General features: G+C 48.6%; 3 protein-coding genes across 5 annotated transcripts; 2 read left to right on the top strand and 1 right to left on the bottom strand.

Moving 5' to 3' along the window:
- Positions 1-5,357: 5,357 nt before the first annotated feature.
- LOC100381711 (putative WAK receptor-like protein kinase family protein) lies at positions 5,358-17,692 on the top strand. 2 transcript variants are annotated; one of them, NM_001174519.1, is made up of 4 exons: positions 5,358-6,063; positions 15,660-15,695; positions 15,857-16,114; positions 16,294-17,692. In NM_001174519.1, exons 1-4 carry the CDS (start codon positions 5,367-5,369, stop codon positions 17,235-17,237), a joined length of 1,935 nt encoding a protein of 644 aa, NP_001167990.1. In that variant the 5' UTR covers positions 5,358-5,366; the 3' UTR covers positions 17,238-17,692. The 2 variants fall into 2 exon arrangements, with proteins under 2 accessions (NP_001167990.1, XP_020397795.1); XM_020542206.3 differs by lacking the exon at positions 5,358-6,063 and adding an exon at positions 10,232-11,216 and having other exon boundaries at positions 16,294-17,619.
- A 733-nt stretch (positions 17,693-18,425) lies between these two features.
- LOC103634807 (uncharacterized) lies at positions 18,426-22,137 on the bottom strand. 2 transcript variants are annotated; one of them, XM_008657396.3, is made up of 5 exons: positions 21,690-22,137; positions 21,204-21,556; positions 20,626-21,117; positions 18,973-20,537; positions 18,426-18,892 (listed from the first exon to the last, which is right to left on the bottom strand). In XM_008657396.3, the coding sequence occupies exons 2-5, from the start codon at positions 21,375-21,377 to the stop codon at positions 18,649-18,651; spliced, it is 2,475 nt and encodes an 824-aa protein (XP_008655618.2). In that variant the 5' UTR covers positions 21,378-21,556; positions 21,690-22,137; the 3' UTR covers positions 18,426-18,648. The 2 variants fall into 2 exon arrangements, with proteins under 2 accessions (XP_008655618.2, XP_008655619.2); XM_008657397.3 differs by lacking the exon at positions 20,626-21,117.
- An 11,571-nt stretch (positions 22,138-33,708) lies between these two features.
- Positions 33,709-34,790, top strand: LOC103634806 (uncharacterized). The gene has a single exon (XM_008657395.4). It carries the CDS (start codon positions 33,998-34,000, stop codon positions 34,427-34,429), a length of 432 nt encoding a protein of 143 aa, XP_008655617.1. The 5' UTR covers positions 33,709-33,997; the 3' UTR covers positions 34,430-34,790.
- Positions 34,791-66,081: the final 31,291 nt, after the last annotated feature.

Genomic DNA, 66,081 nt, shown 5'->3' with positions numbered 1-66,081 from the left:
AGTCCGAGGCGCATCTCACCTATCTGCCTGGCCTTCTGACCCTTCTGACTATCAGCGGCAGATATGTTGAGGAGTGGGTCCGCGTCTTCTACGCCTCTGTTTGGATTGACCCGGATCATCACTGGATGAGGTTCCGCTTTGAGCGCGAGGATGTCACGATCACTGCCAGTCAGATCCGACAGCTATTTGGATTCCCTGAGTCGACGACTCGCCTTCACAGCCTCTGCTACGGCACTTCTGATCCTCCTCGTCGCCCTCACGGCGGTGTGGCTCCAGGGATAGCTCACGTCGCGGCTCTGTTCCGCCCGCCTTTCACAGATGGGTCGCGACGTTCACCAGCAGACTTTACTACAGCAGCGAAGTACTTATATGAGCTCATCAGACGGACACTCCTGCCGAGGATGGGATACAGGGAGGCTACCACTCATATTCAGCTTTGGCTCCTTGGTGCCCTGGTATCCCACTCTGAGTTTGATGTTGTGGACTTCCTGATCTGTGAGATCGAGGACACTGTTCTGGATGGGATTCGTGCTCGTCGGCAGTTACCTTATGCTCACTACTTGTGCCACATCTTTGCGCAGCTGATTCAGCCACCTCGATTTCAGAGCACCCTTGAGGCCTCACGCCTTGTATTTGGATCTTACCGTCCTGCTCCTGAGATTCCTGTGCCAGCTACTGCTTTTGTGTTTGACTCTCAGGCCGAGGATGCAGCTCTTCGACAGTTTGACACTCAGGGTACAGCAGCTGATGATGATGATGATTTTGGGGTTCCTCCTCCGCCTCCGCCTCCTATGCCTCCTCGCTCACATGATCATGAGGCTGGGAGTTCTGGTGCTGCCCCTGCTACTCCTCAGGCTATGGACCCTGCTCTTGCTTCGATTCTCCAGACTCTCACTCAGCAGCAGGCTCACCTGGCAGCCGAGCAGGCCCGTTTATCCGACAGGATGCTCTCGATGTTTCAGAGCATGCAGGACAGGCAGGATGCACTTCAGCAGCAGCTACTTCAGGATCGGGCAGAGAATAGGGCATTCATGGCTCTCATGCTTCAGCATTCTGGTATCTCAGCACCTCCAGTTCAGTCTGCTCCGCTTCCTCCGCTTCACGCTCCAGTGGTGCCATCGATTTTATCTGGACCCCCTGTTGGTACCTCTCCGCTCCGGCCGGTCACTTTGGCGTTCACCTCTCCGGTTCTCAGCTCTGTCTGTCCGCAGCCGCCAGTGCCACCAGCATCTGCTGTTACCACTACCGCTGTGGCAGTATCTGTGACCGCTTCTGCTCCGGTAGCTCCTGCAGCGCGGCCTCAGTCCGAGTCAGTACCAGCTCCAGCTTCTACCGCAGATCCTGGATCCGAGACTGACTCTGACCCTCCATCGGCGTTCGCTCTGCTACCTCGACCTCGACCGGATGCGCCCCCGCCGCCTCCTCCTGCTTCAGGCGTTTAGGTTCAGGTCCCTTTTGGTGTTTGACGCCAAAGGGGGAGAGATATGAGTTGTGAGAGCTAGGGGGAGTTAGAGAGTTAGTAGAGAGTCAGAGTCATTTTGATGTAATATATGTGCTTGCTACTCTCTGTACTAGCTTGATGTTTTTGGCTCACAAACTCGTCATATACTCTCGTTGCGTATGATTGACTGTGTGTATTATGTTTTCACCTTATATGTTATCACCAGTCTTCTAGCTTTTGTTTCGTGAATTCAACTTCACTTTTATATGAACAAGAATACTATGATGTGTATGCGCTCACTCTTATTATTATTATGGTACACATTCCTTCTGTCAAAAATTACTGAGTATAACTAACCATTCTTTCTATTGACAGAATCTTTAAAACAAACTACTCTCACAAAACTTGTAGGGTTGTCATCAATCACCAAAAAGGGGGAGATTGAAAGCATCTAGGCCCCTGGTTGGTTTTAGTGATTAATGACAACGTTATATTATATGTGACTAACGTGTGTTTTGCAGAGACAAATGGTAAGTTAGGTCGCATGACAGGTAGAAGTACTACAACGGTGAAAACAATCCCGGAAATAAGAACTCGAAGCGACGGCTAAAACGACGGAACAAAAGGTGAAGGTCTACGGAGTCCGAGTGTCAAGGAGATGTGGACACTCGCGATTTAGTTAGGTCTTTTATCCTCTTTTAGCCGTACTATAAAGAGGGGTTGTCGATGAGTAGTTTGACCAAGAGAGTTCTAGTGTAGTGTTGGTGCCAATCACACTCATATACAGTGCTAGGTGTCACTCTAGAACTCACACACAAGTTAGAGCGAAAACCGATTTGAAAATCAGCTGAAAAACAAGACTTAGTGTTTCTGGCTTAGGGGCACCGGACTGTCCGGTGTGCACCGGACTGTCCGGTGCACCCTCTGCCAGGTAGGGCCAGGCTAGTCCACGGCAGTGCCTTCCCTTCGCAGAAACCCGAGAGCGCAGTGTTCAGAGTTGAATTTTAGTGGCACACCGGACACCTCACCGGACTGTCCGGTGTGCACCGGACAGTGGACTGTTCACTGTCCGGTGCGCCATGAGTCCAACGGCTCTCTGTCAGAACTAGCCGTTGGAAGTGACCGTTGGCGCACCGGTGGCGCACCGTTGGTGCACCGGTGGCGCACCGGACTGTCCGGTGCGCCATCGCGCAGTAACTTGCCTGTAACGGCTAGTTGGTGGGTGAGGGCTATTTATACCCCCTCCACCCACCATATTCAATGTCTTGCACTCCACATTTATTCCAGCACATTGCTAGAGCATTGCAAGCACCAAAAGCCTAGTGAGGGGATTAGAGAATCATAATCCGCGCTTGTTCCTCATTAGCGCTAGTGAGAGCCACCTAGAGCACACACCACTTGCATTAGGCTTCTCTTGGTCAAGCGAAAGTCTACGGCTTGTTACTCTTGGTGATCGGCATCACCTAGACGGCTTGGTGGCGTTGGGAGCTCGGTGATCACCGTGAAGATCTTGTTGGTGACTCGACTCAAGTTTGTAAGCGGTCTCGAGGGATCCACCGCGCCGGAGTGGCAAAGGATCATCTCGTAGTGAGCACTTGGTTCTTGCGAGGACCAAGGGGGAGCGATACCCTTGCGCGGGTGCTCCAACGAGGACTAGTGGAGAGTGCCGACTCTTCGATACCTCGGGAAAAATTGGAGGAGTCTTCTAAACTTTGCTTTACATTCCGCACTTAATTCAAGCACTTTACATTGTGTATTTGTTTAGCAAGTATTTGAAGTATTATCTTAGCTTTGTTACATTTCTAGTATTATATTCTAAGTGCTAGTTGTTGGGGTGAAGTTGGGCTCTTGTTTAGCTCTTGCTTAGGTTTTAATTAGTGTTGATTTTTTAGAAAAGCCCAATTCACCCCCCCCCTCTTGGGCATCGTGATCCTTTCAACCGTGTCGTGGCGTACTAGGCCAAACTGTATTTACATGTATACCAGCCAGCTCCGTGAACCAGAACCTCATCTTCTAGAACTACACCACACCAAGCCGCTACCGTTCTTTAAGACTGGCTCACCGCTAAAGGCCCCTCTACTCTAAATATAGAGGATCAAACGGTTATGTACGCTCTCCAGCATCGTTCTCTAAACAGTCCTCTAAATTTAGAGGATGCTACTGGATTTTCTATGTATAGAGTTTCTCTAAACGGTTCTCTATCCGTTTAAATAATTTAAATAACCGGTTTAGCAAAACTAAAATATGTACAATACATTTGAGAGTATGACAAATACGTATATATAAAAAATACAAAAAATAAAAAAATATTTCTAATATAGGTATTTGTGTATAGAGAATGTTGTTGAGAGAAAGAAAATATAGAGAATAAAATCTTTTAGAGAAGACTATAAAGAACGAATATAGATGATGAATATAGAGAATATGTTGCTAGAGACAACATAAACGTTCTCGTGGTCTCTACGCATATGATTACCCTCATCAGTGGCCGACACATCAATGGAAGCATATGGGTGGTAGCTTCTGTATTTTTTTTTTTTTTTTTTTGATGTTCATTTGTGACAAGTGGGTACAGAAAGTGGCGTACTGGTACGGTCACGGGTGGCCACCGATTTGGCACTTTTGATTTTTTTTTTTTTTATGGCCAGCGTAGGATGGGCTTTTTCTCTCTATGGACAAGTGTCTCACAAAGTTTACTCGTTACAACCAGCGAGGGAGCTGATTCTACGAAACAGTTTCCACTTTACTCTTCCATTTCACCGGTTCATACTAGCAAAAAGTGTATACTTCGTAAAGTGTCTGTATTTGAGACAACCCGTCAGAATTTTTTAGATGTCCGCGGGTCTCGTCAATTTCCATGCGCAATACCGACAAAGCCAAATAAGTCGTATTTGATGTGAAAAGCTATGTATCTACTACATGCATGATGTAAAGGATCGTGATCCAAATATTTCTTCACAATTTTTTAAAATTTTAAATAATTTTTAGTTAAAAAATAAATAGATATAGTATCTGATCCTATTCTGATTCGATCCTTAAATTTTATAGGGTCAAGTTTAGATGCCATTTTCACCCTCTAAGCACACGACCTCTAGAAAACGCACACACAAAACAGAGCGTGGCGAATATAGTCGTGGGCAGGGTGAGTAGGTTTATAGAATGTGGGCATGTGGCAAAGACATCTGAATCCGTCCTGCAAGAATCAGTAACAATTTGGTTCCATAAAAAAAAGTTTTTAAAAAACACTTCAGGTCGTTGTTCGTATACTTTATTAGCTTTTGCCAACATGCTCATGTTGAACCTACAAGCCAAAAGTGCATCCACTATCTAGTGCTTTCAAGGTCTGCTGGTCAATCCAAAGCAGGGCGGATCCAGAATTTTTCTATGATCCGAACTAAATCTATCAAATTTTATTCTCTTTATTTTATCTTAACTATTTTATACCATATTAAATAAAGACTTATATATAGTTACATGAATTAAGTCCTGGACCACGGACCGGGTGGTCTAGGGTGTAGATCCGCCACTGGTCCAAAGTAAAGCAGGAGCAACTGACTGTTTATTTAGCTTTAATCTATACCAACTTCTACTAGTTGTACAGTGTTTTTTTGTCTTTATAGATTGCATCAGTCTAAATAACCGGTTTACGTGTGTACAGAGCTAGTAGCAGTCCAGCCGTCCAGGGTTTGAGTTTGACAGCGAGTGAGGGCCGCATGCCCCGTGCCGTGCAGGTGCAGCCGTGGTGTGACGATGGCCCAAAACGTCCAGTCCAAGGGTTTCAACTTTCAACCGCGCTACAGGAGGACACGAGGGGTACCTTCAGGAGCCTCATCACCATTTTCAGTCAGCCGCCTGCCCCTCAATTCACCGCCCCTGCCCCCTGTTTGTCTCGTCGCTGCTACCCACCCATGCTCCCCCCACCACCATGGCCTCGACCTCGTCCGTCTGGTCGGTGTGGATCGCCCTGTCGCTGACGCTAACGCTTGCCTCGGCATCACCAGCTGACGGGCAAGGGGGCGGAGGAGCACACTGCCCGCCCGTGCTATGCGGCGGCGTGGAGATCGCCTTCCCGTTCGGGATCGTCCAGGAGCAGGCGACGGCCACCAACTGCGGCGGGATCGGGTTCCAGGTCCGCTGCGTCAACGGCACGCCGTACCTCGGATACAGCCGGTACGACCACTGGCTCCAGATCCTCAGCGTCTCCTACACCAACGCCTCCTTGCTCGTCGCCGACACCCACAAGCTCGAGAAGCTGGGAGCCTCGGACGGCGGCGGCGACTCCGCCGTCTGCCGCATCCCCGGGAACAACAGCTCCACCAAGGTCGCCCTCCCGTTCTCCATCAGCCCTCTCAACCAGGACCTCATCCTGTACAACTGCACCAAGGCGCCGGCGCCGGCGCCGGACGAGGAGGGGCTTGTGGAGATGACGAGATGCGGCAACCGCACTTTCGCCCGCATCGGAGGGCGTTACGGCGAGCCGGACGACGACGGCGGATACTCCTTGGACGGCTGCGGTGCCACTGTCGTGCCCGTGCTTGTAAAGGACGATGGCAAGGCGAACGCGAGCGACTACGAGCAACTCATAAGTGGCGGCTTCCTCTTGACATGGCAGTGGCAGACAAGTAAGCTTCCTCTTTGTACTGAATACCTATTATTAAAAAAAATTTACCGGATGTCACCTGATACTCCAGCAGGAAATTAAACCGACCAGTATAGCCATATAGAGACATCGTCAGAGTACTGCACCTGCACTAGGCCTATACCCAAAACTAAACATTTGATCACTTATCGTTTAACTAATTGGTCAGCCTAAACAACCACTCGATAATAAACAGACAAGATAGCTACTAAAACACTCTAATCAGCCGACTGAACAGTACCAGTTTTAATGGAACGTATGAACGAACTAGACTAACAACGACCCTTATATTTAGAAAAAAATGATACATTATTCAGTTATTTATTCTGTAAATAATGTTTCACAAAACTTTGCTACTTGACTTGGAGGCTTGGAGCCGAGCAGCGTTGCCTGGCCCAGCCAGAGATTGCAGACCCAGAGGTTTGTTTAGTTGCCGTCTTGGCCGGAGTTAGACAGATTTGTCAGTTAGATACTCAGGTTTGTCATTCTTCAAACAAACAAGCACTAAGTGTTTGAGACTAAGGTCCTGTTTCAATCTTTTCAATCTCATTGGATAAACTTTAGCTTTCTGCTAAACTTTAGCCATATAAATAGCTCCTTAGAAAGTTTAGACTAGCATATTGAAATAAAAAACACAAATGCCTGCTTGACTGAGCCGAGCAGCGTTGCCTGGCCCAGCCAGAGATTGCCAGGTTTGTTTGGTTGCCGTCTTGGCCGGGGAGTGCTGGCCTGGCCAGACAGCTCGGTCTAGTTCTAGGCATTTAAAATTGAAACACCTAAGATTGCTACCTGGGTCAGACAGATTTGTCAGTCTTCAAACAAACAAGCACTAAGTGTTTGAGACTAAAGGGGTGCACTAGAACTAATAGTTAGTTAACTAAAAATTATTATTGGAATTAGCTAGCTAAAAAATAGCTACCTAACTATTAACTAACTTACCAAAAATAGCTAATAGCTGAACTATTAGCTACGGTGTTTGGATGTCTCAACTAATTTTAGCCACTAACTATTAGCTCTAGTGTATTCAAATATCCCCTAAGATTGTTTATCTGGCAGGCAAATGACTAGAAGGGCTCCAACCAAGCTAGCGCTTAAATCTGCCTAAAGCTTCCTAGTCCTAGGCATGCAATTCAACGCGTTGTACCTTTTTTTGAATAGTCATAGTATTTTTTTCTCGTGTTAAAATTCGATGCTTCGATACATACGTGTGTTATACTATTATATGACCATACATAATCATCCACCATCTCCATTTGTTCCATTTTCATGCATGGGTCAAAACAAATCCTAAAACAATGTTGTTTCGTCTATCGCCGCCTAAGCATCGCTGACCACTTTTTAAAGCTAAGGTTATAGGTGCAACTATTTTTTCCCCTCACCGATAGTCTGGTCTGGTATTTATTTATTACCTAATTTAGGGAGTATTTGATATCTATGGACTAATTTTTATTCCATCTATTTTATTCTATTTTAATTACTTTAAGTGATGGAATTCAAGTATTCCAATTTGGGTGTGGATCATTAGTTACAGTTCAGACAAATGGAGCCTTGATTGAAGCTTCCAGTCAAAGAACTCGGAATTTGACCTTCCATTTCATCGGTTCGTGCTAGCAAAAAATACACTCCAAACTTAGAAGTCCCTACATTTAACCATCATATTCTTTAGCGTGTCTGATTCTAACAATTTCCGTGCACAACACTAACAAAGAGAAAAGGGAAATTCAACTAACCCCCCGTTTGGATCACTGGAATTGAATTTCATTCTAATAATAGTAATTTAGTCATATATCAATTAAGCTAATTCGCTTTTATGCAAAATATTTTTGTATACTATTATTAGTAAGATGTCGAAGATATTTATGTGCTACATTTTTATTATAGAGAAGTGGGACGAAGAGTATCATGTAAATTATAGAGTAGAAACAAATTCTATTAATGCACAAAACCATTTCATATCCTCCACCCTATGAAATTGAGATAGGTTTATATATGAACTTTGGAAAGTTGTGGTATGCCAAATTCCAAACTAAATAAGTTACTTTATTGAGTGAATTCAAATTTCTTTAAAATAAAGGGATGCAAACGCCTCGTAAAATAAAAGGTACTCCCTCCGTTTCTTTTTATTTGTCGCTGGATAGTGCAATTTTGCACTATCCAGCGACAAATAAAAAGAAACGGAGAGAGTATCGTATTTGATGCAAAAAAAATGGACAGTCTTCTTATACCAATAAGGTGTGTATCCCAAACAACCTATAGAAAACATACACAAACAAAGTATAGTTATGGGCAGGATGGGTAGTGATAGAACGTAGATTCTAACAGATATTTTTTCTAGCACGAGCATAGTCGCCCCTATCCAAAAAAAGAAGAAGAAGCTATTGCCACCTTTGCAAAGCACCGCTTCCACTGCTAGGAAATGGACAGAAACGCGTCTGTTCAATAAAGAATTTGATGCCGGCTGTTGTCAATACACTTTCTTGACCTTTCCAACATATTCAGGTGCACTATCGGAAACTGCTTTGTCGAGTATCTGAAGCACTCGATAAAGCCTGAAAAATATTCGACGAAGGCTTTTTCAAGTGTGACACTTAGCAAATAAAACTCGGTGAACTCTACATCGGCAACGACTTTTTTGCCGATTACTTTTAACGGATAATCGGTAAATACTTTGTCGAGTGTCACTCGATACTTAGTCACGGCGCTCGATACTTAGTCACGGCGCCCGGCAATGGTAACGGAGTTTTTGAAGAGTGCCCACAAAGTGGCACTCTGCAGAGCGCTAATTACTTGACAAAAAGCGAGATTCCAGTAGTGTTGGAAAGATGAAACTACGAGCCAAAATCAAAATTCATCTAGTGTATCCGTCGATCATCTTTCCTATTGGAAAAAAAAACAAGGTCTGTTAGCCTCCGTCGAGCATTTGGCACAAAGCGGGGGACGAGCTTGTTGGCCGACAGGAGCGTTCGTGCCTATCCGGAGGCCAGAAAGATTATCAGGGGACAGGGGGCGCGCACGGTCACGCGTCACTGGCTCGCCACTGTCGCGTGCGCATCGTCGGGCACCTCAGGAATTCCCGTGCGCCGATGGCGACGGCCGCGTCCAGTCAAAGGTTTCGGCCCCAGTGCCCACGCACAGGACGCGCGGACTCACGATCTATCTCCCTTTTCCCATCACCTTCACCACTTGCGGTGCCATGCTCCCATGGTTGCGGCTCCGTCCTTGTCGCGGCGCGGCTCTCCCTCGTGTCCTGGGTCTGGATGGCTGCATGGCCGTGGCAGTGGCACTGCCACCCGGTGCCACCCGTGACGCTCTGCCCCCCGACGCGACGCGGCGGCGTGAGCATCGCCCTCCCGTTCGGGCTCGTCCCCGACCACGCGATGGAGGCCAGCTGCGGGGTGATCGGGTTCCACGGCGTGAGGCCACCTCGTGGACACGGCGTGCGGCGACAGGACGCTGGTCGCCGTCGCCAGGCGCCCCGCCGTGCCTGGCAGCTACTACTTCTTGGAGGGATGCAACGCCACCGTCGTGCCCATGCTCGCGAGGACCGGCGACGTGGACCCAGCGAACTACAGGGAGTTCGTCCGTGAGGGATTCCTCTTGACATGGCAACTGCCGCCGCGGTCGTCGCCGCCATCACCAGCCGGTAAGCTCGCGATTAGAATCTAGCTTGGAACTGCTGCTACATAGTATAGCATAGCACAGAGAGAATTGCACTCGTTGGGCACTGGTCTAGAAAAAGTGTCAACGGCTAGCCAGCAGGCACCACAGCCCCGGGCTGTCAGACTCAGACGACCACGAGAACATGACAACCCAAACGGCCAAACCACCACGGTGTTCGCCCGCTGATTCCTGATTCGTGCTTCCCAACCGCGGTGGTCGGTACGCGTTTTAGCTTAGCCGCCGCCGCCGCCGCTTTGCTGTACGGGGTCCGGGGTCGGCACCTCGGCGGAACGGAAGTCAGCCTGGAACAGAAATAAGGAAGTGTTTGGTTTCTAGGGACTAATTTTTAGTCCCTACATTTTATTCCACTTTAGTTACAAAATTATCAATTATAGAAACTAAAACTCTAATTTAGTTTCTATATTTGTCAATTTATATACTAAAATGGAACAAAATGAAGGGACTAAACATTAGTCCCTAGAAACCAAACACCCCCTAAGTTCAGAAAGAAAAAAGAGAAAAATAATACAGTACAATAATAATCAAACGCTTGCAGGCGTTGACCACGACCGGTCAAAGGCGTTCTCCCCTTCATCATCATATCCGTCATCCGGGCGCCTCGCTGGCTTGTTCCATTCCGTCTTCGGGTCCGGAGGTCGGAGGTCCTCCCTGGCCGTACTCCGAAATCTACCCACTCCCTCCGGCGCCGCTGCAGTGCCACCCCTCCATCGGTCCATCCCCAATCCGCTATGCAACCGCTACTCCTACTGCTACTCGCTTCCTCCCTCCTCCGGCCGCCTGCGGCGGCCAGCGCGGCAGACTCGTCATCAGGCTGCTGGCCCAAGACATGCGGGCACCTCAACGTCACCTACCCGTTCTGGGTGGAGGAGCCCGGGCGGGCCCCGTGCGGACCGCCGTCCTTCCAGCTCAAGTGCAACGGCAGCGGCGCGTTCCTGAGCATATCCGTCTACCAGGCCTACCAGGTGCTCGACATCTTCCCCGAGAACAGCTCCTTCCACGTGGTGGACCACAACCTCCCGCTCGCCACCGGCTGCCCGGCGCCGACGATGAACATCTCGCTCTTCTCGCCCGGGACATTCGTCTTCAGCGGGCTCAACAGGGAGCTGCTCTTCCTGGGGAAGTGCACGGGGTTCCCGCCGGCGGAGTCGGCCGGGTTTCGCAGCCTGCCTTGCGACAACAGCTCCTTTGTCCGGCTCGGCGACGGCCGGAATTTCTCGAGCCAGGGCATCCAGGGCGGCGTCCCGCACGGCTGTCTCTTCACAGTGGTGCCGGTTCTCGGGGCTCCTGATGGAAATGGGGACGACGACGACTACGTCGCCAGCATGAGGAATGGGTTCCTCGTGGATTGGAAAGCGGTGCCAGGGGATTGTCCCAAGTGCATGGCACGCGGCGGGGAATGCACGTACGGCGGTCCCGACGCCGAGTTCGCCTGTGATTGCTCCGGTGGCAAGTGCGGTGAGTTCAGGAAATTTAAAACGCGCAGCAATTTCGACTTTGTTTTTTGTTGCAAAAGCAGCAATTAGTTTGCTAACCTGGAAGGAGTAAAGTTGGCCTATCCCAAATAGTACCAAGAGGAGGCAGAACACACACTGACACACACACACACACACAAATCAGAGAAGTTCAAGCACAACTTACGGAGGAATGCTGTACTCCTGCTCTCCTAGCAGTAAATTAACACTTCACCATCACTTCCTTTTCTCGACCAAAACCAGTAGTTCTTACGTCATGCGATACAACTATATATGCATATCGTACTTACGAATTTAATAACTCTGCATTGACCATTGGGGTGCCAAATACGGTTCTGCTAATGCCATAAAGTCCCCATCGGGAACCATTGAATAATAACAAGTTAACAACAGGTCGCCTTCATACAGTTTAGCGTGATCGGCTACATGGAATATAGAATGCTGATTGGGAAGAAGTTTGTCCTGCTTTTATGCAGACAGTCTTCTTCGACTGCAAATTATTTTTTGGTTGATTGGTGCAAGTTATTCCATTGAGGCCCACTGTATTATAGTCAAACACATTGGTTGAAGTATTCAACTGTACTACTTGAAAAAGATGCCATGCCAATGGTCCTTATCCCTATTTTTTTCTTCTAGTGATAGCTGGCTAGAGAACTGTTCTAGTATTTGCCAGCCAATGCACTGTATTTTTCTAAGCAAATAATTCAATTTATCTGTGTGGAATCAAGCTTCTAAAGCTGATATCAATGATGTAGTGAATTTAAACGGGGAGCAATCATACCCGTGTGATGTGACTGTCTGTTTTCAACTGCACAGCAGTGATGTTAATCACCCCACCAACAATTATTGTGACTAGTGATCATGTTTTTTCACCTGGACAAAAGGTAGAAACAAACAAACTGGACTACTCTGGATGGCATGGACACAATTATTTGATTGATTTGATATTAATTCACAAGATTCCTTGTTGTTTATTTTTAAATTTGCGAAAGGGCCTCTAGCTGAGTTGGTTAGGTGGTCTGAGTAGCACTCCTCAGGTCCTGGGTTTGACTCCCCGTGGGAGCGAATTTCAGGCTGTGGTTAAAAAAATCCCCTCGTCTGTCCCACGCCAAAACACAGGTCTAAGGCTCAGCCTCGGTCGTGGTCGTTCTCATATGGGCTTCGATGCCGCTGTGTATGGGTGGGGCAGGAGTTCGGCGGTTTTCTCGACCTGTGTGAGAAGGTCTTCTTCTTAATTCAGTGCCAGGGGGCTGTCTTACCCCCGCAGGTCGAGTTTTTTTTTTTTTTTTGAATTTCATGTTTCCTCGCTGGATCATATTGCTCCTGCGTGCATTTTGTAAGCATGATGTTTGAGGTGTCTTAGTATAAGTGCTATTTTCTTCCACCATGACTTCTCTTTTCTGGCTTCTCTGCAGACTGCAGAGTTAGTTTGCACAAGGATTTGTTTAGTACTTTCTAGCTACAGTTTTCTGAGGGGTATTTTTTCTAACCCTTATCTAATTGCATCTTTGGTTCTATCTATGCGGAGAACCTACTGCCTTACCCTTTTATATTCTTCTGACACCAGAGAGTTTACCCTCTAGTTATCCCTGTTTTATCTTTTCTGCCATTTCATGGTGAATATAGTTTGGGCCATCAACCATGACTAACGGGTTTTATCACTCTTTGGGCAAGTCAAAGTCAATGGTAGTAACCAATACCAATGCAAGAAAATTCTGTCAAACAAGATACTGGGTTATCGGTTATCAACCCAATTTAACATGTACCAGTTGTGCTTCAATCATGTTTTTTGATCTTATCTGAATTGTTCCCTGGTGATTAGGTGTTAGCGGAGACCCCCCTTGTTTTTGGCGTACCCTTTTTTTTGCCCCATCCCTCCAGGTGTGGTGTTCGTGCGTAAGTTGTTAGTGTGTATGGCAGTGTTATTAAAACAATGTTTAAACATCAAAACTCTAATTAAAGGTTGAAACCGTGTTTTGGCGTTCTAAACTGTAAAACATAGTGTTTCATGCATTTTAGACCATTAGCTACTTTTGGGTCCAATCCGGCTTATGGGTGAAGTTTTGGTAAGCCACTAACCTCTTGTTACCGACTCCTAGCTGGTGAGTCCGTAACCTTGGTTTCGTGGTGTCCTTCAATGGGGAGTGGAGAGGGAGATTGGAGTGGCGCAAGGTGTATGGAAGAAGAGGGCGCTGATCACCCAGATCTCCTGCGCCGGCGTCGTGCCTGGCCAGGATGATCCCAGGTGATCTCGCCCAAACAAAAGGGAGATCTTATTCCTGGTTCATTATTACAGCTGATGCCCAGTCGCCTTTATAGCCATAGGTGGTCTGGATCATCTCAGGATAGACATATCTACTGCTACTATTCAGCCACATAAAAAGGAACTAACCTATTATTTAGGAACTGCTACTATTTAGCTATATAAAAAGGAACTAACCTATTATTTAGGAACTGATTAAACAGAAACTATTCCTGACCTATCTCTTCTCCTAATTAGTCGCTGGTCTCTTTTCTTGGCGCCTCTTTCTTATTTTTGCGCCTTGTGAATTGGCGGCCCACAAAAGCATCTATAACACCTCTCTATTTTGGTATTTAACTTCATGTTATTGTCTGAAATTATGACATATTGGTATTTTTCCTATGTTGTTTAAAACTACGTTTAAACTTTGTTTAAAATGTTTAAAAGTCAAAACTTCACCCATAAATGTTTCAACGTTTTATCGTTTTTGTCTTTGTTGTTGTCATTGTTTTTTCTTCTTCTATTAATGGAATGATACACAACCCTCCTGCGTGTTCAATTAAAAAAATGTTTCTTTAACAGACGATGTTCCTGTTTTCGGCAGTTACTGAGTTACCGCATAATCTATATGGACAAACAATTTTGATATCATCACTGTGGTCTAAAAGTCAAGATTGTTATTTCTTTTACTTCTGACAAGCTGATACTTAGTGATGTTTCTTGCTATATGGTACCACCTTCAATTAAAAATCTGAAATCCAACAGTTGCTGCATTTTCTTGTGCCGTCTTTTTCAGATTTACACCTTCAATTTCTTACCATAACCATTTATACGTAGACACCTCATTAAGATTTACTCCCTCCATCTTGTTATAGTGTATTCTAGAAGTTTAGTACAATTAAGAGAGAATACAAAAGACAAATATACCCTTCATTTTCTAACCAGATGCTATCATCAGCGTGATTAATGGAGATTGGTTGATAAATGGCAAGTAACGATATAATACCTACCAAATTTGTGCTACTACTTAATGTGATCTTGTCCCCTAGAATGCTTGAATCAATGTTATCAAGTCGCATCGCAATTAGCCATCCTGTCGGTACCCTAGACTCAACTAGGGGCCACAACTTATTAGACCAATTAGTTTTCTGGTCACCTGATTAGTAATCGACTAATCACCATTAGTTGGACGACTAGGGGGTGGACGATCGGGAACAACTAGGGTCGACTAGACGATTTAATAACATTGGCTTGAATGCACTATATTATATGATGGAGGGAGTAAGTTGTAACATAGCTAGTATTCTGCTTTTGCATAATGTCTCTGGAGATCAGAGAGAGAGAGAGGTTCAAGAATCGATATATATCCTGCTCTGATAATTGGCCATTCTATATGGAATGGGCAAATGATGATGGGTCCGGACCAATATTTAGTAGAAAAATTTGCGTGCATGCAGGCAACGAAAAGATTGTGGTTGTCTCCAGAACAACATTTAATTTATTTGACTTTGGCTGTAGGACACTGAATTTACAGGTCTATCATGAATAAACACTGCAAATATTTCTCTTAGGCCCCGTTTGTTTCCTTTCATTTTGAGGAATTGAAATCTTACTAATAGAATAGACTATTTTTTAGAATGTAACATTCCACCACTTTCCAAAGTTATTATATAAGCCTATCTCAAATTCATGGGGTGAGAGATGGAAATTGATTCTATAGATTTACATGCTATTTTTCCGATGTACAACTTATAGTACACTCTTCTACTTGCGCCGCTATAACATAAACGTAGTATATAACTATCTCTCTCATATGATTTAGGATAATATATAAATATATAAACTTAATTAGTTTTATCTAAATTATAATTATTAAAATAGAATTCAATTCCAACGAAACAAACGGGGCCTTAGTACATTTACGTGGTACAGGCTTATGTTCTCATGACACACAGAGATGCAAAAAATGGTCACTTTTGCTAGACATCGAATGCTGACGAGCACCTCTGTGTTTAGGCATACATCTCATTTTTTTCCCCTGGACAGTTTCTTTTCATTTTCTATCAGACTTTATTCTGCTCATTTGTACTGTCATATCTTCACTGCCAGGGCTATAGACGAATCTAATCTAAAAAATATTACATTTGAATCAACAAGCTATTCACAGTTAATATTCTTATGCAGGAGGAAACAGCAACAAAAATAGGATACTCGGAATTGGTGAGTATCAACTATCAACCCTGAGTCTGCATTTCATATCTATTACATCGGGTCTCATTGCACTACCGAACTTTGTAGCATCTTATGTTGCAGAATATGTATATAGGATCAATTGGCTACTGCATATTGCTAACGTTTGTTTATTACACTGTCATCGGCAGTTTGTGGAGTAGCAGGAGGCGGTCTATTGGTAGTGTCAGTGTGCTTCTTTTTTGTCTGGCGCAAGCACAAAAGAAGGAAACAAGCAAGAGCACCGAATGGCTGCATGCGTAGCGAATCTTCGATGCAATCGTATAGCAAAGACCTTGAGTTGGGTGGCTCTCCACACATTTTCACTTACGAGGAGCTTGAAGAAGCTACTGATGGATTTAATGACTCGAGGGAGCTTGGTGATGGTGGTTTCGGAACTGTTTACAAAGGTGGGAATAGTGAACACTGAAACCCCTTTTCATTCTTAACTCTGCAGTCTGCATCTATTGTTTCTACATTAACAGATGAAGCTGGGAACCATAGGAGCTACGCATAAAAACATTATTTATCCTTTTTTTTTCATTGACTTCAATGGCAGTTGACAAGAGGTGACCCTTCTATTCTCCAGGGAAACTCCGGGACGGGAGAGTCGTTGCGGTGAAACGCCTGTACAAGAACAACTACAAACGGGTGGAGCAGTTCATAAACGAGGTAGACATTTTGTCCCGCCTCCTCCACCAGAACCTGGTCATCCTCTATGGCTGCACATCCCGTAGCAGCCGCGACCTCATGCTCGTGTACGAGTTCATCCCCAACGGAACAGTCGCGGACCATGTCCACGGATCCCGTGCGTCGGAGCGCGGCCTCACGTGGCCTCGAAGGATGAGCATCGCCATAGAAACAGCTGAGGCGCTGGCGTACCTCCACGCGGTCGAGATCATACACCGTGACGTGAAGACCAACAACATACTGCTGGACAACAGCTTCCACGTGAAGGTCGCCGACTTTGGGCTGTCGCGCCTGTACCCTCCTGAAGTCACCCACGTGTCGACCGTCCCACAGGGCACGCCGGGCTACGTCGACCCGGTGTACCACCAGTGCTACAAGCTGACCGAGAAGAGCGACGTGTACAGCTTCGGCGTCGTGCTGGTCGAGCTCGTGTCCTCTAAGCCAGCCGTCGACATGGGCAGGAGCCACAGCGAGATCAACCTGGCCAACATGGCTCTCAACAGAATCCAGAACCACGAGGTGGGCCAGCTGGTCGACCCTGAGCTCGGGTACGAGACTGACGGTGAGACGAAGAGATCCATAGATCTCGTGGCTGAGCTGGCGTTCCGGTGCTTGCAGCTAGAAAGGGATTCACGGCCGTCGATGAAGGAAGTGGTGGAGGCCCTGAACCGTATCAGGAACGGGGATTCACTGGAGAATAACAAGACGGACAGGAGCTCCTCGTCTCCTAAGGAAGACGCACGCCTGCTGACGAGTAGCATACAGTACTCTCCTGACTCGGTAATCCACAGATTCCATAGCCAATCAACCACGCACTCGGCAGCGTCAAATGCTAGCGGGTGAGATAGATACCCGGCCATGTGTGTATATACCGATCCTGAAGAAACGAAGCCCTTACCAGACGATGTTTGTGTACAGTGTAGAGATCTGCCAATGAGCTGATTCATCTGGGTGAGTTGTTTCTTTTCTCTTTTGTTGACTGGTTCGTAGTACAATGTATACAGTCACGCTGTAGCCACAGCAGGAGCTTGGCATAAATTAAGACATTATTAGGCAAAGCAGTAGAATCAGTGTCAGGCCAAAATTGTACTGTAGGAACTATTTTTTTCGTTTTGACGAATGAAGGGGGGCTCTGCCGATGACAGAAGTAGAGCTACACGAAATAGGAAGGAATAAAAGCTGTATACTTCGTACTCTAATTGGCTGAGAGGCCACCATTTGGTTTCGCGCGTACGTTTAATAGCCTTGCTGTAAGGAAGAGCAGACTATATATGCCTGTACATATGCCAGAACCGAGCAAACTGAATAACACTCCTTTCTCTCAAACTGAATATATGCCTGTAACAGCACGGGTGGAATTTATCTCAAAACTGTTACCAGAACTGAGCAAGGAAGAGCAGACTTCAGTTCTATTTGTTTCAGATTATAATCTCTCCAGATTATATAATCTAGCGCAAATAATCCATTAGGTAAACAAACAACTAGATTATGGGTTCAGATTATATAATCTAAAGCCTAGATTATAATAATCTCATAATCTCCTCAAGAGTAGCTTATTTGAGATTATTTTGGCAAAAGAATCACTATCTATGGTTATGTAAATAGAAATTACAATATATAGCATCCTTCTTTTCTCACCTTAAATATTCTCACCTTAAATAAACAAACAAGGGTATTGTTGTCTTTGTGAATAATCTACATTTATATAATCTAAACTACCAAACAACTACATATAGATTATAATATATCTAGATTATAATTTAGATTATATAATTTAGATTATAATCCAGATTATATAATCTATAAGCTGAAACAAACAGACCCTTCCTCTCCTAATGTCAATAACGGAAGAAACAGCACTCCTTTCTCTCAAACTGTTACAAAAGCAGCCTTTCTCTCAATGTTACCAGAGCTCAGCAAGGAAGAGCAGACTTCCTCTCCTACCAGTATGTCAATAACAGAAGAAATAGCACTCCTTTCTCTCAAACTATATTGCACGCCATCAAGGCATCAACTATATATTTCAGATAATGCACCCAATAGCTGATGACATTACCAGTTTTGGAGACAAATGCACCCAATAGCTGATGACATTACCAGTTTTGCAGTTAACTGTCCAAACTGACAATCAAATAAACTGACATACATTAATCTAACATTAGCAGTTTTGCAGATAACTGTCCTAACTAACATGCACCCTAAGAATACATATATGTCTAGCTCTTCCTAGGTGTAATTTAACGAACAACCTTCTTCACGCGTCTTTTGGAGGAGAGATTGGTTCTGTAGGCACAACCTCGCTTGGAGGAGACATTGGTTGCACTATCTGTGAAGACGCAAGCACATCCTCTCCTGGCGGAGGAGGCATTGTGAGCACAATCTCTGAAGATGCAGGCACATCATCACTTGGAGGAGTAATATTGGGTGCTGCCTGTGATGATGTAGGCACTTCTTTAGGAAACCAACCTTTAGTTGTATTCTTCCTTGGCGCTCTTTTCCTACAAATGAAACAATAAACATGAGTTCAAATGATGTCATATGACAAGGACTAAAAAAACAAAATCGTAACTCTTACTACCTCTTCTTTGTCCCATTTAGTGGGCATTTGGAGCTATTTTTTCTGTGCCCCAATTCTCCACAGTTCGGACACTTGAACCTCCTTCGGATCATTTTCTTGCCTTTTTCACTTGCTTCCTTACCGCTTACACCTTCGAGGCTACTCTTAATACTATTTTCCCTTTGTCTCCCAACACATCTTCTATCAAGAGGTGCACCAACCTCACTTGCAATGTCCACTTTTGGCCAAAAAGATTTGTCCTCAAGAGGCTCCACCATCCTACAATAAGCTTGTCTAAATTTCTCAACTGAGTAATAATGGTCAACAAAGTCCTCCATCCTGACATTTCTCATCTGTTGGGCAGTGATAAAGCACAATGCATGTTGGCAAGGTTTACCGGTGTGTTGCCACTCTTGACATGAGCATTCTTTCAAATATGCTTTGACCACATGTGGAGCACAGTAGTTACTATTGTCATAGATCTCAGCAGCATAGTCATCACCCTTTATAAACTCCAAGTGACCTATTCCTCTAGTCCTCGTCGTCAAGACATGTATGATTGACGGTAAAATGTTCCCATGGAACCTCTGACTTATCCGCCTCCTCTTGTGAAACAAATGCATTATCATTTCCCTGATCTTATCGGCAAGATCACACACTGGAAGACCTTTATAATCCTTAATCCAATTATTGAACAACTCAGCGATATTGTTTGTGATATAGTCACACTTAATAGCTGTGTTGAAACCACTTCGGTACCATAATAAATCATGATATTGATCTAGCCAACTGGCTATAACAGGATCACAGCTCACATTACCAATGTGATGCTCAAACACATCCCTCCTGTATGCCCTAGCTGCTGGATACATGTATTCTGAGCCTGTATAACTCTTCACATAGTTGTTCATTAGATGCCTGAAACACACTCTTTTTTCAGCATTAGGAAAAACTGACTTCACAGCATTTGTCAAACCTTTGCAAGCATCAGAACAGATAGCAAGAACTGGAAGATCTCCTACTGCTTGGTGCAATTTAGTCATAAACCAAGTCCAGTTCTCTTCAGTTTCAGAACTAAAAAAACCAAATGCCACTGGGTACATCCAATTCAGTCCATCTACACTTGTAGCAGAAGCTAAGTGACCGTCCCATATACCATTTAAAGCAGTAGAGTCGACACTAAGATACGGTCTACAGCCTTCTTTAAACCCAGAAATGCATGGACCAAATGCACAGAAGAACTTGCTGAAAAAAAGTTTGTCATCTTCAACTCGGAGGTCAATCTCTATTACACTGTCAGGTGACTTCTGCAAGACTGCTTCCTTCCAGGAAAACAAGAGTTGAAAGCTCTCCTCCCAACTCTCGAACAACTCTCTCAATGCTTTCTCCTTCCCCTTCCAAATAGTGTCATATGAAATAGCACATGTGAATCTGTCCTGCAAAATAGTCTGCAACTCCTTAGCACCCATTTGGGGTTTCTTCATAAGGATAGAAAGAGCTTTTGCAGCCACCCAAGCACTAGAAGGAGTGGTAGTCTTCTTCCTACCACTAGAAGTACAAGTGTGGACATCGTTCACCACTACCACCTGCAACAGATTAATTGTCTTCGGTAAGTAATATTTTCTACCACCACATGATGGAAAATGGAACAAAAAAAATATCAAAAGAATATACGATTATGGTTGGCGATCCTTTCATCTCCGTTCGTGCATATATACTCCAACGACAATCCAAACCACGACAATAGCCTCTATATCTTGTCGTGCTAGTAGCCTCAATACCTAACTCAAATTTATTGTTTATGGCATATTGTCTCATTGCAATCCTAAATTCCTTCATTGATGGGTATAAGCTGCCAGGCTCCATAACAGGATTATCTTGGTCATATAATATCCTCCTCTCTTGTGGTAAAGAATCCTCACATGGCATGGTGGCGCCATCATCATCAAGCTCATTAGAAATCCTAGTTCCAACCCCTGCATAACAAGCTTGGTCCTTTTCTCTCATCTCCCTCTCATCCTCTTCTACCAAACCAAGTTGAGCATATATAGAATCTTCACAGGCAATTAATTGCATCCCTTCCTCCTTCCACCTGTCCTCAAATTGTAAAGCACCCCAAACAATTTCTTTTGATGGTTCACTAGTTAGTTGCTTATCTTGCGAATCCTGCAACGATATTTTTTTCTTTCTTAAACAAAGAATTACCAACACAGAATTTCTAATGCTGTTGTATTAGTCAAAGGAATTATAACCTTTGATCCTCCAGGTTCTTCGCTGTGGCAGACAACCGGACAAGCCGAGCCGTGGCACACCGGCGTAGCAGCAGTGTCCTCCATCCCGACCATGCCGGAGAACTCGGCGGCGGCGATGTCGTTCTCCATCCCGACCACGCCGAAGATCTCGGCGGCGGTGATGTCGTTCTCCATCCCGGCACCGCGGGCAGGAGATATCTGCGGCGGCGGTGGGAGGGAGTGGTGTGGCCGAGGTGCTCGAAGCTCTGTACGGCGGCGGCGGCGGCGGGGGAGATGGAGGGGCGGTACAACACGCCGACGGCGGCGTGGGGGAGAGGAGCACGTAAGCTCTCTGCGGCGAGGCACGCCGTTTGCTGTGAAGAACAGCAAGGCTGTTAAAGGGACGCGCGAAACCAAACTCCATACCTTTGGATGTTGTTCCAGCGAACCAGTGTTGCGGTTGTGATAATCGCAAATATATCTCGAAATAAAATTGCATTTGCGAACCTGGCTGAACAGGAGACAACCAGCCGTCCCGCCAGAACGAGGCGGCAGCTCGTGCGACGCCACCGCCGCGGCGGGTTATCGCCGCCTCGCGCGCTGTCAGACTAGCGCGCAGGCAGGTTGCCGCCGGTCTCTCCTGGCCTCCTAGGATGTGGTCGAATGGAATCGCCCTCCTCTCGACCTAGGCCGTCTGCGGACTGCGGTTGCGGCCTTGCGGGGCGGGGAGCCGTAGGACTCGGCGCTGCGGCGGCGTTAACGCCGAAATGACCACGGGGCGCGGGCCGGAGGGACGCCGTGCCCCATATCTACAGTTCCACGGGCTACTTTGGTAGATAAACACCACCGGGCCAGGTTGTCGCGCAAAATCTAGAAAAAGCCCAATGTAAACTTTTGGGCCTTTTTTCCAGGCGCATCCATGAATGCCACCTCCAACCAAACCCACCTACGACAGAATTCCGTGGGAGAAATTCCGTCGGGCGCTCCCACACGCACGCGAAAGAGGGAACAACTGCCGAGATTTCGTCCGCAGATTCCGCTCCAAATCACCCGGGTCTAGGCCGCCAACGCGGCAACGCCGCCGCTGCCACCTCGAGGGCGCGGAACCTGGCCGCAGCACCAGCCACCATCCGGCAAGGCAGAGCTCGGTGGTGCGAGTGCGCCGCGGGATGCCTGGCCGCCGCCGCCCCGACCACTCTGGCGAGAACGACGCCGGAGCGAGCGCAGGCAAGACCCGCGCTGGGCCGGCCGCCGCCGCCTCGGGCGCGCACGCTGCTACATCACCCAGTGCACAAGTCTGGGACTTGGACCTCTTGCGCCATTCGCCGCCCCAGCCCCCTCCACTGCCTCTCTCCCGCTGACGACAACGCTCCTGCAACGCAACGCACCGCCCCTGCCCTCGCCGACGCTGACGTCCTGCTGCGCCGCCCGGTCCAGCTCTATGCGACGGACTGCGGCGCTGGCAGGCCCACGGCCGCCAGGAGGAGGTGGTCGTCTCCAGCAGTCTCGGCAGGAGGAGGCTCCTCCTCAACGCCAGAATTGAAGCACAGTCGTGGCGTGGCAGCAGTCGCGGGATGTTCTGCTGGGAGTGCACGAGGAGATCCAGAGCATGATGCCTGCGAAAGCAGGCTTCCCTTGCGGCTCAGAATCCCGCATCAGAACCTTACTATAGTTGTAAAATTTTACTGATATCTAAAGATGACTTTTGCGTTTTAGTTATACATTCTTGGCTCCAGGAAATATGGTTCTGTAGTTGGTCAACGTTAGCATCGCAGCCTTTGTGTGCATTATTTACTGGACTTGGTCGGGTCGGGTGGACCAAGTTTTTGTGTGTGTGTGGAATACAATACAATACATCACACGAGCATCCTCAATTACCTCTGCTGAAAATATTTGCTTCTTTTAGCTTGAACTACTCATTTAAATTTCTGCCAACTGATCTTTAAACAGGTGTTCAGAATACACCAGATTCACAGACCTAAGTTGATGAACGCCAACTGATCTGTAAACAAGTGATGAGAACACTAGTATAGAGAAGCTCTATAGTAGCGGTTTTAGAGCTATTTGTACTGACGTTTTTAATGTCGTCAGTGCTAAGGTCTAGTGGAAATCGACATTTTTCACTTGCAGTTTGTTGAGCGCCATATTGAGCGGCCGGACGGTCCGGCCCTGAGGCCGGACGGTCCGCGGTCCGGACAGTCCGCGCCTGTGGGCCGGACGGTCCGCGCATGCGCAGAGCAGTTTAGGGTTCCGAGTTTTGTGCTATGTTTGTTAGCTAGATTTGCGGAATTAACCCGGAATCCAGTCGTGTAAAGGGTCCAGCCCCCCTCCTCTATATAAAGAGAGGTCTACGGCCGATTTGTAATCAACAATCGAATCAATACAACTTCTATTCGCATTTATTTCCAGTACAATTAGGAGTAGTTCTAGTCTAGTTCTAGTTTAGCCTCTCAATCCCCAAATTCTTCGCCTCTCTTCGACTCTACGCCGATTAGAGGAGTCTAGGTCGGCCGGCCCGAGCCTAGACAACCCCTAGGATCTCTCCTCCCCGACGGGGTCCCTCCCGGGAGCGAGATCCAGGCGCCACCGGCGATCTTCCGCCGCCCCTGCACACGCGCGGACCGTCCGGCCCTAGGGCGCGGACCGTCCGGCCGACAGGCAGGAAACCCTAGCCCCTGCGCCAGGTCGCGGACCGTCCGGCCCTGTGTCGCGGACCGTCCGCGTCTGACCAGAGAGCACCGCCGTCGGTTCTTCTTGGGTATTTGGCGCTCCAAAAAAGCGTCAACATACTTTTTGGCGACTCCGCTGGGGAGGACATATCTAAGCTCATCAAATCGGCCCTCAATGGCCGGTTCAAGGGATAGCTCTGATATTTCTCCAAGCAACATCATAGAGCCGACTTGGGAAACCTTGCCGGCTGACGAGCAGCTCCAGTTCGAGGAGCACAAGGAGCGGATGATCCAGGAGGCGAAAGCAAAGTTCTTGGCCAACTTCAAAGTGGACAGGAACAACAAGGTCATCCGACATCGGGCGACGGATCCGGCTTCGCTCCAACCCACGCCAGATATCCCCAATGTAAGTAATACCAACGATCTACAATCTCTTAGAAATTATGTAGAAGATCAGCGTGAACAAATGCAGAACATCATAGGGGGTATGCAAAGCGATCTTAAGAAACTAGTGCGTGCATTTGATAAATCTAGTATCACAAATTTTCCTTCGCACGAGGTTGAGTTAGGAGGTAACACGCATAACACATCGGCTACAGGTTGTCACGACCAGTCACAACCCCTTTATGGGATGCCGATGGGCACATACCCTTAGCAACCGCAAATCGGCAGCAAATCAGCCGATCTGCACATGCCCGGACCGTCCGCACGTGAGTGCGGACCGTCCGGACCAACAACAGTCGGGCCGATTTTTAATGAGTTACCTAGATATGCGCCCGAACCACCACACACGACACAAAATCTAAACTACCCAGTCGGACCGTCCGCGTACAACAACGGACGGTCCGCACATAATCACGGACGGTCCGGGCTAATGTTCGGACAGTCCGCACATGACCTTTTTGAGGAGGATTATTACCGGAATCCTCACCCGTCCCAGCAGCACTTCCCATCGCACTATACAATGCATCAACCCATTAATTCAAGATCCAGAGCCCAGGAAAGCTTTCCGGCCCCACCCAGGAGGTCGGAAAGAAACGATCAAACCTATGACCCATATAGGGCAAATGAAAATGTACCACGTAACTCAAACCAATGGGGGGAAAGACAACATGCTAATATCCAGCCAACCCCACCTATGTTTGACCAGAGAGCCGGTGGTCTTGCACTGGCTGCCATTGATATAGTAAAGGAAGAAATAGCCGGGGCGTTCCGAGATAAGCTCGGAGTAAGCATGGTCCCTGGGGGGCAATCATATCGGAAACCTTATGACAGCCGATTTGATCACCACCCATACCCACAGGGAACCAGGATACCCGAATTCGCAAAATTTTCGGGTGATCAAGGGAAAAACACACACGAACATATAGGCCAGTTCTTAGCACAATTGGGAGAATTGGCCGACACAGAGGCATTTCGCGTACGTTTATTTTCATTATCGCTAACAGGAACCGCGTTTGCATGGTATGCCACTTTACCTCCTAATTCCATTTCATCATGGGGGGATCTAGAACAAAAATTTCATGATCATTTTTTCTCCGGTGACTATGAGTTGGATTTAGTAGATTTAGTGTCGTTGCGACAGACAAAAGATGAATCGGTTAATGATTACATCCGGAGTTTCCGAGATACAAGAAACCGATGCTTCCAAATTCATTTAGCAGAAAAACAGCTAGCAGGATTAGCTTTTAATGGTTTACGATATTATTTAAAAGAAAGATTAGAAGGCATCCAATTCTTTACACTAGCACAATTACACCAGAGAGCTTTGGCTTGTGAAAGCCGAAGCAAAGAAACTGCTAAAACAATTCGTCACAACGTACATGTAGTAGAATGCAACCAAAGTAGCTCAGAAGACGAATCAGCAGAGGTGTATGCTGCTGAAATGGTTTGGCCAAAGCAGGCCAAATCTTCGGCTTGTGCCTCCTTACAGCCGGTTCAAAAGAAACGGCAAGAGGAGGTTAAGTTTACATTTAATGTTGGTAAGTGTGATAGAATATTTGATGAATTACTCAAAAATGGCAACATTAAAATAAATCACACTGTTCCATCCGCCGACGAGCTAAAACGTCGTGCATATTGCAAGTGGCATAACTCATTTTCTCATGCCACTAATGATTGTAATGTATTCCGTCGACAGATTCAATCGGCCATTAACGAAGGACGATTGAAATTTCAGGAAATGCAGGTAGACATGGAGCCCTTTCCAATGAACATGATCGACTTTGAGGGCAAGAAAGTCCTGACTCGGCCAAACATAGCCGATGAAGGCAAAGGCAAAGAAATAGTCATCGGCGATGCAAGAGAGGCCGGTGGGAATCATAAAACTTCTTGCAGAAAAGTGGTGGCCGAGAAGACTCCTGATGGAGGGGAGACCTTGAAGGTGACCATCACAGCCTCTGGCACTGGGGGGCAAACACAGACAGGGAGACAGGCGCGAGAACCCATGTTGCGCATCGCGGACGGTTCGCCATCCAGACGCGGACGGTCCGACGCTTCTCCGGACGGTCCGGCGAACTCCAGCGGACGGTCCGGCCGTGCTCAGGACCCGCAGCAACCACGTACCTTCAAACCACGACGACCCGAGATAGGTACGTGGAAAACAAATACATTTAAAACAGCTGGTCGGCTGATCAAGCCTGGCCCATCTTTCGATCAATTGTTGTCTAAATACGTGAAAAAGAAGGCCAGCCCGAGTGACCGGCCGCCAAAGCGACCCCGCTCACCCATTCATGAGCAACGTCAGGTCAGACCGATTGGATCACCTCACCAATCGGAAGAAATGAAAGGTCCTATTGTACAATTGAGACCTAACATACCGACATGGACCCCTCCACCCCCTTATCCATCTATGCCATATCCATACACATACTTACCTCCACCATATGTCCCAAATCAAATGTGGGGCATGCCACCATATCCATTTGGGATGCCACAGTACCCCGCCTGGGGGGCACCCCAAACATCCGTTTTTGATAGGTTGGCGCCGCCAGTGCAAGACCGATTGAGCGCTGCTGAATCTGGTCACCAGGCACAGGCCCAACAAGATTGCCGGACTACTCGGCCTCCTAGGCCGACCAATCCGGCAGGGGGGCATATGCCTGTAGCAACTCAAAGAACAACGAAAAAAGACATCATCAAAATAGGCACTGCAGATGTTGTCATACAGGGGGACAATAAAGGGCCAATGATTTTTGGTGAATCGGCCAACACAACCAAAAAGGATAACACAACCAAAAAGGATACGGCTATCGTCAAAACAGCCGATCCAAAATACTCCATGCCTCGATGGTGCCCGGCGGGATTGACACGATCCCAAAAGAGAAAATTACATCGCCTAAGAGTGAAGGAGAGCCAGGAGAAAGAGGCGGAAAATATATTCAATGACACGCATCCACTATACCCGCCACCGCAAAAGAAATGGAGACCAAAGGCCGTCGAGAAAAAACAAACGACCACGGAAATAGAAAGTCAACCTGCACCAGGCGCGGACCGTCCGGCCTCTGCGCGCGGACCGTCCGGCCCTCACCAGGAAGCGTCTGGACAATCTGCACCAGGCACGGACCGTCCGGCCTCCGCGCGCGGACCGTCCGCCGTTCACCAGGAAGCCTCTGGACAACCCGCACCAGGCGCGGACCGTCCGGCCCCCGCGTGCGGGCCGTCCGCTGTTCACCAGGAAGCCTCCAACGACATGACAACATCAATGGAGGAGGAGGACATGCTCGGAGAAGACTTGGTTGACTACGAGGCCTCTCCAGAACGCCCAGGTATGGATGTAAATATTATTACATTTTCCGTTGATTGTACTATTATCGGCGACGATGAACCTGTTGTTGCCCAGTTTGATTTTGGTCCTAAAGAAGCCGCCTTTACTAAACCAAAAGAATCGGTAAATCATTTAAAGCCGCTCTTCGTGCGCGGCCACATTGATGGGATACCGATTGCTAGGATGTTGGTAGATGGAGGGGCGGCTGTAAATCTAATGCCTTATTCATTGTACAGAAAATTAGGTAAACAAGATGACGAACTTGTCAAGACCAACATGACCCTCAGCGTTGTTGGAACTGATAGTTCGATCAAAGCCAGGGGAGTCACGTTCGTTGAATTAACCATCGGGACTAAGACCCTTGCTGCTGCATTCTCCGTCGCTGATGTAGAAGGAAATTACAGTTTAATTCTAGGCAGAGATTGGATTCACGCCAATCAATGTATACCTTCTACATTACATCAAATGCTAATACAATGGGTAGGCGATGACATAGAACAAGTACATGCTGATGTATCGGCCTGCATCGCTGTGGCCGATGCCCCTGTACTCTGGACTTATGAGACTGCTACATGTCTCACAGGAGTAGATTTTTCTGATTATCAATTCATAAGTATAGATAAGAAAGGTTTCATTCCTGTAATGCTAGAGCCGATGGAGAATCGGCTAAATCCTAAATAAAGTTTAAATGATGAATACACACAAAATTCATGAGTCTCTGGACACGGACAGTTCGGCTTCCAAAGCCGGATGGTCTGGTCTTTCACAAAAGGGTTCGGACTTTAAGACCGAACATATATCACAGCAAAAGGACAGTATTACGGATGATCCGGTCCCCGAGACCGGAGAGTCCGCCGTCGCACAAAGATCTTCTAATTCCTCTGTGGGGAACATGATAGAGGAATTCAGAGATCTTGATAAACTAGGACAGGGGTTTACATCGGCCGATCCTTTGGAGGAGATTGACATAGGAGATGGTAAAACTCCAAGGCCGACTTTTGTAAACAAGACCCTGGAGACTGATCCTAGAGATGAGATGATCGGTCTATTGAAGGAATATTCAGATTGCTTTGCTTGGAATTATACTGAGATGCCTGGATTAAGCCGAGAGATCGTAGAGCATCGGCTGCCTATTAAATCTGGTTTCAGACCTTTTAAGCAAAGAGCTAGAACATTTCGTCCAGATCTTCTCCCACGCATCAAGGACGAAATCCACCGGCTGCTAGAAGCTGATTTTATCAGACCTTGCAGATACGCAGAGTGGGTCTCCAATATTGTGCCGGTGGAGAAGAAGGAGTCAGGTAAACTTAGAGTATGCATTGATTTTCGCAATTTAAATAGAGCAACTCCTAAAGACGAATATCCCATGCCCATAGCCGATACATTAATCAATAATGCATCAGGAAATAGAATTATTAGCTTCCTTGATGGTAATGCCGGATATAATCAGATTTTCATGGCCGAAGAAGATGCGTCTAAAACGGCCTTTATATGTCCAGGCTTCATTGGTTTATTTGAGTGGGTTGTCATGACATTTGGTCTGAAAAATGCTGGTGCTACTTATCAGAGGGCTATGAATTTGATCTTCCATGAATTGTTAGGAAACACTGTGGAAGTTTACATTGATGATATTGTAGTCAAATCGGCTGAGTTTAGTTCTCATATAGCTGATTTGCGCAAAGCCTTTGATAAAATGCGTCAGTATGGTTTGAAAATGAACCCACGTAAATGTGCTTTTGGAGTGTCGGCTGGTAAGTTTTTAGGATTTGTCATACATGAACATGGTATAGAAATAGACCCTGACCGGATCAAGTCTATTCGGAATGTGGGACCTCCGACCTGTAAGGTCGAGGTACAGAGGTTTCTCGGCAAGGTGAATTATTTACGAAGGTTTATTTCTAACCTAGCCGGGAAGATTGATGCGTTCACCCCTATTCTTCGGCTTAAGAATGATGCCGAATTCGCTTGGGGGGCAGAACAACAAGAAGCATTTGATCTCATCAAAAAATACTTATCTTCGGCTCCCGTATTAAAAGCACCACGAGCAGGAGTACCATTCCGATTATACATTGCAGCTGAGGATAAGGTCATTGGGGCTGTTCTGACACAAGAAACCGAGGGGAAGGAGCATGTGGTGACATATCTAAGCCGAAGGTTGGTGGATGCTGAAACAAGGTACACTTTTATTGAAAAGTTATGCTTATGCTTGTTTTTTGCATGCACCAAATGTAGATGTTATTTACTGTCTAGTCATTGCACTGTTTCTGGTCAAGCCGATGTGATCAAATACATGTTGCATAACCCAATTATGAGTGGTAGAATTGGTAAGTGGGCTTATGCACTCATAGAATATGACTTGGCCTATGAACCATTGAAATCTATGAAAGGCCAAGTCATAGCGGATTTCATTGTAGAACATCGGGTTAATGATATTCATGAACTAGACATGTCATACCTCACTATTACTCCTTGGACTTTATATTTTGATGGATCGGTTTGCAATGAAGGGCAAGGAATTGGCATTGTGCTTGTTTCACCAAGTAATGTCTCCTTTGACTTCTCTAGCCGATTGAAAACTTATTGCACTAATAATCAAGCTGAATATGAGGCCCTCTTATTCGGCTTAGAACTTTTAAATGGTATGGGAGTAAAACATGTGAAGGTATTTGGTGATTCTCAGCTGGTTGTCCAACAAGTGTTAGAAGAATATCAATGTTTTGATGGTACTCTAAATAGTTACCTTGAGAAATGTTGGAGCATAATTCATTCTTTCGACGAATTCAGTATTCGGCATATCTCTAGAGTTGAGAATCATAGAGCTAACGATTTGGCACAAGATGCATCAGGTTATTGGATAAAGAGAGGAAAGTTTCACAAAACTGAAAATCTGATAACCGGTGAAAAGCCAAATTCCCAGGTCGCGGACCGTCCGCGTGATGACGCCGGACCGTCCGGGGTTACCAGAAATGTTCTTTTCATTAATTCGGCTGACAATGAAGCCGATGCAAGTGATTGGAGGACACATATACTTAATTATTTACGAAATCCCAATATCAGGACAGATAAGAACATTCGGCGAACAACTTTCAAGTATGTTTTGATGAGTGATGAACTTTACCGCCGAACAGTCAATGACATCCTGCTTAAGTGCTTGGGCCCAGATGACGCTATATTAGCCATGGACGAAGTACATGAGGGAATTTGTGGTACTCATCAATCAGCTCCAAAGATGAAGTGGTTGTTGCGAAGGTCTGGTTTTTATTGGCCTAGTATGATAGCTGATTGTTTCAAGTACTACAAGGGTTGCCAAGTGTGTCAAAAATTCGGCGACCTACAGTTGGTCCCTGCAGCCGAATTACATCCTATCATCAAGCCTTGGCCGTTCAGAGGATGGGGATTAGACTTTATTGGGGAAATTCATCCTTCATCATCAAAGGGGCATCGGTTTGTGTTAGTTGCCACTGACTACTTCACCAAATGGACTGAAGCCGTTGCTCTAAAGAACATGACACACAAGGAGGTAATTGAGTTTATAATTGAGCATATCATTCATAGATTCGGCATTCCCCAGACCTTAACTACAGATCAAGGTACTTCTTTTATGTCAAAGGAGGTACGTGAATTTGCTGAATTATACAGAATTAAGCTGCTTAATTCATCTCCATATTATGCTCAGGCCAATGGTTAGGCCGAGTCTAGCAATAGGACATTGATTAATTTGATAAAAAAGAAAATATCTGATAATCCTAAACATTGGCATAAGATTTTGTCTGAGGCTTTATGGGCTCATAGAATATCTAAACATAGGGCTACTAAAGTATCTCCTTTTGAGCTTGTCTATGGGCAGGAAGCAGTGTTGCCTGTGGAAATAAGTTTGAATGCTATCAGGTTCGCCAGACAAAATGATCTAACTACTACCGATTATTATGATTCAATGATGGATAATATTGATGAGGTGACTGACAAAAGGATGATAGCTTTGGGAGCTATAGAAAAGGACAAAATCATGGTAGCCAGGGCCTACAACAAGAAGGTCAAAGCAAAATCTTTTCAAGTAGGGGACCTGGTGTGGAAGACCATTCTGCCTCTAAGGAGTAAAGACCGGAAGTTCGGGAAATGGTCACCAAGCTGGGAAGGCCCTTATAAAGTAAAACAGGTGATGTCTGGCAACGCCTATTTGCTACAAACATTACAAGGCAAGGACTTGCCCAAGGCTTTGAATGGGCGTTTCCTCAAACAATACCATCCTAGTATGTGGCAGGATGCCTAAGAAAACCGATGTAATCACATCGAGTTAGTTGCTTTTGGGTTGCTCAGCTCCACCAAAAGGCAGGGGGGCATATGTTGAGCGCCATATTGAGCGGCCGGACGGTCCGGCCCTGAGGCCGGACGGTCCGCGGTCCGGACAGTCCGCGCCTGTGGGCCGGACGGTCCGCGCATGCGCAGAGCAGTTTAGGGTTACGAGTTTTGTGCTATGTTTGTTAGCTAGATTTGCGGAATTAACCCGGAATCCAGTCGTGTAAAGGGTCCAGCCCCCTCCTCTATATAAAGAGAGGTCTACGGCCGATTTGTAATCAACAATCGAATCAATACAACTTCTATTCGCATTTATTTTCAGTACAATTAGGAGTAGTTCTAGTCTAGTTCTAGTTTAGCCTCTCAATCCCCAAATTCTTCGCCTCTCTTCGACTCTACGCCGATTAGAGGAGTCTAGGTCGGTCGGCCCGAGCCTAGACAACCCCTAGGATCTCTCCTCCCCGATGGGGTCCCTCCCGGGAGCGAGATCCAGGCACCGCCGGCGATCTTCCGCCGCCCCTGCACACGCGCGGACCGTCCAGCCCCAGGGCGCGGACCGTCCGGCCGACAGGCAGGAAACCCTAGCCCCTGCGCCAGGTCGCGGACCGTCCGGCCCTGTGCCGCGGACCGTCCGCGCCTGACCAGAGAGCACCGCCGCCGGTTCTTCTTGGGTATTTGGCGCTCCAAAAAAGCGTCAACACAGTTGTTTTGGAACAGTATTCTGTGTGTTGTTTTTTTCTCGTCGTATAGACAGTACTGCACAGCCACGTCGCTATGCCAAAAAGGCAGCAGCAGTACTATCCCACACTATACATGTCTAAACGGGTGGGCCGTGCAGTACGGCTCGGCACGGGCCCGCCTTCGACCCGGCACGCCTGAGCCCGTTAGGTTGACGGGCTGTGCTGGACTGGGCCACTGTGCCACATCCCAGACTCAAGCACGGCACGCACATAGCCAAGTCGTGCCGGCCCGGCCCGCAGTCCGTTAAGGCCCGTCGTGCTTTGGCCGGAGTAGGAAAAAAACTAAAAATAAGCTTTAAAATGTCTAGCTACACCACTCTAGCCAACTAAACCAAACTTATTTTATATCTAAACTATTAAAGTTGCTTCTAATATACAAAGAAATGCACTGGAAAATAAAAAAAATAACCGGGCCGTGCTCGGGCCGGCACGGCGTGCCACGACAGCGGTCCAAGCCCAGCCCAAATACCGGGCCATGCCGTGTTCGTGACGGGCCAAAAACATGTCGTGGCACGGGCCACCCGACGGCCACGGGTCATTTGTACATCTCTATCCCACACTGTCGCTAGAAATATCAATTCGCTTGACGTCTGACAGAAGCAGTCATAGCACCACACCACTATCCAAAAACGAACGCGTCAAATCGCGTCGCCCGACAACACACGCATCTCGTTCTGTCCCGGTGCGAGAACTGGGATCCGACGGCGACGTATACCGCGCACACACAGGTAGAAGAATAACAACGCTCCGACGGAAAGACGCCGTTAGCCATGGCGGCGACGGCGACCGTCGGTCCGGGCACGCGCGGCGCAGCGCGTCTTACCAAGAATCGCGCGTCCTCTAGCGCCGCGGTGGTTGGCGCATGACGGCGATCCTGATGCGGACGCTGGCTGGGCACACTCTCTCTCCCTGCCTTCCAAATGGCGGTGCGTGGCCCCTCGCAAGCTACTCGTCGTCGTAAACAAAGAAACCAGGGAATTTATTTTTTCAGTTTGGACCTCGACACCATTGCGATGTGCCAAGCTGCCCTCCCTGGCTGATGTGTCAAGGGCCTCGTTGGAATAGTTGTGTACGACAGGGTCTGATGCGGGTAACTCTCCTCAACGCATAGATAGATGAATACCTTACCATATACGAACATGACAAAACCGATAGATAGATATATAGGCGTGTGTATTAACTAGAGCAGCGTTCCTGGCTGTTCAGCTTCCGAATCCGTGGTAGACTGGTAGTAGTAGCAGACCGGCTAAAATGTGAGCACGGTTAGCATATATATAACTGCACGTCCACAACGCCAAGTGATCAGAGGGGCCAGCCAATTATTGGAGCGACGAGGAGAGAACAATGGCCGCCGTCAGGCTCCTAAAGCTAAACAAGCAGCCCAGGGCGAAGAGCTTGTGGACCCTCGTGCGCCGCCTGCTCCTCCTCCGCAGAAGCCGCAAGCAGCAGCAGCAGCCGGCGGCGGCGGAGCAGGATAGCGAAGGAGAGAAGAGCCACCTGCTGAGCCGGAGCTCTCTGGAGCAGCTGCTTGTCACGTCGTCGACGGATGGCGCTGCCTGCCGGTGCGCCAAGAAGCTCGGGCAGCCTGTGGCGCCGCTTCGCCCGGAGGCGGCGGATGCGGATGCGGATGCGGCTGCGGGTGCGGCGTCGCCGACTGGTGGTGCGCACCGTGGCGCCGCGCCGGCCGCGCACCGGAGGTTCATGTTCGGCGGGTTCCGCCGACGGCTGCTCATGCGGAGGCCGTGGCGGCCGATGCTCGTCGCCATCCCGGAGTGATCGAATCCGTTCAGTAACCGCATGCCTGGTGACGGGGAAATGCGAGCGCTGGGGTATGATTCGGCAGGCGTTCAAGTGCGCCAGTCAGTCCGTCAGATCAGCTCCGTACGGCGCTAATTCCAGTGTCCCATTCTTCTGAGACGCACTTGTGCCCAGCCCTGTATAGCTTTGCGTGCTGGTCCCGGGTTCTTGTCTGTTCCTCCCTCCCTCCCTTCCTTCCTATCCTCGCCGCGGGCGATCTGCTTTTCCTCGTTGTTCGAACATATAAAATGTACTAATGTAACCTGTACTACGCCAAATCCGGACAAGATAATTTGATCCGGCAAAGAACCTGCCTCGGACTCCGGTAAAGCGAACCCAATGATTAGTCCCAACATCTCTGCCAACATTTCAGTTCAAAACTTCAAATCATACTTACGTACAATTTTAAACTTGGCACAGTTGCACTTGGCAGCAGTATCTCTGTTGTCTGGATATCCGCGCCCAAGCTATTCAACAAATGTTCATTCAGTGAAATCTGGGTCATGTCGACATGTGTGTTCGGCTCTTCGCTATCTTGCTTTCGGCGACGAGGAAGCCGAAGACTGGCTTCTTTTTTTTCCAGCCAGCATGCTGGGCTGGGCTACAGCAACAGAAGAACCCAGCTGCATCGTACTGAAGACTGGCCCGCCTCTCCGAAACGGGCCTGATCAAGGCCTGTCGACGTATTGAGATTGCCTGCATCAGTATGCCAGTTGGCTATTGGGTTAGGATTCTTAACATAGGGTAAGAGCAACTCCGAAAGAATGTTAAAAATTTTACCCCCAAAATTGATTATTAAGAGCAGGCTAAAAAATTTTAAGAGTGAATTATGATGGGTACTCCAACAGTTCCTTTAAATGTGACATGTGACACAATCTGTACAGTCGTCGGGAGGCCGTGAATGATCTGATACGTTGATGAATGGATTGGGGAGGGATATAACACACCAAAATATGAGGGAAGAGGAGGTTGTGGATGCGGGGCGCTAATTTTTTGGGAGAAGAATGAGGGAGCTGTTGGAGTAAGAAAAACCACTATTCTTGACTAATATCTGTTTTGGGGTTAGTTTACACGTTCTTTTGGAGTTGCTCTAAGAGGCTTTTTTTTAACAGTTAGAGACATTCAGCATATTTGTTTGGCTTTAATCCTCACTGATTTCTACTATTTCTACAATCTGCAGCTGCTCAACTGCCTTTAATTGGCTTCTATCGGCTGTCCCACGTCCTTATCCCGATTAAGAGGGTGTTTGAATGCACTAGAGCTAATAGTTAGTGACTAAAATTAGTTGAGACAATCAAACACCATAGCTAATAGTTCAATTATTAGCTATTTTTAGTAAATTAGTTAATAGTTAGGTAGTTATTTGTTAGCCAGCTAATTCCACTAACAATTTTTAGTCAACTAACTATTAGTTTTAGTGCATTCAAACACCCCCTAACTTCTATTTCAAGGACTCTAGATTGTTCCAAAGTTCTATTTCAAACTCTACAGTGTTTTAATACGGAATCGATCTTGACTGAAATCAAATTAGGCACGCGACAGCAACAACACTGAAATCGATCTTGACTGCTTTAATTTAGCATTCTTCCACAATTAGTGTAACTAAAATAAACGAGGGATACAAATTAGAATTAATATAATTTAGTTCCTTTTAGTCATTCCTTAAGTGACTAGAGACTAAAATAGTTTAGTCCTTGTTTTAGTCCAACCGTTTGGCGATTTAGTGACTAAACGAGATTAAAATACAAATTAAATGGAGCTATATTTGAGTCGAAACTCGTATGTTTTTATATTATTATATATGCTCAAATTAAACATGTGTCACTTTCGATGTTTGGTTGACTAGTACGTATTATTGATCTGACGAAACCCAAGGCACATAAAGAAAACTGCTTCATTATTTGGTGTTTTGTTTGACCCAGTTTTCGTTGCGCTGAAGCAATCATTTTCAAATGAGGATGGGCACTAATTCAATTCATGATCTAGTGAGGATCGGATAAAACTAGCACGATACACTCAATCTGCTGCGTGCACTGGCCGGTGTGCCAGGAACGTATGTATTCCTGCCTTCCTGGTGTATGGACTGGGTGTATACATCATGTTGAGGAAGATAGTGCCTGTGTCGTCAAAAAAATGGAATCGTTTATGACTATGTGCGATCTCGGTGTACATATGGCGACATTTCCTTTTTTTTTTCTTTTTGTTTGCTCGATGTTGACATGGACTCGATAATACAAAGTTAAACAACTATAACTGCATATCCAACATTGTCTTAAATCAACATCTTATCTGACTCAACGAATAAAAAATGGCTCTAACAATACTCAATTTTATATTTTTTTACATAAAATATAGGACAGATCATAAAGTGACCTAAATATACTACACCTCAAATTAGTGCCTTATTTTCTACATCATCCTCAACCCGTCCTTTACTAATAATATAATTTATTTTCTAAAATACGTGATTTTGGACTAACTGTTGGAGCTTAATTTGTTTTTGATATCCTAAACACTTTAAATGATGTAGTATTTTAATTTTTGGAACACTATTTTGAGGAACAAGCTCTGACGGTCATGATAAATCGAGTAAAATGGTTTGCAAATCGTAGGTATCTATTTTGTATATTTTTCTTGTGCTAATATTTTTGTAAAATTATTTCCAAATAGTAGAGGTTTTTTCATATACTTTTTCATGTCTAGGGATGGAGTAGGCGATGGACAATCTTTTTTCTTGTGTTGATAGTTTGGAGTTTTAGTATAGGTTGTTGAACTATAAAACTAAAACACCCTATGGCATTGTTGTAATCATACTTCCTACTATGTAAATGCTAGTTTGAAGGACCGAGTAGGCAATTCGACAAAGGTTAAATGGGAGCGAGTCAATTTTTTGGACAAATAAACCAACATGTGTTCCAAATAAACCCCAAGGCGCTCTAAGGCCCAAAATCGTCAAGCTAAGTCCACGTCGGCCAACTAGTGACTGGATGGACTAAAAACAGTCGGAGCTTAGAGAGGAACACCAATGAAAACAACAAAGCGACGAGCAAAGTCGGGAGTGAGAAACACACTGAAACAAGAGACCTGTCGAGGGGAACATCGTTTGTCGGTGTTTTTGGTCCGACCGCACACCCGGGGTTGTCCCTCAAGGTGTTTTTAGGAGTAGGACGGTGTCGACAACTGTAGCAAAATGGTTCGTGCCAGTTGCACGAGGGACAGTGGACAATGTTTACAGGTTCGGGCCGCTTAGAGATGCGTAACACCCTACGTCCTGGCGAGTATGCTGGGTGAATGAGGTTACAAGAGAGCTCTCCGAATTGAGAATGCAGAGAGTTAAAGTGGGTGGCTAAGTAATTGGGTCGATCGTTCTGAAGGGGTGCCCCCTAGGCCTTATATACTCGACCGTGGGGCAATACATGTGGATATGATAACAACGTGTAGCTAAAAGATAGTGAACTGTTTGAGTTTATCTCCCTGTAGTTCTGCCGACTAATCATCGCATGGTTCCGTTGCATGGGGGCTCCAGCGCGGGAAAGTCGGATATCTGTTGTGGTCGCTCGCTCGACGTTGTGGGCCGTCCGGGTTTGCACCAATCCGGCCCCATGTCGATCTGCTTTGCTGGTTGTCCCTCCCCAGGCCCACGAAAGAATGACCTTACGATTTATTGGGCCCTTGGGCCTTTCGTGAGGTCTTTTACTCTTTTAGTGGACCCGGGGGATATCTGTCCCCCACAAGCCCCCGATCTTTGGGTTAATTTAGAGGTAATCAGCCCAAAGATCCCAGGTCCAGCTTGCAGGCGATTTGAAGAAAACGACTTCTTACTGTCTCCTCCTGCTTTGATCACTCGTAAACCGAAGCTTTGTTTCGTGCTTGTGCCTTAGAGGTCGGTATTTCGTTTTGTAGGACCCTGAACTTCATTGGGTGCACCGGAGGTGCACCCAATGGGTGTAGCCCCCGAGCTTCGAGTAGATTTTTAGAAAATAATCTACTCGAAGGTCTTCACCAGAAATTATTTCTATTTTTACTCCTGCGTTTTGGTTGAGGGCCAGCCTTGTCTTTAATCTTGCCCCATGCCTTAGAAGTCGGCACTATCTTGGCTTGGAATGATGATCCATGGGGTGCACCGAAGGTGCACCTAATGGGTGTAGCCCCCGACCTTCGAGTGGATTTTTGAGGATAATCCATTCGAAGGTCTCCTTTTTGTGTCTTTTTGCTGAAGATTATCTTTTCTGCTCGTAAAAATCGGCCTGATGCCATCCGCATTATGCTTTGGAGGTCAGCATTATGTCATCAATATTGCGCTTCAGAGGTCAGCATGTATTTTGTCTTTTGCAGCCGAGTTCGCAATCCATCCATATCTTGCTAGGTGGTGTAATTTATTTGCTCTGCGGCTGATTGGACATTTGATGGACGTTCTCTGTCTAGTCTTCACGTCGCTTCTGTCGGCCATATTTTGTACTTCACTGGCTATATTTGGCTTTCCTCTGATCCTTACTGATATCTCATTTTTGTCTTGAGGTATTCACTACGTGCCCTGCACAGATGTGACCGTTTTGAAAAATATACTGATAATTCTTGGGCGTCCCCCCCAATGGGTGTGGGCAAGGGACGGCTTGGTACGCTGAGTGTGTTAGCCGGCTGCTTCTGAGTAGTAATGTGATGTGACGACAGGTGTAATCATATCCTCCGCGCTGTTGACTGGAGTCCCAATGGGTGTTGTGTTGCGTGAAACGGCGTCAATCGCCTGACGTGTCTTCAGACGGGTTGAAGTGCTTATTGAATGCTTTGCGACTGTTCAGTGACCGCGGTTGGAGGTGAGCGGTTGCCTTCTCCTTCTATAAATAACGCCGTTGTCTCTCCGTCTTTTTCACATCTCTTGCTGTTCTCTGTTGCTTGCCTTTCTTCTCTCCCTTTTGCTTCCACCATGGGCAAGAACAACAAGCGCAAGCGTGAGCCAACCCCTCCATCGAAGGATTTTGGTGACTTGGAGTACTCAGAGGAGGAGTTCTCCTCTGAGTCTGAGGGGTCTCCGGCTCCCATCCCCCTGCGTGAGTCGTTTGACGACTCAGACGACTCCCAGGGGCTCGCGGCGGAGGTCTGGACGTACATCCGGGCCGTCGAGCGCTCCAGGCTCGAGGGCTCGGATGAGTCGGAGTACTCCTCGGATGAGGAGGACTCGGACGGCGACGACGACAACGACGACGACGAAGGCGGTGGCGGCGGTGACGGTGACGGCAGCGGCAGGGGCGGCGGCAGCGGCAGCAAGGACGGTGATGATGGCGGCAGCATGGGCGGCAGTGACGGTGGCGGCAGCAGCAGAGGCAGCAATAGGGGCGGCAGCGGTGGCGGCAGCAACAGGGCCAGTGGCTAGATGCCACTGGTCTTTTAGATGTTAGTATAGTATAGTTAGAATAATGTAGTAGTATTTAGTAGTGTAGAATAGTTTAGTGTAGTGTAGTAGTAGTAATGTAATGTAGTAGTAGTAATAGGGAAGTATCAACTCATAATGAGTTGATTTGTAAGTATGTTATCTTCCCTTTAATGAAGAAATGATGTTGGTATCTCTGTGATGATTGATCGTTGATATCATAACTTGGAGTTCTTGAATCATTCCTCTTCCCGCCTTTTTCGCGAAGTTGATTCCTTTGAAATAGTAAGTGAATAACTCGGGCGTCATACTGATGCTTTTAGAAGTAGCTGCCGAGCGACTTGTAGATGATGTCAGAGTTTTTAGAGATAACTGCCGAGTAATTTGAAGATGACGTCGGCGTATTAGAGGTAACTGCCGAGCGACTGAACTCGATGTCGGAGTTTTAGAGCTAACTGCCGAGCGACTTGAAGACAACGTCGGCGTTTTAGAGGTAACGCCGAGCGATTGAACACGATGTCGGAGTTTTCGAGCTAACTGCTGAGCGACTTGAAGATAACGTCGGCGTTTTAGAGGTAACGCCGAGCGACTGAACACGATGTCGGAGTTTTAGAGTCAACTGCCGAGCGACTTGAGGGCGACGTCAGCATTTTAGAGGTAATGCCGAGCGACTTGAAGACGACGCCAGCGTCTTAGAGGTAACGCCGAGCGACTTGAGGACGACGTTAGCGTTTTAGAAGTAACGCCGAGTGATAGCGGGCTGCGTGGGTGATAGTCGCCTAGAGGGGGGGGTGAATAGGGCGAAACTGAAATTTACAAATATAAACACAACTACAAGCCGGGTTAGTGTTAGAAATATAAACGAGTCCGCGAGAGAGGGCGCAAAACAAATCGCGAGCAAATAATGAAATGTGACACACGGATTTGTTTTACCGAGGTTCGGTTCTCTCAAACCTACTCCCCGTTGAGGAGGCCACAAAGGCCGGGTCTCTTTCAACCCTTCCCTCTCTCAAACGGTCCCTCGGACCGAGTGAGCTTCTCTTCTCAAATCAAAGCCGGGAACAAAACTTCCCCGCAAGGGCCACCACACAATTGGTGCCTCTTGCCTTGATTACAATGGAGTTGTGATCTCAAGAACAAGTGAGAAAGAAAAGAAGCAATCCAAGCGCAAGAGCTCAAATGAACACGGCAAATCACTCTCACTAGTCACTAGGGCTTTGTGTGGAATTGGAGAGGATTTGATTTCTTTAGTGTGTCTAGAATTGAATGCTAGAGCTCTTGTAGTGGTTGAGAAGTGGAAAACTTGGATGCAATGAATGGTGGGGTGGTTGGGGTATTTATAGCCCCAACCACCAAATGTGGCCGTTGGGAATCCTGTCTGTTCGATGGCGCACCGGACAGTCCGGTGCCCCCTGCCACGTCATCACTGCCGTTGGATTCTGACCGTTGGAGCTTCTGACTTGTGGGCCCGCCTGGGTGTCCGGTGCACACCGGACAGGTACTGTTTGATGTCCGGTGTGCCAGCATGGGCGATTCTGACTTCTGTGCGCGCAGAGGGCGCATTAAATGCGCGGCAGGGAGCCGTTGGCGCGGAGATGACCGTTGCTTCGGAGGCGCACCGGACAGTCCGGTGCACACCGGACAGTCCGGTGAATTATAGTGGACGAGCCGTTGGCTTTTCCCGAAGCTGGCGAGTTCCTGAGGCTGACCTCCCTTGGCGCACCGGACACTGTCCGGTGTACACCGGACAGTCCGGTGAATTATAGCCGAGTCGCCCTGGAAACTCCCGAAGGTGGCGAGTTTGAGTCTGAGTCCCCTGGTGCACCGGACAGGTACTGTTCACTGTCCGGTGGCACACCGGACAGTCCGGTGCGCCAGACCAGGGGTGCCTTCGGTTGCCCCTTTGCTCCTTTATTGAATCCAAAACTTGGTCTTTTTATTGGATGAGGGTGAACCTTTTACACCTGTATAATCTACACACTTGGGCAAACTAGTTAGTCCAATTATTTGTGTTGGGCAATTCAACCACCAAAATTATTTAGGAACTAGGTGTAAGCCTAATTCCCTTTCAATCTCCCCCTTTTTGGTGATTGATGCCAACACAAACCAAAGCAAACAGAGATGTGCATAATTGAACTAGTTTGCATAATGTAAGTATAAAGGTTGCTTGGAATTGAGCCAATATAACTACTTACAAGATATGCATGGAATGTTTCTTTCTTATTTAGTATTTTGGACCACGTTTGCACCACATGTTTTGTTTTTGCAAATCCTTTTGTAAATCCATTTCAAAGATCTTTTGCAAATAGTCAAAGGTGAATGAATAAAAGTTTGCAAAGCATTTTCAAGATTTGAAATTTTCTCCCCTTGTTTCAAATGCTTTTCTTTTGACTAAACAAAACTCCCCCTAAAGGAGATCCACCTCTTAGTGTTCAAGAGGGTTTTGATATATATTTTTGAAAAGCTAATTTTCTTTTCCTTTTGAACACAATAGGATACCAATTGAAAAATACTTTTTGGAAAGCACTAAGTTTTTGAAATTGGTGGTGGTGCGGTCCTTTTGCTTTGGGCTCCTTTCTCCCCCTTTTTGGCATGAATCGCCAAAAACGGAATCATTAGAGCCCTTTTGGTACTATCTTCCCCTTTGGTCATAAGTAAATGAGTTAAGATTATACCAAAGACGAAGTCCTTTTGCTTTCTCCCCCAAGGATGGAGAGTGGTATGTAGCGACGGCGAAGGTTGAGTTACGGAGTGGAAGCCTTTTTGTCTTCGCCGAAGACTCCGATTCCCTTTCAATATACCTATGACTTGGTTTGAAATACTCTTGAAAACACATTAGTCATAGCATATACAGAAGAGATATGATCAAAGGTATTCAAATGAGCTTATGTGTGCAAGCTAGCAAAAGAAATTTCTAGAATCAAGAATATTGAGCTCGTGCCTAAGTTTGGTAAAAGATTGTTCATCAAGAGGCTTGGTAAATATATCGGCTAATTGATCTTTAGTGTTAATATAAGAAATCTCGATATCTCCCTTTTGTTGGTGATACCTAAGAAAATGATACCGAATGGCTATGTGCTTAGTGCGGCTATGCTCGACGGGGTTGTCGGCCATTTTGATTGCACTCTCATTATCACATAGCAAAGGGACTTTGGTTAATTTGTAACCATAGTCCCGCAGGGTTTGCCTCATCCAAAGCAATTGCGCGCAACAATGGCCTGCGGCAATGTACTCGGCTTCGGCGGTAGAAAAGGCGACCGAATTTTGCTTCTTTGAAGCCCAAGACACCAAGGATCTTCCCAAGAACTGACAAGTCCCCGATGTGCTCTTTCTATTAATCTTACACCCTGCCCAATCGGCATCCGAATAACCAATCAAATCAAATGTGGATCCCCGAGGGTACCAAAGCCCAAACTTAGGAGTATAAGCCAAATATCTCAAGATTCGTTTTACGGCCGTAAGGTGGGATTCCTTAGGGTCGGATTGGAATCTTGCACACATGCAGACGGAAAGCATAATGTCCGGTCGAGAAGCACATAAATAGAGCAATGAACCAATCATCGACCGATATACCTTTTGATCCACGGACTTACCTCCCGTGTCGAGGTCGAGATGCCCATTAGTTCCCATGGGTGTCTTGATGGGTTTGGCATCCTTCATCCCAAACTTAGCAAGAATGTCTTGAGTGTACTTCGTTTGGCTAATGAAGGTGCCTTCTTGGAGTTGCTTCACTTGAAATCCTAAGAAATACTTCAACTCCCCCATCATAGACATCTCGAATTTCTGTGTCATGATCCTACTAAATTCTTCACATGTAGACTCGTTAGTAGACCCAAATATAATATCATCGACATAGATTTGGCATACAAACAAGTCATTTTCAAGAGTTTTAGAAAAGAGTGTAGGATCGGCCTTTCCGACTTTGAAGCCATTAGAAATAAGGAAATCTCTTAGGCATTCATACCATGCTCTTGGGGCTTGCTTGAGTCCATAAAGCGCCTTAGAGAGCCTATAGACATGGTTAGGGTACTCACTGTCTTCAAAGCCGGGAGGTTGCTCAACATAGACCTCTTCCTTGATTGGTCCGTTGAGGAAAGCACTTTTCACGTCCATTTGATAGAGCTTAAAGCCATGGTAAGTAGCATAGGCCAATAATATGCGAATTGACTCAAGCCTAGCTACGGGTGCATAGGTTTCACCGAAATCCAAACCTTCGACTTGGGAGTATCCCTTGGCCACAAGTCGAGCTTTGTTCCTTGTCACCACACCATGCTCGTCTTGCTTGTTGCGGAAGACCCATTTGGTTCCTACAACATTTTGGTTAGGACGTGGGACTAAATGCCATACCTCATTTCTAGTGAAGTTGTTGAGCTCCTCTTGCATTGCCACCACCCAATCCGAATCTTGGAGTGCTTCCTCTATCCTGTGTGGCTCAATAGAGGAAACAAACGAGTAATGTTCACAAAAATGTGCAACCCGAGATCTTGTAGTTACCCCCTTATGAATGTCGCCGAGGATGGTGTCGACGGGGTGATCTCTTTGTATTGCTTGGTGGACTCTTGGGTGTGGCGGCCTCTGCTCTTCATCCTCCTTGTCTTCCTCATTTGTATCTCCCCCTTGATCATTGCTATTATCTTGAGGTGGCTCATTTGCTTGATCTTTTACTTCATCAACTTGAGCTTCATCCTCATTTTCAGTCGGTGGAGATGCTTGCATGGAGGAGGATGGTTGATCTTGTGTATTTGGAGACTCTTCGGATTCCTTAGGACACACATCCCCAATGGACATGTTCCTTAGCGCTATGCATGGAGCCTCTTCATCACCTATCTCATCAAGATCAACTTGCTCTACTTGAGAGCCGTTAGTTTCATCAAACACAACGTCACATGAGACTTCAACTAGTCCAGTGGACTTGTTAAAGACCCTATATGCCCTTGTGTTTGAGTCATAACCAAGTAAAAAGCCTTCTACAGTCTTAGGAGCAAATTTAGATTTTCTACCTCTTTTAACAAGAATAAAGCATTTGCTACCAAAGACTCTAAAATATGAGATGTTGGGCTTTTTACCGATTAGGAGTTCATATGATGTCTTCTTGAGGATTCGGTGTAGATATAATCGGTTGATGGCGTAGCAGGCGGTGTTGACCGCTTCGGCCCAAAACCGGTCCGGTGTCTTGTACTCATCAAGCATGGTTCTTGCCATGTCCAATAGAGTTCGATTCTTCCTCTCCACTACACCATTTTGTTGTGGAGTGTAGGGAGAAGAGAACTCATGCTTGATGCCCTCTTCCTCAAGAAAGCTTTCAATTTGAGAGTTCTTGAACTCCGTCCCGTTGTCGCTTCTTATTTTCTTGATCCTTAAGGCGAACTCATTTTGAGCCCGTCTCAAGAATCCCTTTAAGGTCTCTTGGGTTTGAGATTTTTCCTGTAAAAAGAATACCCAAGTGAAGCGAGAATAATCATCCACAATAACAAGACAATACTTACTCCCGCCGATGCTTATGTAAGCAATCGGGCCGAATAGATCCATGTGGAGTAGCTCTAGTGGCCTGTCGGTCGTCATTATGTTCTTATGCGGATGATGAGAGCCAACTTGCTTTCCTGCTTGGCATGCGCTACAAATCCTGTCTTTCTCAAAATGAACATTTGTTAATCCTAAAATGTGCTCTCCCTTTAGAAGCTTATGAAGATTCTTCATCCCAACATGGGCTAGTCGGCGGTGCCAGAGCCAACCCATGTTAGTCTTAGCAATTAAGCATGTGTCAAGTTCAGCTCTATCAAAATCTACTAAGTATAGCTGACCCTCTAACACACCCTTAAATGCTATTGAATCATCACTTCTTCTAAAGACAGTGACACCTACATCAGTAAAAAGACAGTTGTAGCCCATTTGACATAATTGGGAAACAGAAAGCAAGTTGTAATCTAAAGAATCAACAAGAAAAACATTGGAAATAGAATGGTCAGGAGATATAGCAATTTTACCAAGTCCTTTGACCAAACCTTGATTTCCATCCCCGAATGTGATAGCTCGTTGGGGATCTTGGTTTTTCTCATATGAGGAGAACATCCTTTTCTCCCCGGTCATGTGGTTTGTGCACCCGCTGTCGAGTATCCAACTTGAGCCCCCGGATGCATAAACCTACAAAACAATTTTAGTTCTTGACTTTAGGTACCCAAACGGTTTTGGGTCCTTTGGCATTAGACACAAGAACTTTGGGTACCCAAACACAAGTCTTGGAACCCTTGTGTTTGCCCCCAACAAACTTGGCAACCACTTTGCCGGATTTGTTAGTAAGCACATAAGAAGCATCAAAAGTTTTAAATGAAATGGCATGATCATTTGATGCATTAGGAGTTTTCTTTCTAGGCAACTTGGCACGGGTTGGTTGCCTAGAGCTAGATGTCTCACCCTTATACATAAAAGCATGATTAGGGCCAGAGTGAGACTTCCTAGAATGAATTCTCCTAATTTTGCTCTCAGGATAGCCGGCAGGGTATAAAATGTAGCCCTCGTTATCCTGAGGCATGGGAGCCTTGCCCTTAACAAAGTTAGGCAAGTTCTTAGGAGGGGCATTAATTTTGACATTGTCTCCCCTTTGGAAGCCAATGCCATCCTTAATTCCAGGGTGTCTCCCATTATAAAGCATGCTACGAGCAAATTTAAATTTCTCATTTTCTAAGTTGTGCTCGGCAATTTTAGCATCTAGTTTTGCTATATGATCATTTTGTTGTTTAATTAAAGCCATGTGATCATGAGTAGCATTAACATCAATATCTCTACATCTATCACAAATAGACACATGCTCAATAGTAGATGTAGACGGTTTGCAGGAATTAAGTTCAACAATCTTAGCATGAAGAATATCATTTTTATCTCTAAGATCGGCAATTGTAACTTTGCAAACATCAAAATCTTTAGCCTTAGCAATCAAATTTTCATTCTCTATTCTAAGGCTAGCAAGAGAAATGTTTAATTCTTCAATCCTAGTAAGCAAATCATCATTATTATCTCTAGGATTGGGAATTGAAACATTACAAACATGAGAATCAACCTTAGCATTTAAACTAGCATTTTCATTTCTAAGGTTGTCAATCATCTCACGGCAAGTGCTTAGCTCACTAGATAATTTTTCACATTTCTCAATTTCAAGAGCATAAGCCTTTTTAACCTTAACATGTTTCTTGTTTTCCTTAATAAGGAGGTCCTCTTGGGAATCCAAAAGATCATCCTTTTCATGAATAGCACTAACCAATTCATTTAATTTTTCTTTTTGAGCTATGTTAAGGTTGGCAAAAAGGGAACGCAAATTATCTTCCTCATCACTAGCATTGTCATCACTAGAGGATTCATATTTTGTGGAGGATTTAGATTTAACCTTCTTTTTGCCGTCCTTTGCCATGAGGCACTTGTGGCCGACGTTGGGGAAGAGAAGTCCCTTGGTGACGGCGATGTTGGCGGCGTCCTCGTCGTTGGAGGAGTCGCTTGAGCTCTCGTCGGAATCCCATTCCCGACAAATATGGGCATCGCCGCCCTTCTTCTTGTAGTACCTTTTCTTCTCCTTTCTTCTCCCCTTCTTGTCGTCGCCTCGATCACTGTCACTAGATATAGGACATTTAACAATAAAATGATCGGGCTTACCACATTTGTAGCAAACCTTCTTGGAGCGGGACTTGTAGTCTTTCCCCCTCCTTTGTTTGAGGATTTGGCGGAAGCTTTTGATGACAAGCGCCATCTCCTCATTGTCAAGCTTGGAGGCGTCTATTGGTTGTCGACTTGGTGTAGACTCCTCCTTCTTCTCCTCCGTTGCCTTGAATGCAACGGGTTGGGCTTCGGATGAGTCGCCAAGCTCGTTGATTTTCCTCGAGCCTTCTATCATGCACTCAAAACTTACAAAATGCCCGATAACTTCCTCGGGGGTCATTTTAGTATATCTAGGATTACCACGAATCAATTGAACTTGAGTGGGATTAAGAAAAATGAGAGATCTTAAAATAACATTTACCACTTCGTGATCGTCCCACTTCTTGCTCCCGAGGTTGCGCACTTGGTTCACCAAAGTCTTGAGCCGGTTGTACATGTGTTGTGGCTCCTCCCCTTTGTGAAGCCGGAACCGACCGAGCTCCCCCTCGATCGTTTCCCGCTTGGTGATCTTGGTGAGCTCGTCTCCCTCGTGCGCGGTTTTGAGTACATCCCAAACCTCCTTGGCGTTCTTCAACCCTTGTACTTTGTTATATTCCTCTCTACTTAGTGAGGCGAGGAGAATTGTTGTGGCTTGTGAGTTGAAGTGCTCGATTTGGGCCACCTCATCCTCATCATAGTCTTGATCCCCTATTGACGGTACCTGCGCACCAAACTCAACAACATCCCATATACCTTTGTGGAGCGAGGTTAGATGAAATCGCATTAAATCGCTCCACCTAGCATAATCTTCACCATCAAAAGTTGGTGGTTTGCCTAATGGGACGGAAAGTAAAGGTGTATGCTTTGAAATGCGAGAGTAGCGTAGGGGGATCTTACTATACTTCTTGCGCTCTTGGCGCTTAGACGTGACGGATGCCGCGTCGGAGCCGGAGGTGGATGGTGATGAAGTGTCGGTCTCGTAGTAGACCACCTTCCTCATCCTCTTGTGCTTGTCACCGCTCCGATGCGGCTTGTGGGAAGAAGATTTTTCTTTCTTCTCTTTGTGATGAGAAGAAGATTTCTTCTCCTTCCCTTTGTTGGAGGAGATCTTCTTCTTCTCCTTCCTCTTGGTGCGGGACTCTTCCGATGAAGTGCTCCCTTGGCTAGTAGTGGGCTTTTCGCCGGTCTCCATCTCCTTCTTGGCGTGATCTCCCGACATCACTTCGAGCGGTTAGGCTCTAATGAAGCACCGGGCTTTGATACCAATTGATAGTCGCCTAGAGGGGGGGTGAATAGGGCGAAACTGAAATTTACAAATATAAACACAACTACAAGCCGGGTTAGTGTTAGAAATATAAACGAGTCCGCGAGAGAGGGCGCAAAACAAATCGCGAGCAAATAATGAAATGTGACACACGGATTTGTTTTACCGAGGTTCGGTTCTCTCAAACCTACTCCCCGTTGAGGAGGCCACAAAGGCCGGGTCTCTTTCAACCCTTCCCTCTCTCAAACGGTCCCTCGGACCGAGTGAGCTTCTCTTCTCAAATCAAAGCCGGGAACAAAACTTCCCCGCAAGGGCCACCACACAATTGGTGCCTCTTGCCTTGATTACAATGGAGTTGTGATCTCAAGAACAAGTGAGAAAGAAAAGAAGCAATCCAAGCGCAAGAGCTCAAATGAACACGGCAAATCACTCTCACTAGTCACTAGGGCTTTGTGTGGAATTGGAGAGGATTTGATTTCTTTAGTGTGTCTAGAATTGAATGCTAGAGCTCTTGTAGTGGTTGAGAAGTGGAAAACTTGGATGCAATGAATGGTGGGGTGGTTGGGGTATTTATAGCCCCAACCACCAAATGTGGCCGTTGGGAATCCTGTCTGTTCGATGGCGCACCGGACAGTCCGGTGCGCACCGGACAGTCCGGTGCCCCCTGCCACGTCATCACTGCCGTTGGATTCTGACCGTTGGAGCTTCTGACTTGTGGGCCCGCCTGGGTGTCCGGTGCACACCGGACAGGTACTGTTTGATGTCCGGTGTGCCAGCATGGGCGATTCTGACTTCTGCGCGCGCAGAGGGCGCATTAAATGCGCGGCAGAGAGCCGTTGGCGCGGAGATGACCGTTGCTTCGGAGGCGCACCGGACAGTCCGGTGCACACCGGACAGTCCGGTGAATTATAGTGGACGAGCCGTTGGCTTTTCCCGAAGCTGGCGAGTTCCTGAGGCTGACCTCCCTTGGCGCACCGGACACTGTCCGGTGTACACCGGACAGTCCGGTGAATTATAGCCGAGTCGCCCTGGAAACTCCCGAAGGTGGCGAGTTTGAGTCTGAGTCCCCTGGTGCACCGGACAGGTACTGTTCACTGTCCGGTGGCACACCGGACAGTCCGGTGCGCCAGACCAGGGGTGCCTTCGGTTGCCCCTTTGCTCCTTTATTGAATCCAAAACTTGGTCTTTTTATTGGCTGAGGGTGAACCTTTTACACCTGTATAATCTACACACTTGGGCAAACTAGTTAGTCCAATTATTTGTGTTGGGCAATTCAACCACCAAAATTATTTAGGAACTAGGTGTAAGCCTAATTCCCTTTCAGTGGGCCACTTTGAGGATAATAGCCGAGTGATGATGTGGCGCACCGGTGTTCTGGAAATAACTGCCGGGTGATCACGTGGCACGCCGGTGTTTTGGAAATAACCGCCGGGTGCTGACCTGGCGCTTTTTGAAACGGTATCTGGCTCGGGAATATCCCATAAGTGCTGCGCTTTTAGCCGCCTCTGCTTTCTGTGCCCTAGTTCTTGCTTTCTTGCTCCCGAATCCTGTCTGCAATTCGCCTCCCGCTCTGCTCGCATGTAGAATCGAGATGGCGCCCAAGAGGAAAACCTCGAGTTCGTCTGCCGTGGTGATTCCTCCAATCGACCCCAACAGCCAGTTGCCTTTCGCAGGTAACCACATGTCCGTTATCTCTGAGCCCGAACTTCTCCACCTCGTGTCCATCGGGGTTCTCCCTCCGAGGGTACTCTGTTCTTGGCGGATTTGCCATGGGGTTACTGTCCCAACTGAGGATACCCATGAGTCCGTGATTTATGCTCCTTTCCTTCTCCGCGACCTCGGTCTTCCCATTTCTCCCTTTTTCTGCGGCCTCCTTGATTTCTACCATCTTAACTTGACCCATCTGAATCCCAATTCTATCCTGCAAATCTCCATTTTCGTTCATTTATGTGAAGCCTTTCTTGGCGTGCTGCCACATTTCGGGTTGTGGAAGTACTTGTATCACTGTCGCCCTGGGATGGCCGGGGGACAACATCAGTTGGTTGGGGGTGCCAGCTTGGAGATGCGCCGCGGGAGGAAGACTGAGTATCTCGAAATCCCTCTCAAAGACAGTATCAAGGGATGGCGCTTGGAGTGGTTCATAGTTGAGAATTATGGAAACTCTCTCCCCCCTCGGTCGGGAAGACAGCTGGATGTTCGCACCCCAAGCTGGACCGAGTCCCCCACAGATCAGGAGGTAGCTGAGGCAGGTGCTTTGCTGGCTGAAGTTGGATTGCTGAAGGAGAGGGGTCTGACTAATGAAGCTGTTGTTGCTGATTTTGTCTTCAAGAATATTCAGCCGTTGAAAGACAGGGCATACCCAGCTTATCTGTATCGAGGTCTAGCCGACTCAACTCGGGTTACCAACAGAAGAATTCCCTCTACAGACTTGGTGAGCCGACTTGAGATGATCCTTAGAGGCAAGGTGTCAAATGTTGGTGCCCCAGTGGCATACTCGGCCTGGAACCTGCCTCCTCCCAAAGCCTTCACCCTTTTTGTGTCGAATCCACCTGTCACTGATGGCAGTTTGGGCCTTAGAATGCGACCCTCTGCTGAAGAAGTTAGTGTTTTGGTCCTCGCTCGGGGAGATTCCTGATGATGAACGGCAGGTCCATTTTGAGGTGCCCCTGAATCCCAGCGATGCAGAGATAAGTGCTATGCTTGATTTGCTGGCTGAGGATTCTTCTGATGCTGCTCCTGCTGGGACATCGGTGGTGGCGCCCCTCCCAGAGGCTGGTACGACCTTAGATACTCAGAAGCCTGCCAGTACTCGCCCGAGGCGCCCTTGCCGAGCCAATCAGCCTGATCCTTCTGCTGATGAGCAGAAAAAGAAAAGGAAACGCCTCCGGCGAGTATCCAGTTTGGATCGGGACGCTGGTACTTCGGTTCCTGCTGCTGAAGAAATGCCTGTAACTGAATTTGTTGACACTGACCCCAATGGGTGTACCCAATCTGCTGCTGATCCCAATGGGTGTGCCCCTTCTGTTGCTGATCCTAATGTGGGTGCTCCATCTGTTGTTGATCCCAATGGGGGTGCTGCCTGTTTTGCTAATGTGGACGACGAGGAGGAAGAAGATGAAGTTCCTTTGACTCAGAAAAACAGTCGGCAGTTCATTGCTAGCGGTGAAAGTAGTGGAGTTCCTTCTCCTGCTTTGTCTGCTCTCATTGGTCTGCAAGAACTGTCCCTGACCAACTTCGATCAGACTCTTGAGGATATGGTTCCAGAGGATTTGTTATCGGAGCCAGCAGATGATGGTGTGATGGAGGTTTGTGCTGATGTGCTTGATGCTGGGTTGAGGTCATCCCGTGCCTCGTCGACCTTGGAGCGCGATCTCGAGGGTCGGGAGACTGACTTGGATCGTCCTGGTCCCATGGAAGTAACTGAGGGCCCATCAGCCTTAGAAGTGGCTACCGCAGAGAACTTGGACCCCAGGGTAGTGTTGACACATGCCCAGCCCCTGAGGATGTCGCCGGGGATGACTTGGTCCGGGTGGGAAGTGTAAGCCACTGCCCAGCCCCCGAGGGTGCTGTCGGGGATGATCCGGCTCAAGTGGGCAGTGCAAGCTATGACCCAGCCCCCGAGGTTGTCCGAGCGGGGTCTCCCTCCTGTACTTCCATGGACGTTCATGCTGGATCGCCTCCACACTCCAGCTGTATGGTGGTAGCCCAAGCCTTGGACCAGGGAGTCGCTTTAGAGGGCAGCGTCCCCGCTGACCGAGTGTTGGGTTCTGTTGATGGCACCGAGTTGATTCCTGCTAGCTTGTTGCAAGCTGCTTCGGGTGGTGGCCTTATGCCCGGTTATCAATTGATCTCTCCTGATTTGGGGATCCCTTCGTTCTTTTCCAACCTCCAGGTACTGTGATGTATTTTAGCTTGGTTTTTACATTGCACGAACTGCTGTCATTACACTCATCTGTTCTCCTTATCAGGCTTTGGTGGATGGGATGGCTAGCCAGCTGAGGTTACAGGGTGCTTCTGTCCCAGAAGTAGCTTCGTCACTTGCATGTTGGAATCCAGTGTTACTTCAACGTCGTGTCTCTGAATTGGAGGCGACCAATGCTGGTTAGTGCTTTTTTGCTTCTCTTTGTCTTCACTGTAGACTGCTTTACATTCTGACCCCTTCTTGTTTGATTGTCTCTTGCTAGGTATGACTCGGCAGATTTCCACTCTTGAGGAAAAACATTCCCGAGATCAGGCTGAATTGGTTCAGCGGTGCACTGACTTTGAGGAAAAGTACTCTCAAAGTCAGACTGAACTAGCTCAGGTCTCTTCTGCCTTAGATGACGCCAATGCACTGAGTTCTTCTCTTCACATTCAGCTCAATTCTGAAAAGGTGATTTATGAAGCTGTGCTTTGCCTTATTGTGCTCCTATTACTTGCTTGGTGTTTGAGGGAGTTGACTTTTGTTTGCAGGAAGAAAAACGTATCCTTGCTGCTTCTCGTGACAGTCTCGACAGATTGTATCGCGATTCTAGCAACTCGCTGACCATCCTGGAGAGGAGTCATCGCTTCACCATGGAAGAGTTAGACAACCAACACTGTAAGCTACAGGAATCCACGGATGAAGTGACCTGGCTCAAGCAGTTGATATCAGCGAAAGACGCCACTATCAAAGAACTCCGAGCTTCCAAGAAATCCATCGCCCAAGAGTTAGAAACTGCTCGGCTAGCTGCCAAGGTCGCCGAAGAAACTTCTGTTACTCTCAGAGCCCAGCACGATAGAGCCATGGACAAGGCTATTCGGGCGGGGCGAATCTTGATGAGGAGACCCGGCGTGGTTGTTCCCAAAGATATAAGGGCTGACGTGAGTGCTGCCCCCGATTCTTCGAGCCGTCCTTCCTCATCGATTGCTCCTGAGAAAAATATCACAAAATAGAGAAACATTTTGCATGCTTTGAGCGTGCGGTTAGCATGGTCAGACATTTGTTAGAGGACGTCATTTCAGTACTTAAACGACACTGTTATTCTCATATTGTTTCAGAATTCATCAGTTCGTAAATTTGCAGTAGTAAGATGATGCGATGGTTTTGAAATTTGTTTGCGGGATATAGAAGTCATCCTTATATGAGTAATTGTAATCACGTCAGCTCGCCTTAAGTCGCTGCTGACTTAAGTCGATTGCTTTTGTTAATAGGGCGTAGTGGTCACCCTGAATTGCGTAGGCGTGAGCATGTTGCACCGGCTTAAGTCGCTGCTGACTTTAGCCGATTGCTCCGTTAGCAGGGCATAGTGGTCACCCCGAGTTAAGTAAGCGTGAGCATGTTGCACCGTCTTAAGTCGTTGCCGACTTAAGCCGATTGCTCCGTTAGCGGGGCATAGTGGTCACCCCGAGTTAAGTAAGCGTGAGCATGTTGCACCGCCTTAAGTCGTTGTCGACTTAAGCCGATTGTTCCGTTAGCAGGGCATAGTGGTCACCCCGAGTTAAGTAAGCGTGAGCATGTTGCACCGTCTTAAGTCGTTGCCGACTTAAGCCGATTGCTCCGTTAGCGGGGCATAGTGGTCACCCCGAGTTAAGTAAGCGTGAGCATGTTGCACCGTCTTAAGTCGTTGCCGACTTAAGCCGATTGCTCCGTTAGCGGGGCATAGTGGTCACCCCGAGTTAAGTAAGTGTGAGCATGTTGCACCGCCTTAAGTCGTTGCCGACTTAAGCCGATTGCTTCGTTAGCAGGGCATAGTGGTCACCCCGAGTTAAGTAAGAATGCAAGTCAATTGTGAACAAACTGAGTATCTTTGAAACCCCTTTTTTATTGATGACATATTTCCACTTTACCGAGTACATCGTCGTCCCGATAGCTTTTGAAATACAGCTAGGGATAAAACTTCCTGAGGTGTTCTATGTTCCAGGAGTTCCCGACTTCTGTGCCATCCATCTGAGTGAGACAATATGATCCCGGCCGAGTGACTTCTGCTACTATGAAGGGTCCTTCCCATAAGGGCGATAACTTGTGCCGTCCCTCCCCCGTTAGAATTCGGCGGAGGACGAGATCTCCTACTGAGAAGGATCGCTCTCGCACAGCCTTGTCGTGATAGCGCCTTAGAGTCTACTGGTACCGTGCTGATTGGATTACCGCATTCAGCCGTTCTTCTTCGAGTATATCAATGTCCTCCAGCCTGGTGGCCTCGACTTCTGCTATGTTTTCAAAGATCAGCCTTGGCGCCCCGAACTTGAGATCGGCGGGTAGCACTGCCTCCGACCCATAGACCATGAAGAAAGGAGTGTTTCCATGCAGAGCTCGGCTAGGTTGGGTTCTTAGGCTCCAAACGACATAGGGCAATTCTCTTATCCACTTTCCTGTGAATTTTTCATTCTTATCGAAGACCTTTTTCCTGAGTGCCTCCAGTATCATCCCGTTGGCTCGCTCAACCTGCCCGTTGGCTCTTGGATGTGCTACAGATGCATACTTGATCTGAATGCTTTTTTTGCTCGCAGAAGTCGAAGAACTCTGAACTTGTGAAGTTGGATCCTAGGTCAGTTATGATGCTGTTTGGTATCCCGAATCTGAATATTATGTCTTGTATGAATTCCACGGCCTTAGCTGAGGTTAAAGAAGCAATGGGCTTGAACTCTATCCATTTAGTGAATTTGTCGATTGCTACCAATACATGAGTGTATCCTCCTTGAGCTTTCTTGAAAGGTCCAATCATATCCAGTCCCCAGCATGCGAAAGGCCAAGTTACTGGTATGGTCTGCAGTTGCTGTGCTGGCAGATGTTGTTGTTTTGACAAGTATTGGCAAGCTTCGCACTTCTGAACTAACTCGGCTGCATCACTCTTCGCTGTTGGCCAATAGAATCCTGACCTGAAGACCTTCCCGACTAGTGTTCTGGACGCTGCATGTATTCCGCATTGCCCAGCATGGACCTCCTCCAGAAGTCGCTTCCCAGTAGATGGGAGAATGCACCTCATGAGGACGCCTGATGCACCCCTTCTGTACAATGTCTCCCCAATGAGTGTATAGTGAGCCGACTGTCTGGCAATGCGCTCGGCTGAATTCTTGTTATCTGGTTCCTCTTCATTCTTTATATACTTGATGATTGGCCTTCTCCAGTCATCAGAGTCTGACTCGGGTTGATCTATAATATTACACTCTTCTGCTTGATCTATTGAGATGCTCGGCTGTAGTATTTCTTGCACAAAGACTCCAGGTGGGACCTGAGTTCGACTGGATCCTAGCTTGGACAACACATCGGCTGCTGTGTTCCGATCTCTTTCTACATGATGAAATTCCAGGCCCTCAAATTTATCTTCCAGCTTTCGGACGGTAGTGCAGTATTTTCCCATTGAATCGCTTGAACAATCCCACTCTTTGTTTATCTGGCTAATGACTACCAGAGAGTCTCCGTACACCATCAATCTCTTGATGCCCAATGATATGGCGATGTTTAATCCATGGATCAGAGCTTCATACTCGGCTGCATTGTTGGAGGCCAGAAATAGCAACTGGAGGGCATATTTGAGGTGCTCGCCTCCAGGTGCGGTGAAGAGAATTCCTGCTCCTGCTCCCTGCAATTTCAGCGAGCCATCAAAATACATTCGCCACACTTCTGTAGTCTCTGGGTTATCCGGTACTTGCTGTTCAGTCCACTCTGATACACAATCAACCAGTGCTTGAGTTTTGATGGCAGTACGAGGTCGGAATTCGATGTCATGAGATCCCAGCTCACAAGCCCACTTGGCTATTCGGCCAATGGCTTCCTTGTTGTGAAGAATATCCCCTATCGGAAAACCAGTGACTACTATGACTTTGTGGTCGTCAAAGTAGTGACGTAGCTTGCGGGCAGTTAGAAGTACTGCATATAATAGCTTCTGAACTTGAGGATACTTTTTCTTTGAGGGGCCTAGAACTTCACTGATGAAGTAAACAGGATGTTGCACTGGGTAGGCATGTCCTTCTTCTGCTCGCTCGATGTTGGGGCGAAGGCATAGCCGCCACCCTCCGCTCGAAGTCCTCGCCGGTGCCGCCGGTCCGACGAAGACAAAACGGGCAGGGACACCCTTCGCTCGGTATGACGCCAGACGAAGGCCTGCGACGAGGTCCTCCCACCGTGCGGCCTCGTCCAGTTCGGAGGCCCACGTACGATCCGGCCCATTGTAACGGGCCCTGCGCGGTCGCTGTGTGCTACGGGCCTCATTTGTAAAGGCATTCCTGTAATTACGGTCTGTAACCCTGCTTTATGGGAATATTCTGGGGATAACCTGGGTAGCTGAGGGCACATGCGTCCTTAACACAAGGCGCTGGGCGCTCAGGTACCTATAAATACCCCCGCACAGTGCCCGTGAGAGGCTAGATTAACAGAGCTATTGCCTCCTAGCACGTAACCCTGTTGTCACCACTGTTCACCCTTGTTGGCCTCCTCGCGCTTGAGAGCAAGTTCCAACATTTGGCGCCCACTGTTCGTGCTACGACAAAACCACCCGCGATGGCACCCAAGAGAGCTAACCCGAAGGCTGACGAGGCTGCGAAGGCAGCACTGCTCGCCGCAAGAAAGGGCAAGGCCCTCGCCCTCACCCAATCCACCCACCAAGAGCCCACCGAAGACAATGTTCCCCGCACCTGTGAAGACGACACCTTCCGCACCTGCGGGCCCGAAGGACAATCGCAACCGCCCCCAGGCTTCGCCCCACTGGAAGGCGCGGACCTCACTGAGGACGGTGAGGTCCTCGGTGTCTCAACGGAAGAACAGCTACAGCTGCGCGCCCTGCGCCTCAAGAACCGCAATCTCTAGAGGCAGAAAGAGATATTGGAGGCCAAGCGCCAACGTGTGTCCGCACTAGCCAAAGTGCGGCAAATGATACACGACGAGGAGCAGAAGGCCCAAGACCTCGAGCGCGAGATCGCGCTAATGCAGCGCGAAGGCCACCTTGGCCTGCAGCAAGAGCCACCCCTCCAGCCGCGAGCACAACCGGAAGACACGCGCGAAGACTACCTCGGCCTGTAGCATGGACCACCCCTGCAACACCGAGCACAGCCGGAGAACCCGCGTTTCCCCCAGCGTGACTACACCTTCCAGCACGGCACGCCATTCCAAGGGGTCAACTACCTCGACGAGCGAAGTCCCCTCGCGCCACACCTGCAAGTGACGCCTTGGCCAGCTAACTTCCGAGCAGGAGCCTATCCCAAGTACAACGGCAGCACTGACCCGGCGCAGTACATAATGAGCTATCAGGTCGCCGTTGCATCCGCCGGAGGGGACGACGCCACAATGGCGAAGTCTTTCATCATCGCCCTAGAGGGCCCAGCACTCACCTGGTTCACCAGATTGCCTCCGCTGTCCATTGATTCATGGAGAAGTCTCAGGGACAAGTTCCTGCTCAACTTCCAAGGGTACCGCCCAGACACCGACGCCTTGGCCGAGCTCTCGCTTTGCAAGCAGCTGGAAAAGGAGACCCTGCGAGAGTATTACCGCAAATTCTTAACACTCAAGTCACAGCTGCCCTCCGTCGATGATCAGATCGCTATCCACTACGCCATCAGTGGCCTTCGTGCCGGCGTCCTCTACAGTCATTGTATCAGAGATCCACCCAAGAACCTCCAGGAGCTATATCAGCTCTTTGAAAAATATGCCAAATCCGAAGAGCTCCACCAGCGCAAGGTTGAGTCACAGCGGAAGCCCAAAGATGCCCCGCAGTCCAGCCGCACATGGACGAGGACTCCGCATCCAGACTCCGGTCGAGACGGCCGCAGTCAGCAGCAAGTACACAACATCGCCAACCAGCATCCCGCTGCTGACCCCCCTCGCCGCCAGGAATATCCCCCCTAGGGCCGCGGAAATGGAACTCGTGGCAGGGGCCGAGGGCGCGCGCAGCCGCCGCGCCGATTCTTCTGCCTTTTTCACGGCGAAGACTGCGCCCACCAAACCAAAGACTGCCCCGAAACGAAGGCCACCAGAGACAGAATGGCACGGGCGCAGCCAGCCGACAACCCCAGAATTGTCGCGCACAACTACCAGCAACCCCTTCCACCATATATCCGCGCCCCCGCTCCGCATCCACCGCACCACGCTTACCAACACCATCAGGAAGTACAAATCGTACCTCCTCCACCCCCACCTCCACACCAGCAACATCAAAACATCCCCCACGCCCCAAAGCAGGAAGACTTCGCCGATCAACCATATCGCGGAGTCATTCACATGATTACAGGGGGGGTCAAGCACGGACTTCGACACCAAGCGGCAGAAGCGGGACCACTACCGCAGCATCAACCATGTCGCCGTCACTGGCCCAGTCGTGCAGACAAAGTGGTCCCACATACCGCTAACCTTCGACGCACGAGACGTCGACCTGCGCAGCGCCCCCCACATCGACGCCATGGTCATCAATTGCAGCGTGGCAGGCTGGGACTTACACAAAGTCCTAGTCGACAACGGCAGTCAGGCGGACATCATCTTCCTCCACGCCTTCGACCGCATGGGTATAAGCCACAGCCTGCTCAAGCCTTCGGACAACCCGTTGTATGGCTTCGGCGGCAAGGGCACCTTTCCCGTTGGCAAGATAGAGCTGCCCCTCTCCTTCGGTGTAGCACCCAATGCCCGAAGTGAGCAAGTAACCTTTGATATCGTGGACATGGTATATCCATACAACGCCATCATGGGCCGGGGCTCCATCAATAAGTTCGAAGCTGCCATCCACGGGCTGTACCTATGTATGAAGATACCAGGTCCGCTAGGCGCTATTACGGTCTACGGCAACCAGCAGACAGCGCACAACATAGAGCGGGACTTCGTGCCTGGTCAGAGGAACGTGCACTGTCTCACGACCCAGCGCGAAGTCCCCGCGCCCGCCAACCCAACCGATAAACAACACGACAAGGCACAGCTGCAGAGCCAAGACGGGACCAAGATTGTCCCCCTCGATCAGGCCACGCCCAAGCAGACAGTCACTATCAGCGAAGACCTTACATCACATGAAGAAGAGAAGCTTCTCTGCTGCCTAGCCAAGAATAAAGATGTCTTCGCCTGGTCTGCCCTCGACCTGGTCGGAGTCAGCCGATCCATAATTGAGCACAGTTTGGGAATTGACCCTTCGGTGCGACCAAAAAAGCAAAGGCTTCGCAAAATGTCCGACGAAAAGACAGAGGCCGCCAAGGCGGAGGTGCACCGCCTCCTAGAGGCTAAATTCATCGAGCCAGTGGCTTACCCCACGTGGCTCTCCAATGTTGTAATGGTGCAGAAAAAAAGTGGGAAATGGCGAATGTGCATAGACTTCACCAGTCTCAATAAGGCCTGCCCAAAGGACAATTTCCCGCTGCCACAGATCGACAAAATAGTCGATAGCGCGGCCGGATGTGAGGTCATGTCACTCCTCGACTGCTTCTCTGGCTATCACCAGATATACATGAAGGAGGAAGACAAGGCCAGCACCAGCTTCATAACACCCTTCGGCACTTATTGCTTCATCAGAATGCCGGAGGGACTCAAGAATGCCGGATCCACCTTCTCCAGACTCACCAAAACAGTACTCGAAGGGCAGGTTGGTAGAAATATATTTACATATGTGGACGACATCGTCGTCGCCAGCAAGAATAAGGAGGACCATCTCGCCGACCTCGCCGAGACATTCGCGAGCATGCGAGACGCACGACTCCGCCTAAATCCGGAAAAGTGCGTCTTCGGTGTTCGCCAGGGCAAGATATTAGGCTACCTGGTATCACATCGCGGCACTGAGGCCAACCCAACCAAGATCCAGGCCATCATAAACATGACGCCTCCGCAGTCCGCCAGGGACGTCCAGCGCCTGACAGGCAGATTGGCCGCTCTCAACAGGTTCATCTCTAGGTCCGCCGAGCGAAGTCTCCCCTTCCTCAAAACACTCCGCGGTGCAAAAGACTTCGCCTGGGGACCGGAGCAGGCAGCGGCCTTCGCCTCACTGAAACAGTACCTGTCGGAGCTGGCAATCCTCACGAGCCCCGACTCCTCGCTCCCCCTATTGCTCTATGTCGCGGCTTCGCCGCACGCAGTCAGCGCGACACTAGTGCAAGAGCAGACGGTTGAGGGTGCGGTCAGACAGTGCCCTGTTTACTATGTCTCCGAAGTACTGACACCGTCCAAGTGCAACATGACAGAGCTGGAGAAGATCGCCTACGCAGTCGTTATGTCTTCGCGCAAGCTGCGCCATTACTTTGAAGCATTCAAGGTCCGAGTCACCTCAGACAGGGGACTCGGCGAACTATTCAGAAACCCGGAGGCATCAGTGAGGATTGCCAAGTGGGCAGCCGAACTATCCGGCTACCACATCAGCTTCGAGCCTAGGACAGCCATCAAGTCACAGGTCCTGGCAGACTTCGTCGTCGACTGGACTGGGCCAATAACGCAGCCAGACCCGTCCACAGAGAAGGTTTGGACTATCCACTGCGACGGCGCATGGTGCCATGCGGGGGCAGGCGTCGCTGCAGTCGTCACCTCACCAGCCGGAGTCAAACACAGATATGCAGCACGCCTCAGCTTCGCCCTGGAATCCGACAAATGCACAAACAATATAGCAGAGTATGAAGCGGTTATCCTCGGCCTCCGCAAGCTAAGGGCCCTCGGAGTCACCACATGTATCATCAAAACAGACTCCAAGATAGTTGCCAGCCAAGTCGAGAAAGACTATGCAGCAAAAGACCCCGCGCTCATGCAATACCTCGCAGCCATCCGAAGTCTCGAGAGACAGTTCAAGAGATTCACCTTGCAGCATGTGGATAGGGCCAAGAACGAGGAGGCCGATGCATTGGCCAAGGCTGCCGCCAGGGGCGAGCCCTTGCCCTCTGATGTGTTCTTTCACACCATCGGCACGCCAGCCGTCCGAAGCCCCGAAGGGCTCCAAATAACTAATGATAGCGAGGGCCACCGCATAGTCAACCTAATCATGACCGAAGACTGGCGGACACCAATAACCCTGTTCCTACAGGGGTACTATCATCCAGCCGACGTCAGTGAGGCCAAGCGCCTCAGACATCGAAGCCGGGACTTCGCACTGATTGAGGGCCAACTCTACAAGAAAGGGGTCAGTCAGCCAATGCTTAAGTGCGTCACCGAAACCGAAGGCATGCAGATCCTACGTGAAGTCCACAGTGGCACGTGCGGGTCGCACGCAGGGCCAAGGGCCCTGGCTGCCAAGGTGATCCGCCAAGGGTTTTACTGGCCCGCAATGATCTGCGCCGCGAATCGGGTCACAAGGTCCTGCGAAGCCTGCCAGAAGTTTTCTCCTCGGTCAGGCAGCCCCTCGCAGTATACAAAGCTGGTTGCCCATACATGGCCTCTCCAGCGCTGGGGCCTGGACATTGTCGGGCCCCTGCCCACCGCTCAGGGGAACCTCAAGTTCGCCTTCGTAGCCGTCGAATACTTCACCAAATGGATTGAAGCGAGGGTTGTTTCTACAATAACATCAAAGACTGCCCAAAAATTCTTCTGGCAAAACATTGTTTGCCGCTTCGGAGTACCGTCCGAGCTAACAGTTGACAACGGCAAGCAGTTTGATAGCCAAGATTTCAAGGATTTTTGTTTCTCCATCGGCACCAAGCTTGCCTTCGCTTCAGTCTATCACCCGCAGTCCAATGGGGTCGTGGAGCGCGCCAATGGGAAAATCTTCACAGCTGTCAAGAAGATGCTCCTCGATTAAAAAAAAGGCAGATGGACCGATTTGTTACCGGAGGCAGTCTGGGCGCTAAACACAACTGAGTGCAGGGCGACTGGGTTCACTCCTTTCCGCCTTCTATACGGGTCGGAGGCCATGACCCCGCAAGAAATAAAGCATGGGTCCCCGCGTACAGTTCCGTCAGCCGTCCCCGACGTGGACGAGCCAACTTCAAAAGATCTCATTGACGGAGAGCGGGTCTTCGCCCTACAGGCCCTAAACAAATACCAAGCCCAGACCAAAGCATGGCGCGACCACGCAGTCATCCCGAGGGAGTTCAGCGAAGGGGACCTCGTACTCGTCCGAACAGCTCGGACGGAGTCCAGGGGCAAGCTGGAGCCCAAGTGGGAGGGCCCCTTCATAGTCAAGACAAAAGCTTCCCCCAGCGCCTACAGGCTCACAACGCCAAACGGCGAGGACCTGGAGCACTCCTGGAACATCGACAACCTTCGCAAATTTTTTATTTGACTCATCGGGGCTGATTCTGCCCTTGTAATTCGCCAAAAACAATCTTGTACCGGCCCGCACTCTTTTCCTCCCGGGGGGTGAGGTTTTTAACGAGGCGGATCCATGTAATATATGTGTGAAAAATCCCCCGCAAAAACATGCGTCGAAAAAAGACCGCGACGACGGTCTTCGACATTCGACCAATTCGAGGTCACCGCGAGGCTAAGCGCTAGCCACCCTCGCGTGCGACAAATCCACGCAGAAGTCGCCTAAGGGTGCAGCTGGACTAGCACAACAAGTGCGAAAAAACCGAAGTCTACTGCGTAGACCGTCCGCGCAGAAATCGCCTAAGGGTGCAGCCGGACTAGCACAACAAGTGCGAAAAAACACGAAGTCTACTGCGTAGACCGTCCGCGCAGAAGTCGCCTAAGGGTGCAGCCGGACTAGCACAACAAGTGCGAAAAAACCGAAGTCTATCGCGAAGACTATCCGCGCAGAAGTCGCCTAAGGGTGCAGCCGGACTAGCACAACAAGTGCGCAAAATACCGAAGTCTATCGCGAAGACTATCCGCGCAGAAGTCGCCTAAGGGTGCAGCCGGACTAGCACAACAAGTGCGCAAAAAACCGAAGTCTATCGCAAAGACTATCCGCGCAGAAGTCGACCAAGGGTGCAGCCGGATTAGCACAAGTGCGAAAAAACCGAAGCCTACCGCGAAGGCTATCCCCGCAGAAGCCGCCTAAGGGCGCAACCGAACTATAATCACACCAGCACAACATAACAAAACATACTAGACAAAGTATACAACGCCTTCGCACACGTATACAAGCGAGGGCACACAACTTCATCATACATGCCTCTACATATACAAGCGAGGACACCACACTCTACATCGGCTCAACCTTAGGAATAATTCCCATCTCCCTATAATTAAATAACATTATCCTAAGCTCCTCACCCGCAAAAAGACTTCGCAGTTCCCCTTCACCCGTATTCACGGCGGCCGGCAAAGACAACAGTTCCTGCCGGCCAGTCCCACTCACACGAAGCCGAGCCCCCTCCGTCCCACTAACTCTACGCTTCGCAACCGCCCTTCGTCGTCGTCGCCCGGTGCTAGGACCTGGCACATCTCCTGCGTCCGCGACGTGCGGCGAAGCCTCCGCCGCAGCCACATCCAAGGCCACAAAGTAGTCCAAGTCCTCCTCCGACGACTCCTCAGTCCACTCAACCGAGCTCCCAGAGTCAGCACAATCCAAAAACTCAGATGCAGACCCACCACATTCATTACCATCTTCCGCGGTCGAAGCCGCCAAAATTTTAGTAGTAGCGGTTGTGTGCGCAGGCCCAAAATCTTGAACCTGCGCAGCAACCAAAATTCAGTAACATGTACAAATTTCCCCAACCCTCTACACCCACTACGCCACCTGCGACGGCCCTGACGCTGCGGGAGCCTCCGCCGTTGGCTCCACCGTTGCTTCTGCTGTTATCTCCGCCACCACCGCTGCGGGATCTACGGCGCTCGGCGCAGCCGCCGCGGAGGCATCAGGTGCGACTTCGGCGACCTCTGGGGGCAGGCCTTCGCCGGCCGCAGCGGCTACGGATGCACCCGGCGCGTCTCCCGCAGTCTCCGGGGTCGGCCCCAGGACGGGCCCAGGCACGGCCTCCGCCGGGGCTGGCTCCGGGTCAGATAGCATGCTGTTCAGCGCCCCGAAGTCGTCGACCCTCTCGCCACGCGCCGCCTAAGACAAAACACACCAAACTCATCAAACACACACACAGCCTACATCCAACAAACACCAAACATTCGAAAACGTTACTGAACCCTCGCCGTTTCAGCCCGCTCTCTGACCACCTCGCGACCGTGTTCGCCCCATAGCCGGTCGAAGATAGCTCCGGCGGATTCCTTCACTACGGGGTCCTCAACCTTAAAGATATCTCGCTCAAAATCTTCTTCGACTTGGTCGAAGACCTCGAAGTGCCGGCACCCTTCCCGGGAGAGCGCATTCATCGCCCCCTCGCAGGTGACCAGGGAGGCATACGCCATAAACCCCTCCACGACAGTGGGGAGAGCCTGCAACTCCTCCTGCACCCACTCCAGGCAGCGAAGTCTGGACTCCCGGTCCGGCACTTCGAAATCACCGGTCCCCGCGCCCAGCCCACGGTATGTGTCCACAAGCAGCTGGAGCATCCGCTCCGCCTCCGCGCGCGACATGGCCTCGGCCCTCTCCACGCGGCTCTCCAGGGCGGTGAGCCGCTCCTGCAGCTGCTCGGCGCGCTCCCTGGCAAGATTGCCCTCCGCTCGTGCCAGGTTAGCCTTCGCCTGCGCAGCCTGCGCCTTAACAAGAGCCTCGTTGGTCTCCCTCCTCTCCCCCGCCAGCTGGCGCCGGAGGTCAGCCTTCTCTCCCTCCAGCGTGGCCACCTTGTCCGCCAGCTTGCGACACTTGCTGTCGGCGGCCGACTTCTCACGGACGGCGTCAGCATGTTGTGTCCGAAGTCTCTCGACTTCGGCAGCCACAGCTGCCGTGAGAGCCCCCGACGCAGTGCGGCTGGCGAAGTCAGCCACCTGCAGAGCAATCATAAGACCGTGGCCCCAGCAAGCTAAAAAAAAGAAGGGGGGAACGAAGTCCAGCTCAGCGGACCTGACTTAGCGCCTCTGTCACCTCCTTCAGCCGGCGGGTCGCAGCGCCCGCCTCATCCATGACAACCGCGAGGGCCGACACCTCGCCTCCGGCGCTAAGAGCCCCGCCCTTCGCCTTCGGCGCTGTGGCAGCAACCGCTGTCGCCGCGGCAGGCGCAACCATAACAAGTTGGCCTTCGTCCGACCCTGCAACGTATCAACGAAAAAACAACAATACATTAAAAAAAACCCAGCGACTTACCACCAAGATAGTCGTCCACGCTAATGTTGGTGGCGAAGTCGGCGACACGTTTGCCTGACAACGGCAACGCTTGGGCCGCCTTCGCGACCTCCGCCACTCCGCCGGCAGGCGGCACCACCCTTGCCGATTTGGAGCCCCCGGCGCCTGCCGTTGCCTCCGGCACCTTGCTAGATGCAGGGGCGCCCGACTTCGCCGGCAGCGGCGGCTTGCCTCCGCTGGGGGCCGCAGCCTTCGCACCCAACCGCTGCCTCTTCGGCCTAGCTTCAACAAGCCGGATGGCCGCCTGCCGCTTTTGTGCAGCTCCCTGGCGATCCTTGTCCATCACTGCCGACACAACAGCAGCAATATTCCGCCCGTAAGGAAAAACTCTCCATTTACGAACCATGCGAGATGTAAA

The sequence above is a fragment of the Zea mays genome, chromosome 8 (genome assembly GCF_902167145.1).
Source record: "Zea mays cultivar B73 chromosome 8, Zm-B73-REFERENCE-NAM-5.0, whole genome shotgun sequence".
Lineage (NCBI taxonomy): Eukaryota > Viridiplantae > Streptophyta > Magnoliopsida > Poales > Poaceae > Zea > Zea mays.
This window is presented reverse-complemented; position numbering and strand designations above follow the sequence as displayed.

Bases quoted from the DNA above. Each gene is read 5' to 3' on its own strand.
- LOC100381711 (XM_020542206.3), top strand. From the start codon at position 10,490: ATGCAACCGCTACTCCTACTGCTACTCGCTTCCTCCCTCCTCCGGCCG. The intron at 11,217-15,659 runs GTGAGTTCAGGA...ATTCTTATGCAG, and splicing joins TTGCTCCGGTGGCAAGTGCG to GAGGAAACAGCAACAAAAAT. The intron at 15,696-15,856 runs GTGAGTATCAAC...TGTCATCGGCAG, and splicing joins AAATAGGATACTCGGAATTG to TTTGTGGAGTAGCAGGAGGC.
- LOC103634807 (XM_008657396.3), bottom strand. From the start codon at position 21,377: ATGGAGAACGACATCACCGCCGCCGAGATCTTCGGCGTGGTCGGGATG. The intron at 21,118-21,203 runs GTTATAATTCCT...ATATCGTTGCAG, and splicing joins AAGAACCTGGAGGATCAAAG to GATTCGCAAGATAAGCAACT. The intron at 20,538-20,625 runs GTATATTCTTTT...AATCTGTTGCAG, and splicing joins AAGGATCGCCAACCATAATC to GTGGTAGTGGTGAACGATGT.
- LOC103634806 (XM_008657395.4), top strand. From the start codon at position 33,998: ATGGCCGCCGTCAGGCTCCTAAAGCTAAACAAGCAGCCCAGGGCGAAG.